The 72,089-nt window shown below is 37.2% G+C and overlaps 1 protein-coding gene and 1 pseudogene across 4 annotated transcripts; both read left to right on the top strand.

Annotated features, from left to right (window-relative positions):
• Positions 1–16,251: 16,251 nt before the first annotated feature.
• On the top strand, positions 16,252–40,088 carry LOC129267127 (zinc finger protein 845-like; annotated as a pseudogene).
• Positions 40,089–49,137: 9,049 nt separating this feature from the next.
• Positions 49,138–71,448, top strand: LOC129266288 (solute carrier family 22 member 15-like). 4 transcript variants are annotated; one of them, XR_010294421.1, is made up of 13 exons: positions 49,158–49,334; positions 55,155–55,224; positions 55,682–55,864; positions 56,650–56,855; positions 57,907–58,036; positions 59,815–59,906; positions 61,166–61,387; positions 62,730–62,864; positions 64,530–64,612; positions 65,938–66,052; positions 66,547–66,619; positions 67,665–67,877; positions 71,245–71,448. XR_010294421.1 is itself a non-coding variant. In XM_054904125.2 (12 exons), exons 1-12 carry the CDS (start codon positions 49,315–49,317, stop codon positions 67,812–67,814), a joined length of 1,479 nt encoding a protein of 492 aa, XP_054760100.2. In that variant the 5' UTR covers positions 49,138–49,314; the 3' UTR covers positions 67,815–71,448. The 4 variants fall into 4 exon arrangements, 2 of the variants coding, with proteins under 2 accessions (XP_054760100.2, XP_063959719.1); XR_010294422.1 differs by lacking the exon at positions 49,158–49,334 and adding an exon at positions 49,394–49,507 and having other exon boundaries at positions 55,118–55,224; XM_054904125.2 differs by having other exon boundaries at positions 49,138–49,334; positions 67,665–71,448.
• The last annotated feature ends 641 nt before the right edge of the window (positions 71,449–72,089 follow it).

The following is a 72,089-nucleotide window of genomic DNA, read 5'->3' as shown; positions in this document are numbered from 1 at the left end:
CGAACTATAGATATAAATAAATCAGATACCGTTATTTTTGCCAACAAAAATCAATTTTATTCTCTGAAAGTTGGATATGTCTCTGAAAACTGTGACGGGTCAATTATGTATACGAGGGGTGCATCCTAGCTTACCACTGCATAGGTAAGTCTGAAAATTAAGTTTTGCTTATTCCTTTCACTTTATAATTATGTTTTAAATGTTCAAACAACAATAATTTATGAAATCGACACAAAATATTGTGAATCAACGCTGAAACATTATTTGTGTATACATTTTATCCCTCTGTAATGCTATCTCCCCCATAAAGCCACAATGGAACATTCTGCACCGCTAGTCATACGATGATCGCGAGGTCTGCAAACGTCGTCTGCTATGTTTTTACATGTCCGCTACACTGTATGCAAGTTTTCGATATGCCAGCATGGCGTCCACAACGGCAGCCGTTGTACCATTACCTCCAAAAATAAAGTGAATCCTCAAAATCAAAACCACCAAAAAGCTTTCTAGGCAAATAATGAATCAGGACAGGTTTACAAGATAGTGAGTGTGTCAGCGAATCCAAGATGACCTTCCAAACTGACGTCTATAATGGACGTCTGGACATTGTATCTTTGAAATGGTCCAAATTCATAATATATACACCTGGTAGAAATACCTTTGGGGTCTACCGAGAATAAAATAAAACATATAAAAAAATCATGGTTCCAAAGGGAAAAACTTACAATGGAAAAATTTCAAGGTTTATCAGTGGTGCAGTGTTGCAAAAAACATGATGACGGCCTAAAAGATAGTTGTTTCTTAAAAATCTGGCTGCACTGAGTGCATATACTATCTACCTAGAAACATTTTTGTGTCTTCCTCATGGTTTCAAAGTTCAAATAATATAGGTGAAGACGAATCACATGGATACAACGTTGTCCATTTTGTAAAATAATGAAGAAAGCTCAAAAAATTACATTTGAATTGGCCACCATTAATACAAAAATGACAATACTTCATATCCATTCTAGTGCCACTATTTTGGTGTCTCTGTTTTTAAGACTTTTTAAATACGTTTTACAAGAATTAGTGACATAATATCATTAGATGGTGGTGCAACAATAAGCAAACATCCGAAAAACAAACTTTAAAACTAAGGTACACTTTGCCTAAAAAGTTCCATAATTCACTGTTAAGTATTTCAAGACATGTCATTTATGTGCTTAGGACCATCCTATGGTTTCAAGATTAGGGGACATAAGTCATTTTTACGCAATTTTAGAAGTCGATTTGGACTTTTTACGACAAAAAGAAAAACTGACCATCCTTTTGATTTGTCCCGATTTATTATTTCAGCCTTCAAACCACAAAAGTGTAGATTTTGTTCACCTAATTATGACTATGTTTAGGTGACGGAAGTCTTTTAGACTCATTGAAAGCGATCTTTAAATAATAGGTAAAATAGGCAGCTTCATGCCAATGTTAATTAATCAAAAAAGTATTATTTAACCCTTGAAACCGTAGTGTAGACACCAAAATCATATCTCCCAGATGGATTCTAAATAGATTATGTCAATTTTTAAGTATAGCTCTGCCATTTTAGACTCCTTAATTGGAAGCCATCTTTGATTTTTAGACATACGGGACCATTGATTGCCCTTGTAACTTATCCTAATGTATTACTTGACCATTTAAACCAAGGTTTAGACAACATAATCATACACCCCAGGCGGATATTAAACAAACTATGTCAGTTTTTGGGTAACAATAGCCATTTTAGACTCCAATTTTGGAAGTCTTTTTGAATTCCTGGACATGCTGGACCTCTGGCTGTCCATGTAACTTGTCATAATTTATTACTTGACCCTTTAAACCATGGGTTACAACACCAAATCATATACCCCAGGCTGATATTAAACAAACTATGTCACTTTTTCGGTAAGAACGGCCTATATAGACTCAATTTTTGGAGCCATTATTGATTTTTGGACATACTGGAACCACTAACTGTCCTTGTAACTTGTCCCAATCTAATACTTGACCCTTTAAACCATGCTTTATACTAAAACATCATATTCTCCAGGCGATTATTAAACAAACTATGTCGGTTTGTAATTAACGACACACATTTTATACTCCATTTTTGCAAACTATCTTGGATTTTTGGACATGGAGGACCATAGACTATCTTTGTTACTTGTCCCAACGTATTTCTTGACCCATTAAATGATAGGTTAGGCACCAACATCATATCCCCAAGGCAGATATTAAACAAACTATGTCGGGTTTTAGGGTTTTTAGACAACAACAGCTATTTTAGACTCCAATTTTGAAAGCCATCTTGGATTTTTGGAAATAGTGGACCATTGACTGTCCTTATAACTTGTCCCAGTTTACTTCTTGACCCTTGAAAATCACCAATGAATTAAACCGAAATAAAAGACACTAAAATAGGTAATAGATGAATTGTGAATTTTTAGGCCATGGCAGCCATTTTTACGCAATCTCTGATTTTCAGGTACCATGGAGTGCATATGTTCACTCTTTCCTTTCATCCCCTACACCATTGAATACATGTATGCACCGAAAAAAGGTGTCTAGGGTAGAAAAATGCCGGTTATTTAATTTTCAGTTGATGGCGGCCATCTTAGACGCCATCTTAAAAATAACCACTTTCCCGGATCCGGATCTCGATGGATTTTTAGTATGTTATTCCTGAGATCAAATAGTACCAAAAATCGTTGACAAACATTTTTGTTACAAGTTTTGGGGGTCAGAATAGAGTAAAAATGGGTGTAGAATGGCGGCCATATTGTTTTTGCCAATTTGAGGATTTTAACATCAAAATCAAGGTTGGCAAACAGCAAATTTGGACTCAGCGCCCTCGAATTATGCTAAAACACTTCTCAATTCAGCATTAACACGATTTGCCTAAGGCAGTCTACTTTTCTCAAATCTGGACCTGACTATAGGGATAAAGTAGGCCTATACCATTAATGCATATGTAAACTGTCAGAACCACAATTCACCCCCTAAACGGCTGACAGCCTCAGAAGTCAGCATAGTTTTGACATGCAGTCTCTTCATGACTGCAATATGCAGGCGAGACAACGCTTGCCTTGTTATTACAAGAATGATTATTTACAATCAATATTTACATTTTATGATTTAATAAAAAACATTTTTAATCTATGATTTTTTTTCAAAATGGCACTTCCTAGTGCCGCTACGTATGTGGTACGTACGTGTACGTCATATGAAAGCGGGTTCAAGGGTCAGTCTATTGTATCGCAGTGTTTACAATATGGATACATGACATTGGTCTGGTAAGAAAACTCTTATTTTTCTTATTTTTTTGGGGGAAACTATGATCCCTTTACATGCATTAGGAGAATACGGGTATGCAATTTAATAAAATTTTGGTCTATAAATGGACCACTAGTTCTAATGTTAAATATGAAGGGAATTTCCTTCTGGACTAGTATCTTCTCCACACTGAGATAGGATGCCTTGTCAAGACTCTGTGAGTTATGACAATATCAAAATCATAAAAAATATGCTCACGGAGTCCTCAAGACTCCACTTCACTACCGGCACCGCTACCCTACGCTCCACTTACATGTATGTAGCCAGGAGGCTTCTAGAGAGTAAAAATAATTTACTAACGTAAGGTTACTCTCAACGAAGCCAGGTATCCTTATCCATACACGTGCGTGTAGGCCGCCAAAACCTGAAACTTTCGCCCCCGAGATTTCTACTTTCCTTCTAAAAAAAGATCGAGCCCTAAATCATGTACATGGGATGCAACTTCATTTCTGACATTTCTGCGCCATCGATTTTATTTTTAATGAAGAATTCATAAAAAAAAAGAATTCATCAAAAAAATGAGAAAAATATCATGACAAGACGGTAGAGACTTGCCCGATGTTTACGCCGCCATCTTGTTTCCTATTGTTCTTCGCCAACGTTACCCAACGCACGCGTCTACACGCACGTGAATGGATAAGGATACCTAGCTTCGTGGAGAGTAACCTTACGTTAGTAAATGATTTTTACTCTCTAGAAGCCTCCTGGCTACATGTATGGCAGTGTATCCTATTGCCGGACATCTTTATTTCACTTCATTGCTTGAAGAATGATAACTAGAGGAAATACAATCAAGAAAAATTCGCACTCGCTATTCTAATTATTATGAAAATTATTTTGTATTTACCAACTATTTTCTTTGCATCACACTGACTTGGCGCATACCCCTCCACGAAAACAATTATTATCGTGCGCGACAAATTACATCATGATTCCGGACGCGCGCCAGACGGGTAAAGTAAAGCTGTTCTTTTATATAAAAGTTCTATATTATTCACACTTAACATATACTGGTACAGCTGGCTAATTAGCATACATGTCTGTATATATAGTAATTAGATAAACAGAGACTTACATAAAGTCATACAGGGAAAGCAAAAAGAAATGAATCTTGCTTCCCACCTTGATCAGGTGTAGACCTGCCTCTAAAACCCAGACCACCACTCATGTGGTTAGAGGTCATTATTGGGTTCATCCGACTTTCATCCCATTTTGTTATATTATAATAAATGTTCCAGAATATTAACTATTATGACTGTGCTTCATCATTTGTTCTACTAGCTAACACTCATCCATACCTACCACGCTACATTTAAAGAGTGTTACAATGTAACACTCTTTAATAGTAGCGTGGTAATATATTTGATGTTCGATCGAATTAAAGCTGTCGAACACCGGTTTTCAAAATAATCGATGTGACTCAGGCTTATGCATAACATTGAAAATTTAATCAAAATTGGGTGTGATATAGGCTGTGACATTTTACTTATTTTTCTCAAAACAGTTGATGCACAAAGTAGTAAGTAATTCACAAATAAGAAAGTCAATGATATCCCACACTATTTCTTTTGCTCTTTTACTATATTTCAATTTTAATAGATTTGACAAATTTTTATGATGAGATATGAGAACTCTGAGATATTTTATATAATTAAATAATAAATTAATTATTGGGTGGTACATGTATTCTTGTTTAAAAATTAAATAGCAAGATTCTTTCAACTTTTTCTTTCTAGTTTTTTTTTTCAAGAGTGAAGTTAAGCAAGCTCTCCATTAAAGGAGAATGAAACTCTTGGAGCAAGTTAGCTTTTGTGAAAGCAGAAAAATCAAAGAATAAGATCAACAAAACTTTGAGAAAAATAGGACTAGCAATAAAAGAGTTATGAGCATTTGAATGTCGAGATCACTAATGCTATGGAGATCCTCCCATTGGCAATGCGACCAAGATCTGTGATGTCACACACGTACAACTCTCCCATTTGGACACTGAAAATATACCCCAAAACATCTCTTTTTGCTCATTCTAATCATATGACAAACGATTCATCAATGATATAATGTTGTGAAACCTCTGTACTTGTCATCTCATAAAGAGAACACCTCACCTTGTGATAGACTCTATAAAAGTGAGAATATAAGTGGAATAAGTACTAAAGTAATGAGGGAGTTGTACGTGTGTGATATCACATATCTTGGTCGCATTGCCGTTGGGAGGATCTACATGGCACTAGTGATCTCAATATTCGAATGCTCATAACTTTCTTATTATTCATTCAATCTTCCTCAAACTTTCAACAATATGTTTCTTTGATTTTTCTCTTTGATATGGATTCAGCTGGTTTCAAGGGTTTCATTCTCCTTTAATGGTATTATTTGTTTACATTGTTACTTTGTTTATGCTAGGTCAAACCATCATCTTCAAATCAGAAGAAGGTAGTAGAGTCATAATGGACAAGGAAACATACCAGGACGATTATTTTGTACAAGGTGAGATGAACTTTCATCTTTTTTATAAAGTGCCTCCCATGAAAGAGGTCAAGATAAACTAAGTTCTATAATTTGAATTAAAGCTTGATTTCCAATAATTTTGTAAAATGAAATGGTTTTACAGCGTAGCTGTCAGACTTATTTTAACACTCTATTTTGTGGACAATCAGCCATGCATACATTGCCTGTTGTTTAGAAATCTGTGAAAACATGATTTTTAATGGAAATCCAAGCATCATTTCAACAAGACAGAGCTGTGTTGTTTCTTGACCATTTTCTGTGATTGATGTACCAAATTAAAGTGAAGATTTTATGAAAATGTGATTTTTTTTTTTTTTTTAAAACTCAGATGCCACCCAACAACAAGTGATTTTTCGGTATCCTTTCTTGAAATTGTTTTACTCAATCGTACATGAATGAGGAATCATAAGTTGAACCAGATGAACGAAGAGACTCTAAACTATACCATGATAGGTCATTTGTCCATTATTTTTTTCTTTTTTGTTTGATAAAATAATAAATCATTGATAATTCTTTGGGAGGTTTTTTGTGTGGGATGTGCTGTACAAGGCAACCTCGATACAGTAATTTTTTACTAATATGGTAATCAGTAGCGTACGCAGGATTTTTAAAGGGGGGGGGTTCTCAATCTGAATGAAGTTAACTAACAAAAAAAGGGGCATCACTACAAATTTGAGGTGGTTTCGTACCCAGGGGTGACCAGATGTCCCGTATTTTGCTCCTTTGTCCCGGCGTCCCGACAAACCCTTCCCGTGACGCCTATTTGTCCCGTATTTAAGAATATTGAACAAAATATAGTTATTACATTTAAAAGTGACGAATTTTCATCAAAGAAGACAAAGCAGAGATAACAAATTAATTTGGAGATGTAATCGGTGGAACAAATTATTGAGTTTTCATAACTAGATCTTCTTGTTTCAGCTTTCGTTATGAGTCTTGTGTATGATGCTGCTATATGTTTCATCTAATTTTTAAGTTTGACAATGTTTCACTTTGAGATTTTATTAATTTCTAAAACATTTTAGTTTGTCAAAATTCTAAAAATGTATTAAAAAACACCAAATATCATTATGATTTTTGTTACATGACTGGATTTTTTTTTATTTGCTTGAAGTTTAAACTTTTTTCCTCTTTCTTTCTTTTGTATCATTCTTTGTTCATCCTTATATCTTTCCTGCTTTTCCTTTTTTGTTTCATCTAATTTTATTTTTTATCTTTTTTCCTTAACCTTTCTCTCTCTCTCTGTTCATTTTTCTTTCTTTCTGTTGCTTTACTTTATTAAATTTCCATATTTTATTTCCTGAATTCATTCTTTCTTTCCTTAAACTTTTCTTTGCTTCCTTCTCCCTTCCTCTCCATTTTTTTGTTCTTTCCATTATTTTCTCTTTCTTTCATTCTCTCCTCTCTTCATTCTTTCCTCCCTCCCTTTCCTCCTTTCTTTCATTCTTTATTTTGTTTTTCCTTCTAATCCTTTCCCTTATCATTTTCTTTCCCTTCTTTCCTTCCTCCAGCTCCCTTCCTGTTTTCTTCTTTCTTTGTTTTCTTCCAAAGAATGAAGGAAACATTTTTCTCCCTTCATTCTTTCTTTCCTCCCCTTTTTTCTCACTTTCTTTTTTTCCTTTCTCCTTTATTTTGTCTTTCGCACATTTATTCATCTTCCCTTCCTTTCTTTTTCTTTCTTTCTATATTCATTTCAAAGAATGACGGAAGCCTTTTTTCTCTCTTATTCTTTCTTTCATCCTTCTTTTATTCTAACTTTCTTTAATTATTTTCCCTCCATTTTTCCCTTCAGTTCATTTTTTTCTTTCTTTTCAATTCATCTCCTTTCTTTTGTCATTTCTCTCCTTCATTCTTTCGTTTACCCTCCCATTCAATTCTTCATATTTTTTCACAAGTCTAACACTGTGTAGCCTTCTTTGTTTATCTTTTTTGTTGATTGTCCCGTATGTCATTTTGTGAAATCTGGTCACCCTGTTCGTACCTCCCCCCCCAAAAAAAAAAAATAATAATAAAATAAAAAATAAAAAAAATAAATAAAAATGACAAGTAGAAAAAAGAAAAAACAAAGATCATCAACAATTTTTTTTTTTTTTTTTTTTTGGGGGGGGTTGATTTTATTAAGAGGGGGGTTTGGCTTTCAGAAAAATTAAGGGGGGGTGTTGAACCCCTGGCCTAAAGCCACCCACCTTGCGTATGCTACTGATGGTAACAGACTGTTTCAAAGATACACCACACAATCAGATCTGACAAGAAAACCCAATCACAAATGGCTTGAAGGAGCACATTAATGTGAACCTCAATATAATTGTAGCTTCAATGAACAGTTCAACATAAAGATGTTGACAAAATGAAGTTTAGTGATGCTCTGGTCTTGGCAAGAAATCTAGACATTGACTTTACAAATAATATATTCAAAAGTGCTAATCTTTGTGGACTTAGTATATCTATAAAACACGGGAGGAGGGGGGGACTCACATACGGTATATTGGTGGTATGGGGACGTGCCACTTTGATGACCCCCCTTTTCAGACCTAATTTTCAGTTCTCTAGATACTCCAAATGACGGAAGTTCAGTTCACAAGCCGCCCAGCCCCGCTCGCAAGACCCAGGCCATTTCGAGACATCTCAGTTCCCCAGCCCATCAAAAATTGTAGAGCGCCACATGCGACTCCCTCCATAACTATTAGTCGCTCCATGCATTACGCATGCACAGCGCTATCGGCGTAAACCATACCTACATGTATACAGTGCCGCGATCCCGTTTGGTAGACCCTGTTTTTCACACACCGCAATATATACACAACAAAAAAAGTAAGTCCCCCCTAAATCAAATTGCTGTAACTTTTGAACGGAATCAATTTGAGATATATTTCGTAGGTGGTTTTCTACACTCATTAGGCAACTCCTGGGGAAAAATGAGATTGATCGGTTGAGTCATGCATGAGTGATTAAAGATTGAATTAAAATGACCATTTTTGAAAGTCACAAGAGTCGTTTTTCAGATTGTGCAAATACAAAGTTGGGCAAAAGTTGTTATTAGGTGAATTTTATGGTGTTAATGCTGTTTACTATCCATTATTTAGCCACTCCACACACAATTTTGATATCGTATGTTCATGGTTGAGTGAGCACAGTATTGCAGGGGCCGCGGAAGCAGGGGGGGGTGTGGGCCCCCACTTTTTTCCCAAAGCATGTACAAAAATGTAAAAATGACCATACGATTGTGATTTTTTGCATGGTCAGCCCCTTCCCCCCACTTTTGGCACAGCCCCTCCCCCACATTTTGAAAACCGTTCCGCAGCCCCTGTATTGTGACGTATCATTATAGGGGTATAAAGACATATAATGTAAATGAAAGTAAAAACAGTTTTGTACCTGGGCAACAAATAGCTTCTGTTGTTTTTTCCCACTTATCACAACTGCTACAAAATCCCCACGTTGTGGTTTGATGTGCGTTTGGTGGTGGTCTTCTTCTTCCTGTTTATGGGGTAAAACATAAGACACTTTTAAACATACAAAAATTGAATATTTTTTTAATTTTGAAAATTGTTTTGTCATTTTTTGGACAATTATCCAAAATTTTATACATTTTATATATAAATTCATTTCAAATGGAAAAGTTGAAAACATTTTCTCTTATTTTCATCTTTTTTTTAAATATCTATAATGTTCATTGTCAACATCTGTTATGCCATGTAGCAGAGTTTCTAGTCTGTCTAGAAGATAAATATAACAGCTTTACCATCTGCTGAAGACACTGGTATAAGCAGTGAAAATGTTCCAGGTAAATGGATGTAGTGTAGTGTTGAAGTTGAAATCTATTTCTAGTGATGCAAATTTGTAAATTGTGTACTACATGTACTATTGTAGATAATCTCAGAATACAAAACCCACCTCAGACTCCATTGAAGAAGTTGTCTCAGTGGTTGTACTAATTCCAGATGGTCCTGGTTTATCTTCATCATCAGAAAGAGTGGTCTGCTGGTATGTTGCTGAGTCATCATGGTACACTGCTTTGCCTACACAAGGGTCTGACTGGGTCTCAAATTGTGTGCTCAAATAGAATTCCAAGTGGACTTCCTCATTTTGTGCTTCAACCTTTCTCTTGATGAAGTGGATTGCCTGTGTTCCAGGAATTTGCACAACAGGATTGATTTCAAACACATCAGGGGATGTGACAAACTGAACATTGACATTGAGGGAGTGGTTTGCATATGCAGCAAATTCCTTGGCTGACTGGATCACAACCTTCTTTGCACGGACATCTCTGTAGACTGCTGCCTTTACTGTGCCTCCAATCGCATCAACAACCCCTTTCCCATGATGGCTCTCAAAGAAGCTCCAGCTGAGTTGGATGGATTGGTTGTACTGGGTGAGTAGGGAGAAACAATACTTGGACTTGAATTGTGCTGCACAGCCATCGCTGAAGAAATGAACTTCTTTCAGCCCAGGTACGAGTTGCATAGCAAAATCAATCAGTTTTTTGTTGCATTGATATGCTCCATATTTGTTATGGGCTGTGTCATCCGACACAAATGCATATGTCTTGCTGCAGACCATGTTGTCACATTTGTACCACATACAGGCCGTGTAAATGGAAAATGCTTCGTGTCCAAAGTACGCTGACTGAATCTCATGTTGTTGTCTGTTCTCATAGTTCTCACTGTAATCAACTTGGATTAGCACCTCATCTGACGCCAAGTTTTCCCGCTTATAATTCATCTCAGATTGCTGTCTCAAACGGTTGTACTGGTGTCGTTTGAATTGGAGGGCTTGTTTCATGAGATCTTGACTAGCTTCTTCACCTGTGGTTTCCACTTTCATCTTCTCAGGAAAATTTTTCTCCCCACTTTTCCACTGGTAGTAGGTTACATCATCTATCTCACATAGCACATGGAGGCATCCAGATAAGGCTTGCAAGCCAGGGAAGCTCTCACATTTTCCATCAATGCAGTCAGCACTGTTAACATCACACACCAGCAGACTCATAAGGGTGCTCTTCGAGGTTGTGGGTAAAACCTGTTCTTTTGCATTGATGGCACTGATGAACAGGTCCAGATTCTCACACTTTGGACATAGGCATGAGAAGTGAGGTATTTGAGTAATTTGCTTGATATGTTTCTGAGTGGTCATGTAGTACTGAAATATGCCGTATCCTATTTTTTTCTCTTCTCTGAAAACTTTCTCAATCTCATCATTTAGCATAGGGAGCAATTCTTTGTATGTCCAAAGTAAGTAGTGCTTTTCTCTGTAGATTTTGGTACCATCTTTATCCTGCCCACAGTAGATTGTATCTCTTCTACCAGGGCAAGTGTAGGAAATCTCACTTCTTTCAAGAAACAGCTTGGCCAATGAATAGGTTTCTTCTGTCAATTTCCTGGCGCGACGATCAATTTGTGGATTTCTTCTGCTTCCAAGACTTTTGCTTTGGGTAGGACTCAATTCCTGGAACACATGATTCAACACTTGGTTGCGTTTACGTGGACTTCTTGGAAAGGCACCAATTACTTTTTTGATACTTCGACGCAGAGAGGATTTGTGTTTGAAGGCCGATGGCAGGGACTTGTTTTCCTGATCTTCAGTTTGGGCAGTAGCATCTTGCTTGTTCCGTCTTTTGGCTCTCTTCCTTTCTGCATCTTTTACTTTTTGGGCTTCATACAGATCTGGGTGGATTGTTTTCAGAATTTCACGTTCTCTTCTTTTTCGGTTACGATCTTGTTTTTTCAAGCGCTCTTTATGCTTTTCACGGTATTCTCTCTGACATATTTTGTGTTCCTTTGGTGGCATGATGAATCTACAAAAGAAATTGATGTAACCTCTTACTACATTTATCTGTTTCTTACATCTTTACTTCTAGTTCAAGATAATGCATTAAAAAACTGAAGTACTGAGATCATAGATGTGATTTTTCCGAATTATATTTTATTATTGATTTATTGCTGCCCCTAACAACTTGAATGACCAGAATACTCAGATTTCATCTTAAAATTATTGTGTATCATTATTCTAGATCTACTTTTTTTTGCATCCCCAACCAATCCCACAGCATTTGAACCTTGCTACTTTTCTTTTTACTTTCAATAAGCTTCATACATGTAGAAAGATAATGTCAGCTAATCAAGAAAATAATCAGTTTTGAAGAAGAACTTTTCCAAATTTATTTTCACTACCGTGCATATGTCACTCTACATGCATGCACAGTACAGCCAACACAGCATGCATATATATACACTTCATGATTTCACACATGGCTGATGTCAGTCAGTCATGGTTTATGTTTGTGTGTGTGTACACACACCACAACCATTACTGACTGCATTCACATTGTACATGTACAGTATGCATATAAGCAACATCAAGATCTTTTTTTGTAAAGATTGCTTCTAAATTCATGACTAGAATTCATACAAGTCAATCATTATGATCGATTACCCAATAAGAAAAAAGGACAAAGGAATCTTACCCTGCTTTGAAACTATGTACTTTTTTCTTGGCTCCTTTCTTGACTCCTTTCTTAGACTTCTATTGGTCACTTAGTTGGCTTAAGTATTCAAATGATGCCTCACTGAATTGTCTGCATGCTTAGCAAACTTTTTCATTTGCATATATGGAATACTCCACTCTATTAGCAGGGGGTATCATTTCGCAGTTTTGTTGTATGCTCACTTGAAATGCATTTTGTCCGTCCGTGATGAAATCATTGTCCGTCCGTGATCATTTTTTATTAAGTTTAAAATATTGATAAAATGTGTGGATTTTAGTTATGTTCAAATAAAATGATGTTCAGTGTCTAGTGAGATAGCTCTACACATTTATTTTTTTTTTCTTTCCTGATAAAGAATAAAAAAACTTTTCAGCTTTTTTTTCATCATGGACGGAAATTCCAAAATGGAAATGTTAACACCTACCAAAATAATTTACTTCCCAATATTTTTTTTTTATTAATTTATGTTTGATGATAGATTAATGTTCAGAGTGCAAGAATATCCAAACCAATTTGAAGTAACTTTGAAAACAATAAAACTAGAGTGAATTGAAAATGAGTAAAAATGTCCGTCCGTGATGAGAGGTAATTACAGCACCCCCATGAATAAAATGGTATATTCCAGTACTTTCGGATTCATCAATCTTTGTGCAACTGCAGTCTTTGAAACCTGAGATATCAAAGATTATTTTAAAAGCAATTTCAATAGAAAAATCTATTAAATCTATTTAAAAAAATTTCACCTCAATGCTAACCCTTAACCGATCATGCTCTGGACTTTGTCAGGAGTCTTTTGCGATCATAAATAGCATAAAATTAATATATTTGAACCAGCAAAAGTAAAAAAATTAATCATACATTTATGACTTTTGGTTGAAAAACACAATTTGCATTGACCTTGTACATGGAATCACGTTTTTGAACAATTTTGGGTCCGAACATGCACATACAATTCGTTGCGTAATTTCGAAACCGTGCACACAGGCATTGCAAATTTGGTCTCAAATGATGCGCAAGACTTGAAAGTAAAAAGTCAACGAGCAGTGTAGTAAAAATTTTTGTGCGACAGCGTAGTGACGAAATTTCTCGAGGGGGGGGGGGCTCAAATTGACACCCCCCCCCCCCCCATTTTGATAAGGGTTAATATTGCATTAGGTGCCTACAATAGGCCTTAAATGCACACTCAGACCTAACTGATAAACAAAACAAGCATGGTATACAATACATGTTCAAAAGAGTGTGAAATACTTTATATATTTTTTTATCAAATCCAATGTTTTTATTCATAATTATGTTTGGGGTAAGTTGGAACATGTTCCAACTAGCCCCTTCAACTTTGTTCCAACTTACCCCGGAGGCCCATTTGACGTTTATAAGCTTACAGCACAAAAAAGGGACTTCACCATGGCATATCAATAACCTCATTTTGTAGCTTGGTATATTATTCCCCCAAACTGGCCAACTTGATCTATAAACTTCTCTGAGATAATCGAACATTTCTGAACAAGAAAAAAATTACTCAGAAGGTCAAAAAACAAAAATTTGTTTCTAACTTCACCAGGCTTGTTGCATATGTGTTGTCTGTAATATGGTGGATAGCTGTTGATAATGACAATAAATTGAGGGCAGTATTGCAGAAATTTATTTAAAGACGTTAATAGAGAAAATTACAATGTTTCAACTTACCCCATGTTCCAACTAACCCCGGTCTCCCCTACTGCCAAATGACATTGCTAAAGACAGCCGTGAAAAAAAGCTCCACCATATTGAATAAGGGGTTCCTTATTCTTAAACATATGCACCCATAATGTACACAAGTCTATGAGAGAGGAAGCCAACATTTTAACAAATATGAAATGAGGTTTTTTTTTCATGGACGGTTTCTGTTACTTCTACCATAAGTTATCTCCTGAAACTTCGCACATGGCTTCAGAGTGACACTATCCAAAAGGCGCGCACTCCAAAATAACAATTCGATATGGCACAGAGTTGGGCCAAGGCCTTGAACTTTCTTCTCATTTGCATAATTTTCGAATATTGTGTGCCCGCTGATGCATTAAACATCGGGATTTTCATAAATATCAAATCAAATGAACCATGCAAGGAGGTTTGTGACAGATATCCATAGTTACAAACTGCATTTTTTCCAATAACGCAAAACAGAGCGAATCACATTCCACATTTTCAAGCGTGAATGTTTAATTAAACGCCTATGAATCGTTGAAACATGTTAATTGGTCATGAACATAACAAAAAAGTTGAGAAAAGATCGGTTTCACTTTCAGTTACCAAAATGAAGCAACACTTGCCTATGATATTTGAAAATCATATTTTTTGTTTTCAATAAATGTTGATTGAACCGTGAAACAATGAATATTGTTGAAAATACTCTTCCCAAAAATAACTGTCATCATATTCTGTCATTTTTGTCTCACCTGCATAGCAGAGTGAGACTATAGGCGCCACTTTTCCGACGGCGGCGGCGGCGTCAACACCAAATCTTAACCTGAGGTTAAGTTTTTGAAATGACAGCATAACTTAGAAAGTATATGGACCTAGTTCATGAAACTTGGCCATAAGGTTAATCAAGTATTACTGAACATCCTGCCTGAGTTTCATGTCACATGACCAAGGTCAAAGGTCATTTAGGGTCAATGAACTTAGACCATGTTGGGGGAATCAACATCAAAATCTTAACCTAAGGTTACTTAGAAAATATATGGACCTAGTTCATGAAACTTATACATAAGGTTAATCAAGTATCACTGAACATCCTGCATGAGTTTCACGTCACATGACCAAGGTCAAAGGTCATTTAGGGTCAATGAACTTTGGCCGAATTGGGGGTATCTGTTGAATTACCATCATAACTTTGAAAGTTTATGGATCTGATTCATGAAACTTGGACATAATAGTAATCAAGTATTACTGAACATCCTGTGCAAGTTTCAGGTCACATGATCAAGGTCAAAGGTCATTTAGGGTCAATGAACTTTGGCCAAATTGGGGCATTTGTTGAATTACAGCCATAAATTTGAAAGTGTGTTGGTCTAGTTCATAAAACTTGGACATAATAGTAATCAAGTATCACTGAACATCCTGTGCGAGTTTCAGGTCACATGATCAAGGTCAAAGGTCATGTAAGGTCAAAGAACTTTGGCCACGTTGGGGGTATTTGTTGAATTGCCATCATATCTCTATAAGTGTATTGGTCTAGTTCATAAAACGTGGAAATAAGAGTAACCAAGTATCACTGAACATCTTGTGCGAGTTATAGTAGTTTTCAAAATCAGCACTGCTGCTATATTGAATCGCGTGATGCAGGTGAGACGGCCAGAGGCATTCCACTTGTTATTGATAAAAATGTGAAAAAATCCAATTATAGCAAATTTGGATTTGTGTTTATTCAACCGTGAAATTTAGCTAGAAAAATGTATAGTCTTTTTAATAGAAAGTACCTTTTACAAGCCTTCTGACTATTTTTTTTATGATGAGAATGTGGAATCAGTTCCAATAAAATGGAATTAAAGTCATGATATTTGGCTTGTGACTTTTGAAAAGTGACATTTTTGCCTTCTGACGGTGCTCACTGAAGCATGGCGTAGAATACGTCCATAACATTTACTCAGAGGTTAGCTTATAAAATTACCTACACGCTCATGTAAAAATATATCAAAACCTCGAATTGGTTCGGAAATTATTGATGTTTGTTCAAGGGGGGACTTACTTTTTTTGTTGTGTATATTTAGTTCCCAAGACCCCGTACTTTACCCTTGTAGTCAGTTCCTTAGAACCCCATTTCAGAGTTTTGATGAAATTAACATTTCCATATTGCTGAATTCCATTCTAATTTGTTCTATACATTTTGTTTGTTAGTCTTTATTTTTCATGATTCATCTGTTCATAGGTGAAACCTTCATCAAACAGGAGGTAGATGAAGACATGACCCACCCTGATACCGCTCAAGACCAATGGACCACACAAGGTAAGATACCCTGGTTCATTTATGTTCTAGAAAAGGTTTGGTTGATGTTCAAAGAGTCAAACATTGTTGACTGTTAACTTCATTATTTGCTTACTATTATTTCTTCATACTAGGTCAAACCATTACCATCAAACCGGAAGTAGATGAAGACATGACCAACCCTGATACAGCTCAAGACCAATGGAATACACAAGGTAAGATAAACTGGGTCACGTGTGTTCTAGAAAAAGCTTGATTGATGTTAAAAGAGTCAAACATTGTTGACTTATATTAATCTTAATTATTTGCTTATTATTTATCTTTAAATACTAGGTCCAACAACCTTCATGTTAAAGCAGGAAGTAGATGAAGACATTGCGAACAACGTTACGGGACAAAACCAATGGACCACACTAAGTAAGATAAACTGGTTCGTTATAATGTCGGTGTTTCTAGTTGGTCTCTGCACTCATGTCGAACAGAATCAGTCAAATTTACATACTAGTAGTTTCTTTGTGCATAGAAACGCAAATGCAATTTAAATCCAACATCTCGGAACTCCCATTGCTAAGTATAACTTTTCGATACTAGAGGGCAGCAATACACTTTCAAGATTGAGTACATTGAAGATACTTCACATATATTCTAGAACAAGCTTGTTTGAAGCTGAAAGGGTTAAGCATTGTTGATGGTTGTCACTAAATAATTTGTTTAAAATTTATATGTTCATACTAGGTCAAACCATTATCATCAAACGTGAAGTAGATGAAGACATGACCAACCCTGATACAGCTCAAGAACAATGGACCACACAAGGTAAGATATTATGGCTCATGTATGTTCTAGAACAAGCTTGATTGATGTTTAAAGGGTTAATCTTGGCTTTCTGTTATCCATCAATCTAATTATATCCTTACAATTTATCTGCTCATATTAGGTCAAACCATTACCATCAAACAGGAAGTAGATGAAGACATGACCAACCCTGATACAGCTCAAGACCAATGGACCACACAAGGTAAGATACACTGGTTCATGTATGTTCTAGAACAAGTTTGATTGATGTCTAAAGATTTCAGTGTGGCTGACTGTTATCCATCAATCTAATTATATACTTACAATTTATCTGTGTTCATACTAGGTCAAACCTTCATGTTAAAACAGGAAGTAGATGAAGACATGACCAACCCTGAAACAGCTCAAGAACAATGGTCCACACAAGGTAAGATACACTGGTTCATGTATGTTCTAGAACAAGCTTGATTGATGTTCAAAGGCCCAAACATTGTTGACTGTTTTGAATCTTAATATTTTGCTTACAATTTATATGTTCATTCCAGGTCAAACCATTATCATCAAACAGGAACTAGATGAAGGCATGACAAACCCTTATACAGGTCAAGACCAATGCACCACACAAGGTAAGATACACAGTTTCGTCTGATTTATAGAAGTTATATAGATCAATATGGTTACGTAATTGTCCCCCATGAATTATTATTTAACAATTTCAAGCAATGTTTAAAGGGGAATCCAACCCAAACAAAAACTTATTTTAATAAGAAAGAGAAAAATCAGACAAATTGATAGGTGAAAGTTTGAACAATATTGGACAAATAACAAGAAAGTTATGAATTTTTAAAAGTTGTAAATATTGGTAATCACTATACCCATGGAGACTTCAAATTGGCCGCATATGGGATGTCATAGTGATGTAAGGCAAGGACTACTCTTCTATGTACTCCAATACATATTATGGCTAAAATGTCATTTTTCCCAAAAGTTTTATAACAAATTATATTTTTCTTTCATGAGGACATAAAACAATATACTACCTGGGTTATATTTAGATTGCTACCCCAGGGGAATGGGTACTTAGGAGAAAACCACAAATCCCTGATAATAAAGTACATGGCCTATGGAAAAATTGTCCTTGCCCCTTGTCATAATTTACTTACCCAGTTGCCAATTTGAAATCTACATACTATTAGTGATCTCAATTTTAAAGCAGCTATAACTTTCTTATTGCTTGTCCGATTTCTTTCAAACTTTCACCATTATGTTTAATTTATTTTTCTCCTTCCCAACACAACATTTAATGAACAAGGCTGGATTCCCCTTTAAGACTTTAAAGAAAACTCTTCATGGTATTTTGTGGCAATGGATGGTTGCTTAACCCTATCTAGGCCGGGGTATTTTGGGAGTTCATATGGTCGGGGGGGGGGGGGGGGGTGGGCTCAGGCCCGCCTTGAGATCTCGGTTGTTGATCTCACGATCGTGTAAAAAAATTGGCATGCATGCTGTCTGGAATATAATATACAAATTGTATTGTAATTTATTTCATGCAAATTGCTATCAGGCGATTATGCTAATTTATGCATAATTAGTATGCAAAAATCATACTTCTTCCTCTAACTCCCTAAATAAAGCTCTAAATGTTCTGATTTTTGGTATAGAAACTCTTTTGTTCTTAGCGAATGTATGATGGGGTGTCCAAACTTCGCGCACTTTTCAAAAATATTCATCAGGCTAAATTTGGTTCACAAAATATTCATAATTTATACAAAACCAATTCAAGAAATAGTTACCACATTGACGGCAAGATCGTAAACTATAAAATCATGGACGAAAATGTAAAGTAGGTCAAGGGGTTTCGCCGGTATCGCGATCTCAAAATTCTATTCCGATCGGCGAATGCGGGCTGTGCTGGAAAACCGTTCAGAAAAAGTGTGACCTAACTTCGCGCACCAAAGCTTTTGTGGAGATTTAAACAAAAACTCAGGCTCAAAAAGTGAAATATTTATATCAGATTGATGGTAAAATGCTATGGAATCGGTTAGTACCACATTTAACTCACATTTTTGATGATTTCTGCTTTCAAAATGGTGATATCGTGATGCTTGATGATTTCTTCAAAACGGGCGCTAGCGGTGGCAAATTTGCCGATCTTTTACCAATATTCATGAATACTGAACTCATCCTAAAGAAATTTTCACTAAAGGGTAATTTTAGGTCGCTTTTCACGTTGACGATGTCAGATTTTAAGGATATTGGCTAGTTTTTTAGATAATGACCGTCCGCGAAGTATGGACACGCGCGAAGTTTGGACTCACTGCCATACATGAAAAATTGCCTTGTTTTCTTAATCTTTTATTTTTCATTGTTTTTTTTTATTAACCTTGTTAGGGACTTTGAGATTATGAACAGCATAAAACAAATCCATTTAAACCAGCAAAACTAAAAACAATCATGTTTATGATTTTTGGTTGAAAACTTAATTTCCATTGACTTTGTACATGAAATCACATTTTCAAGCAATTTTTGGTCTGACCTACACTTCCAAAATGTTGCGTAATTTTGGAACCCGCGTATTTGGGGGTCGCAAAAGTGGTTTCAAAAGTTGCGCAAGATTTGTAAGTAACAAAAAAAGGGAGCGGCGCGGTCAAAAAAATTTGTGTGGCGAAAATTTTGCGTGAGTCGCCTAGATAGGGTTAAGAATCATGGGTTCGTGTGTAGGGAGAGGGGGGTGGGGAAGGATATCAGGGCGCCATGTATGTCAACGTATGTTTGTTTCATGTATTTGAGAATCTAGGTTAATATTCTTTTTGTCTCGCCCACAAGAGGTGAAGGCGAGACTTAGGGATCCAAATGGCGTCCGTCTGTCACAAACCTTATGACACATAACTCCACAACCGTAAGTCACTTTTCAACCAAACTTGGATGGTAGATGGACTTGGGGGACCTGCATGTTATGCTGCAGTCAGAGGTCACATGGTACGGTCAAAGGTTCTTTTCATGTCAACGTTAGAGGACAAGTCCACCCCAAACAAAAACTTGATTTGAATAAAAAGAGAAAAAGTCAACAAGCATAACACTGAAAATTTCATCAAAATCAGATGTAAAATAAGAAAGTTATGGCATTTTAACCCTAATTTTCCCGCGGGGGGGGGGGGGGGGGGGGCATAATGGCCACCCCCCCCCCAGGGGCGGATCCAGCTTTTTATAAAGGGGGGGGTTGGGGTGGTATGCGAGGGAGCGTAGCGACCGAATCCAAGCGAGCGGAGCGAGCGAGGGGGGAGGGTGTGGGAGGGGGGTGTCCCCCCTCCCACAGTAGGGAAAATTTTTGAAAATCTGTGTGTGAAAATGGCGTTTTCTTGCATCTAAAACACCACTCTTTTTGGTATAGAGGTCGTTGCCAAATTAACCCCCATGAAAATTTGTAAAATTAAGTTGCATTTTCCTGCAATGTAAGGCCAGTTAACAACACAGATACAAAGAATTGGGGACCTTGGAATAAGCACTGTTAGCCTAGCTAATACGTGGGCTCAAAAAAGCTGATGGGGGGGGGGGGGGCAAGGGACTCGCCCAACCCCCCCCCCCCTCCCCCAAAAAGAAATAATAATAATAATAATAATAATAATAAATGAAATAAATACATAGAAATAGAATAAAATAAAATTACAAGTTTAAAAAAAAAGATAAGATTAAAAAAAATGGTCCCCGGATTTTTTTTGGGGGGGGTTGCAACCCCCCCAACCCCCCCTCTAGATCCGCTTCTGCCCCCTCGACAATTTTAATGATATATCTGCTGCGCAAATTTTTTTGACCTTGCCGCTCACTGACTTTATACTTTCGAGTCTCGCGTAAATTTTGAGATTAAATTTGTGCCGCCCGGGTACGCGGTTATGACATTACGCAACATTATGTAAGTGCATGTCAGACCCAAAATTGCTCATAAACGTGATTTCATGACTTGTACAAATCCAATTCAAATTGTGTATTTAGCCAAAATTCATAAATGTATCATTATTTCTACTTATACTGATTAAACTTAATTAATTTTGCCTTGTTTATGATCAGAATTAAGTTTGGAACGATTTCCATCGAAAAAACAAAAACAAAAAGTAAAAAAACAAAGAAATACATAAGAAAAAAAAATATATAAGAAATCGGTCTTGGTGCCAGAATTAATTTTTCGTTCACAATTGTTAGGAATGCTGTAAAGAATATTTTCACCAAAAAATAGCATTCTAGGAGCTTTATTTAGTGAATCAGAGCAAAAAGTATGATTTCATGAATCAATTAGCATAATTAATTCATATAAAATAAAATATATGGAGTCAGTGAAATTTACCAATGCAACTGCGTAGATTACGTCATTCTCTACCATCATGCAAATGTTTATCGTGATCGTGCAATCCGCGGCTGAGATCTTATGGGGGGCCATAATGGCCCCCCCCCCCCCTCCCGGGAATGACAAGAATCAAAATACCCTGGGAGATTTAGGGTTAAAGTTTCGCTTCATTTCACAAAACAGTTATATGCACATCTAGGTCAGTATGCAAATGAGGGAACTGATGACATCACTCACTCACTATTTCTTTTGTATTTTATTATATGAGATATGAAATATCTTTATTTTCTCGTCATTGTCATGTGAAATGAAGTTTCATTCCTCCCTGAACACGTGGAATTCCATTATTTTATAATTATTTTTCATAATCGTAAAATTCGTAAAAAATGAAATATGTATTATTCAAACAATAAAAAACAAAAGAAATAGTGAGTGAGTGACATCATTGACTCTCATTTGGATGAAACCAAATAACTATTTTAACTATTTTTATAAAAATAAGCGAAATTTTGAAATGTCATAACTTTCTTATTTTACATCCAATTTTGATGAAATTTTCACCATTGTGCTTGTCTGATTTTTCTCTATTGATTCAAATCAACATTTTTCTGAGGTGGACTTGACCTTTAAGTTTACATGCAAGGCTCTCTTATGACATCTAACTCCGCAATCGTGAGTCACTTTTGAGCCAAACTTGGATGGTAGATGGACTTGGGGGACCTGCGTGTTAGGCTGCAGTCAGAGGTCACATGTAATAAAGGTCAAAAGTCATTTTCAGGTCAATGTTAAGTTTACATGCAAGAATCTCCTATGACACCTAAGTCCGCAACCTTAAGTCACTTTCAACGAAACATTGATTGTAGATGGACTTGGGGGAGTTGCATATTATGCTGCAGTCGGAGGTCACATGGTAAGGTCAAAGGTCATTCTCAGATCAACATTAAAGTTTACATGCAAGGCTCTTCTGACAAGTGTTAATCCATCCCATTTCACAATGAAGTTTTGATACAATTCTGTTGCGTACCCTCACAAATCACAATATTTCTGGTTATTTTCATTAGTGGGGAGACACAAAATCGCTTTTACCTTTTTGGTGAATAAAGGTCTCGCTGGGAGACACTGCCAGTTAAACAGAGGGCAAGACCTCTGAAAGACTGCTGTGAGACCATGAAACTTGCATGATCTTTCAAGGGTCCTTCAAACTTTCAAAGATCTTGGGTCTTTCACGATTCCTGATGGATCTTTCAGTGGTCTTCGTGGTCTCCATGATCTCCAAATCTTTTTGAAACGGTTCAAAACAGTCTTTCAGTGGTCTTTCGATGAACTTTCAAAATTCTTATTTGTCTTTGCATGATCTTTCGACAGTCTCTAAAGATTTTTGCAGAGATCACCATAAGGCTTGTGAGAGATCAATTTGAAAGATCATTGAAAGACCAGGCAAAGTCCATGGAAAGAATTCTGAAAGATCACTTGTTGCATAAAAGATCTCTGAAAGACTGTTAAAAGATCTCTATAGGACTAGTCTAATGGGGCGTTGCAAGAAAGTTACGTTGCAATTGATCAAACGCAACTTCTATTTGCAACAGGATTCAGAGATGCCAACCGTTACGGATTCGCCGTATTTGTTCCGATTTTATTCCTCCAATTACGGTGTTACGGCAACAATAAAAAGGTTACGGAAAAAACAACTACAATACATGTGTATTGTGTATTGCTTTGCTGTGCATGTGTATATATGCGTGTATTGTGTATTGTGCATGTATATGAGTGTATTTTGTATACATGTATCGTGCATGCAGCGTGTGTGTGGCCAACGGTAAACCAACGGGAGTTTCTCTACTGAGATTTCTATTGCAAGCGCCTCCGCGCGCTGCTGCTGAATACACAGCGAAGTGCGGAGTGCAAGCCGCGGTTCATGCATGCACAATGTCAATGGCGATTGGGTGGTTGAGCGTATAAACGATGCTACTTCGCGGGATGTTCCTGAGAAACTCCCATTTGTTCCTGACAAATATGGTAAATATTCCTGACAACCATCCCTTTAGGTCGGCATCTCTGAGGATTGAACGTAACTTGCGTTCAATTGCAGATTTGCGTTTAATCGGAGGACTTACGCTCAATTTTGGGAGTTGCGTTTGATTTGCGTTCAATCGCAAGTTTCTTGTAACACCCCATTAGACCAGTAAGACAAGAAATATCCATCAGTCTTTCAGAAATTCTTTGAGGGGTCTTTTTGAGCCATTCCTCAGAGAAGACAAATTTCAGTTATCTTGAAGACTGCTGTAAGACCTTACAAATTTTGGGTCCTTCAAAGGATAGAGCAATTACAATATATTATGTCTTAGTGTTGACCTGATAAAACACCATCAACAAATTAAAAAAAAACTTATTTTTAGATGAGAGCTTTGTTACTTTGCTCTTAACGTTTCTATGATCTGAACAAGATAATTTTTTTTCTCTTCCAGATAAAGATCTTTTGGATGGAGAGGACAAGAAACAATCATCAATGACAGAATGCAGTGAAGATGAGTCCCATCAGTGTTTACAATGCAATAAGACATTTACAGATGAGAGTTCTTTAGTTCTACATCATGAAACGCACTCTAGGAAAGTTGAGTTTGCTAGTCATCCTAAGACAGAGTTTGGAGACAGATGCTTCAAGTGCCCCCATTGTCATAAGAATTTTGAATGTAAGGATACTCTTATGACCCATATGAACACACACACTGGAGAAGAGACTTATTGCTCTTGTAAGAAAGGATTTTTGCAAAAGAACATTTTTACTGATATTAGAACCCAAACTGAAGAAAAACCCTGTATGTGCTCTCATTGTGACAAGAGATTTTCCACCAAGATTGTTCTTACAAATCATGTTAGAACACGTACTGGAGGAAAACCCCATATTTGCTCTCTTTGTGAAAGAGGATTTTCTCAAAAGAGCGATCTTACCCGTCATATTAGAACACACACAGGAGAAAAACCTTATCGTTGCTCTCATTGTGAGAAGAGATTTTCTATTAAGGCCATTCTTACAAATCATATTAGAACACATACAGGAGAAAAACCCTATATTTGCTCTCATTGTGAGAAGGGATTTGCTAGAAAGAGTCATCTTACCCGTCATATAAAAACACACACAGGAGAAAAACCTTACCATTGCTCTCATTGTGAGAAGAGATTTTCTAACAAGATCGTTCTTGCAAATCATATTAGAACGCATACACGATCAAATATTTGCTCTCATTGTGAGAAGGGATTTCCTCAAAAGAGCGATCTTACCCGTCATATGAGAACACACACAGGAGAAAAACCTTATCATTGCTCTCATTGTGAGAAGAGATTTTCTGACAAGACCATTCTTACAAATCATATTAGAACACATACTGGAGAAAAACCCCATATTTGCTCTCTTTGTGAAAGAGGATTTTCTCAAAAGGGCGATCTTACCCGTCATATGAGAACACACTCTGGAGAAAAACCTTATCGTTGCTCTCATTGTGAGAAGAGATTTTCTACCAAAGTCAATCTTACAACTCATATCAGAACACACACTGGAGAAAAACCCTATATTTGCTCTCATTGTGGGAAGGGATTTTCTCAAAAGAGTGAACTTAATCGTCATAGTAGAACACACACAGGATAAAAACCTTATCATTGCTCTCATTGTGAGAAGAGATTTTCTTAGAAGTCTGTTCCTACCCGTCATATAGGACAACACACGGGAGAAATACCTTATCATTGCTCTCATTGTGAGAAGAGATTTACTGAAAAGTCCATTCTTACAAATGTTAGAACACACATAGGAGAAAACCCTGTATTTGCTCTCATTGTGAGAAGAGATATGCTTAAAAATGGTGATCTTATCCATCATATAAGAACACACACAAGAGAAAGAGCTAATCGTTGCACTCATTGTGAGAAGAGATTTTTTGAGAAGTCCGTTCTCTCCTGTCATACAAGAACACATACAGGAGAATAACCCTATATTTTCTCCTACTTTGTTCTTGGGATTTGGTAAAGAGTCATCTTACCCATCATGTAGGAACACTCACAGGAGAAAAACCCTATCATAACTCTCATTGGGAGAAGATATTATCTGACCAGGGGAGCGTTTCATGAAAGGATTTGTCGGGCGTTTTGTCTGACAAGTCTTGTTTTATCCGACAGTTACCATAGTAACAGTGATTCTCAGCCAATCAAAATCAAGGAAAAGTTGTCAGATCCGACAGCTTGTCGGACAAAAATGTTGATGAAACGCTCCCCAGGTCGTTCTTACCTGTCACATGAGAACACACACTGGAGAAATACCTTATTATGATTGCTCTTGTATCAATAGATATTCTCACAAGGCCGTTCTTACAAATCATATTAGAACACATACTGGAGAAAACCCCTATATTTGCTCTCATTGTGAGAAGGGAATTGCTCAAAAGATTTATCTTACCACTCATATACATGTAAGAACACACAGGAGAAAACCCTATAAATTTTTTTCTCATTGTAAGGAAGGATTTTCCCAAATGACATCTTACTGACCAATAAGGAACACATAGTTATGAATTTTGTACTGGAAAAATTGCATATTGCCAAATAGAACCTCACCAAATTTGGTACCAAAATGAATTTCTTGTGTATGGTTTCTTTTAATTTTTATCTCTTTTTTTCTTTGTTTTTAATTATTTGTCAAAATTTGTCTGTGATGTTATTTTGGGCATAAATAGCATCAAATTATACATGACTGCTGTGAATGGAAGTAAAAATAACCACTCGTTTATGAATTTTTGGTGAGCACACATTTTGTTTTAGCATGTTTTGTACATGAATCTTGTTTTTCTGCAAATATGGATCTGTCATACTGTTGCATGAATTGTAAACTGTGTACTTGGTGTCACAAATTTAGTCACAAAAGTTTTACGAGGCTTGACACTAAAATCAGCACGGTCAAAAAAAAAATTAGCAGCTGATTTATCGCACAAATTGTTCGATACATTTGCTGCAGTCTCCACAAAACGGTCTACAGATGTCAGCTACTGGTACTGATGCAAACGGCAATTGGGGCCCGTCATCAAACCAGCAAATATCTTCTCTTTCTCTTCTGCAAACTGGATGGAGATATACATCGTCAAAACAGGGTAGGAGCTGGAACACATAATGAAGTTTCTTGTGCAACATGTCTCTCATGTAAGTCCCACACCTTTTGAAAGTGGTCATACAAATAGAGCTCTTGTTTCAGCTTGTGCTTGCTCTTTGATGATGCACATCATTTGTATAGTGCCATATATCTGTCAAAGACATTTAAAGGCGCACTTTAGGAGCCAGCCAATCTGGGTCGCCAAGAAGGGCGCGCACACAGAACTGACCCGCAGGTGGACCACTACACCGGGGTTTCCCCCTACTCTTGTTGGAATAGTGCAGTGGGTTTTTAACATGCAAAGGTGGCGATTCTCCTCTACACGGGGCCTCCATTTAACGTCCTATGGGAGGGACGGGGTGTTATCCACTGCAACAGCCTTCATCTATGAAACAGGGGAGAGACGTTTACACACAACGCACTGGCTTCAGTCATCTGCCCGGGGTGGACTCGAACCTACGATCTTTGGTTTGACGGGCAGACACTTTACTGACTGAGCCAACTTCCCTCTCTTCTTGGATCCTTTTCAACACCAAGCCCCTTTTGAGCTGTATTTTTAACTTCCACAACAAGATGCATGGAGGTCTGTAGCACTGACCTATATTTCTTTACATGAGTGTGCATGATGAGTCGAGGCTCTTCTTTCAAAGGCGCAGGTTGTGTGTATACGTTTTTGTCAAGTCGAAAAACTGCAGCATCATCTCTGTTTAGCACCAGATCACTGTAAAATGCGTTACTCCTGTGACTCGCAGCTGTTATGGGCTCTCCTGGATAATATCTCTGCAACTCAGTTAATATATCATTGCTGTTGCGACTCTTGTTGGAATAGTGCAGTGGGTTCTTAACATGCAAAGGTGGCGATTCTCCTCTACACGGGGCCTCCATTTAACGTCCTATGGGAGGGACGGGGTGTTATCCACTGCAACAGCCTTCATCTATGAAACGGGGGAGAGATGTTTACACACAACGCACTGGCTTCAGTCATCCGCCCGGGGTGGACTCGAACCTACGATCTTTGGTTTGACGGGCAGACACTTTACTGACTGAGCCAACTTCCCTCTCTTCTTTGATCCTTTTCAACACCAAGCCCCTTTTGAGCTGTATTTTTAACTTCCACAACAAGATGCATGGAGGTCTGTAGCACTGACCTATATTTCTTTACATGAGTGTGCATGATGAGTCGAGGCTCTTCTTTCAAAGGCGCAGGTTGTGTGTATACGTTTTTGTCAAGTCAAAAACTGCAGCATCATCTCTGTTTAGCACCAGATCACTGTAAAATGCGTTACTCCTGTGACTCGCAGCTGTTATGGGCTCTCCTGGATAATATCTCTGCAACTCAGTTAATATATCATTGCTGTTGCGACAGGCACACAACAGAACTATCGTCCCAGGCATTGTACAAGAACTTATTCTTGTAGCGATCCTGCAGATACTTTAATATCCTTTTGTATGTGACCCTTTTCCCCAATTTCCATCAAACGAGAGCACACCTTTCCTTTTCCATGCAACTGCTCCACCAATATTTTCATACACATACATTTCCATCACTTTCCCTATATGTATCTCAGGATATTCCCTTACTAGTGACACACACTTTGGCAACTTCTGATTCAACAAACATTCTTCTGACAACTTCTAGGCAGTGATTTTTTCAGTCCTTCTCAAGATCAATTTTGATATCTTCCTCAACTTCTCCTTTGCCTTCTCACTGTTTGTGACCTTTGTGGTCAAATATTCTGGAGAATCATCACTCTCTGACTCAGTTCCTATCATGCTTGGTTGTTCTGCTGATGATCTGGTCAGGGTCATATCCAAGTCACTGTCAGAGCATAATGTACTTTGGTCGATGCCAGGGTCTTGTCCTAATGAGGCCTTTAGTTTGGTTGTAGCTTGTGGAGCTGCAAGATCTCACAATGAATCCCGGATCTGTTTGCGCTGGGCAATAGCACCTTAAAAGTTTTCTTAAGAGCATCCATGTGTTATGTTCTCCTAGCCTCTTCCTGCTTTGTTTTGAGGTTATGGGATTTGATAGCTGCATACTTGGTAAGGCTTGTATCTACTGTAGTTGAAATTGTTCATATACTCTGGAACAAATAGGCCTTTTTGTTGAAAATAGTACCGGGTACCTGCATAACTTTCCTCGCAGCTTATCACTTTTGTAAGAAGCATCTGTGGTCATACATATATGATACAATTCCTTCAGTCCCGCAATCCCCGTATCCTCGACAGCCATTTTCACAATTGCTGAGCTGCGCTAGTATATGATGGATTGTCCGTTCTATTACAAATAATTTTCTTTGTGTCTATGAATTAAATCATTGATAAACCCAAAATGAGAGAATAGCAGATTCCATCCCTCTTGCTCAAGTTGTTCCCTGACTCCTCTGTTTCACTCGACTTACTGTCATTGAATGGAGCAACGTTGAGAAAGTCATGTCATTCTGATTTCTGTATTTCACTGTTGATGTATTTTTAATTTTTTGTATTTTGAGAATCTAGGTTAATATCCTGTTTGGTGAATACAAGGTTTCACTGGGAGACACTGAGAGCAAGACCTCTAAAAGACTGCTGTGAGACCATGAAACTTGTTTGATCTTTCAAAGGGCCTTCAACGAACTTTCAAAGATCTCTGAGGTCTTTCACGATTCCTGATGGATCTTTCAGTGGTCTTTGTTGTCTCCATGATCTCCAAAACTTTTTGAAACGGTTCAAAACAGTCTTTCAGCGGTCTTACAGGAAATTTTTTTGATGGTCTTTCAGTGGTCTTTCAATGAACTTAAAGTTCTTATTAGTCTTTGCATGATCTTTCGACAGTATCTCAAGATTTTTCCATAAATCACTATAAGGCTCACGAGAGATCATTGAAAGACCAAGGAGAGTCCATGGAAAGAATTTTGAAAGATCACTTGTTGCGTAAAAGATCTCTGAAACACCTTTGAAAGATCTTTATTGGACTAGTCTAACACTAGTAAGACCAGAAATATCCATCAGTCTTTCAGAATTCTTTGAGGGGTCTTTCAGAGCCATTCCACAGAGATGACAAATTTCAGTTATCTTGAAGACTGCTGTAAGACATTGCCAATTTTCGGTCATTGAAAAGTCCTTCAAAGGATAGAGCAATCACAATATATTATGTCGTAGTTTTGACATGATAACACACCATCAACAAATTGAAAAAAAAAAATCCTTTTTATTTTTAGATGAGAGCTTTTTTACTTTGCTCTTAACGTTTCTCTGATCTGAACAAGATTTTTTTTTCTTCCAGATAAAGATCTTTTGGATGGAGAGGACATAAGACAATCATCCATGACAGAATGCAGTGAAGATGAGTCCCATCAGTGTTTACAATGCACTAAGACATTTATCGATGAGAGTTCTTTGGTTCTACATCATGAAACACACTCTAGGGAAGTTGAGTTTGCTAGTCATCCTAAGACAGAGTTTGGAGACAGATGCTTCAAGTGCCCCCATTGTCATAATAATTTTGAATGTAAGGATACTCTTATAACCCATATGAGCACACACACATATATTCGAACCCAAACTGAAGAAAAACCCTGTATTTGCTCTCATTGTGACAAGAGATTTTCTAACAAGAGCATATTTGCAATTCATAGAAGAACACATGGAGGATCAAAACCCTATATTTGCTCTCATTGTGAGAAGGGATTTTCTCAAAAGAGCGAACTTACCCGTCATATAAGAACACACACAGGAGAGAAACCTTATCACTGCTCTCATTGTGAGAAGAGATTTTCTAACAAGGTCGTTCTTACCCGTCATATAAGAACACACACAGGAGAGAAACCTTATCATTGCTCACATTGTGGGAAGGGATTTTCTCAAAAGAGTGAAGTTACTCGTCATATAAGAACACATACAGGAGAAAAGCCATATATTTGCTCTCATTGTGGGAGGGGATTTTCTCAAAAGAGCGAACTTACCCGTCATATAAGAACACACACAGGAGAGAAATCTTATCATTGCTCACATTGTGGGAAGGGATTTTCTCAAAAGAGTGAAATTACTCGTCATATAAGAACACATACAGGAGAAAAACTATATATTTGCTCTCAATGTCACAAAACATTTTCTAACAAGACCACTTTTACAATTCATATGAGAAGACATACAGGAGAAAAACCCTTTATTTGCTCTCAATGTCACAAGACATTTTCTAACAAAAAGTCTCTTAAAAGTCATATAAGAACACATACAGGGGAAAAACCCTATATTTGCTCTCATTGTGGGAAGAGATTTTCTGAAAAAGGCGATCTTACCCGTCATATAAGAACACACACAGGAGAAAAACCTTATCATTGCTCTTATTGTGAGATGAGATTTTCTGAAAAGGTCATTCTTACAAATCATATTAGAATACATACAGGAGAAAAACCCTATGTTTGCTCTCATTGTGGGAGGGGATTTTCTCAAAGGAGCAATCTTACCCGTCATATAAGAACACACACAGGAGAAAAACCTTATCATTGCTCTCATTGTGAGAAGAGATTTTCTGAGAAGTCCGTTCTTACCCGTCATATAAGAACACATACTGGAGAAAAACCTCATCATTGCTCTCATTGTGACAAGAGATTCTCTAACAAGGTTGTTCTTACAAATCATATTAGAACACATACTGGAGAAAAACCGTATATTTGCTCCTACTGTGAAAAGGGATTTGGTAAGAAGAGCCATCTTACCCGTCATATTAGAACACACACAGGATAAAAAAACCTGATCACTGCTCTCATTGTGAGAAGAGATTTTCTGAGAAGTCTGTTCTTACTCGTCATATAAGAACACATACTGGAGAAAAACCTTTTCATTGCTCTTATTGTAACAATAGATTTTCTCACAAGGCCGTTCTCACAAATCACACCACTGACTGGCTTTGTAACTTGCTCCAATATATACTTCACACTTTAAACCATTGAATAGAAACTAAATTAAAGCCACTAAAAGGTATTGTTTAACTTTGTGAGCAGCCGATTTAAAAAATTCTCAAACCAAGATGAAACATGTGTAAAAGTGCATGTATTAGAACTAATAAACCCTGAAAACAGCCATTATTGAGAATGAAAAGCTAAAACTACAAGGCAAACCCCGATTTTGTAAATAGGCGTCTTATAGACGCATAAACAGTACACATAAGTGTATGGGATGAAATTAAGATGGTGTTTCGGTCACTTTATATTTCAATTTTTGAAGCACTAAATAATTATTTTCGAACGCAATTTTTTCTGGGCTTCATTTTTGTAACATATCACAGACACAGGTGACAAGTGTGACCTTCTAGCTCAGATTTTTTAAAAGTCAAACCAATGTTAACCAATCACTTTAAGCAATCGATGAATTGTTATATTGGGTGCCATCTCAGATTTTCCAGGTACCCTGGAGAGCTTATATTTGCTCTAGCCTGTATCAACAAATTCATTCTCCCCCCAGATCATGGAATATGAACCAAAATAGGATTCTAGGGTGAAAAATGAGTGAATTGTATCCATTTTCAGTGAATGGCAGCCATCTTGGATGCCATCTTTAAAATAACCACTTTCCCGGATGCAGATTTTGGTCGATTTTTATTAAGTTATTCCAAAGTTCAAATACTGCCAGAAACAGTTGAAAAAACATTTATTGCAATTTGTTCCGTGTCAAACCATATATTCAAATTTTAAAAATATATTCAACCTCCAAGAAGGCATCTATCTGAGAAGGGATGTCGGATGTGAATTAAAATCAGACCATCATGCTTACATTATTTAAATTTGTGTACCAGCGTTTTTGTTGAGTATGGATTCTTGAATACAAAATAGAGGTCTATTCATTCTATTGACATATTTGCATCTTTATCGGAATGCAGTGAAATTGTACAATTAAGATTTGGAAAGTTCTCAATTATTATAGATATGGAATATCACATAAAGAAGTGAATCCAAGCTTGTAATTCCAAATACCATATACATATAAGATTAGATATTGCTTCAAACATGTACCTGTTGCGATCTTATACAGCAGTAGTCTTGACTGCGGGTCATTGAGCGGGACGAAGTTTGTTGACGAAACACTGAAATGTTTCACCACTGCTGCCTGATGTTTGCAGGGGGCTCCAGTCTTCCCAGCATGACAAGAGCAGTGTCCTAGTTCCAAATCGACAACGTACCCCCTGTCTTGTGAAATCTGACTACTTACGATTAACTGGGAGTCTGAGAGCTATAACCAAAACAAAAGTTAAAGCAATACAATTTACACCATTAAAATTTACTGCAGCTTGACATTGATTTAATGAACACTTCTACAATTACTTATTCTATATATTGGGATATAAGCTCTTGACTTACAAAATAATCTTACTAATCCATTATCAAGTTGTCTCCTGACTTATTTAGTAATGTTTTCTGGATGTTTTTGTTTATGATCAAATGTTTGCAGAATATCTTCAGCATCTGGTAGGTTCTTACATAAGTTTTGAAAGCAAAAAGCAAAAGGTTTGAGATTAGATTTAAAATGTGGAAAAACTTTTTAATAAATTTCATATTAAATCATACATGATATGTAGTATAGACATCCAAAACCTTCCACAAAAAGACAGCTTTCCAAAACGTTGAAATTGCTAAACTTATAAGTAACTAAATTTGATTTTTTTAGAAAGTTCAGAAAGCATGCCATTTGATTGTTAGCTGGGTTTGCACCTCTGTTTTGGGGGTGATTCCTACTTTTTTTAGGTCTTCTACTTTCATTACCTGTCTGATGTCCTGGAGCTTGATTGATTTCTCCTGGGGCATATACCTAGAGGCGATCACATTCTGCAGGCGTCCACTGGCTACATCAATCAGCCTCTGTTGGTAGTAATCATCCAGAAAGTTGGACGTATAGTCTGCCAGCTGGGGAATGCTGAACGCCTTTGTCCTTTCCAGGATCTTATCCTTCAGGACACGCTAAGAGCAGCTTTGTGTCCCTTGTTCATTAAAATTTGAGCCATGAATGGTGGATGGGATGAACATATTTGTCAGGTAGCCATTCATCAGCTCTACAGGGTTAAGGCACCTACCAACTGCATATCGTGTTGTCAACAGTGTGCAATATTTAGCAATTAAATGCTATTTGGTCCACAATAAACTGTAATCCCAGGTGTAAGGTTTCCTCATCCAATGCCCCAGCCACACACATGCATTCGATGGGCTTCTGCATGTCACCCGCTACTTCATCCGTGTACCTGTCAGCCCATGTGATGTGATGGGTCCTTCGGGTGAACCTGTGAAACCTTTACAATACCAAGCACCTTTTGAGCTGTATCTTCAGTTTCCACAACAAGATGCATGGTAGTCTGTAGCACTGCCCTTTATTTCTTTACATAATGAGTGTGCATGGTAAGCCGAGGCTTTCCTTTCAATGGCACAGGTTGTGTGTATACGTTGTGTCAAGTCGAAAAACCTGCTGTATCATCTCTGTTAGCACCAGATTCCTGTAAAAGGTGTTACTCCTGTGACTCGCAGCCGTTATGGGCTCTCCTGGATAATATCTGTGCATTTCATTTAATATATCATAGCTGTTGAGGCAGGCACACAACAGAACTATCGTCCCATCGTACAAGAACTTATTCTCGTAGCGATCCTGCAGATACTTTAATATCCTTTTGTATGTGACCCTTTTCCCCCATTTCCAATTTCCGTCAAATGAGAGCACACCTGTTCTTGTCCACGCAACTGCTCCACCAATATTTTCATACACATACATTTCCATCACTTACCCTATATGTATCTCGGTATATATTGTTACTATCCGCGACACACACTTTGGCAATCTTCGATTCAACAAACATTCTTCTGACAGCTTCTAGGCAGTAATTTTTTCAATCCTTCTCAAGATAAATTTTGTTATCTTCCTCAACTTCTCCTTTGCTTTCTCACTGTTTGTGACCTTTGTGGTCAAATATTCTGGAGAATCATCACTCTCTGACTCGGTTCCTATCATGTTTGGTTGCTCTGCTTATGATCTGGTCAGGGTCATATCCAAGTCACTGTCAGAGCATAATGTACTTTGGTCGATGCCAGGGTCTTGTCCTGATGAGGCCTTCAGTTCGGTTGTAGCTTGTGGAGCTGCAAGATCTCACAATGAGTCCCGGATCTGTTTTCGCTGGGCAATAGCACCTTAAAAGTTTTCTTAAGAGCATCCATGTGCTATGTTCTAGCCTTTTCCTGCTTGTTTTGAGGTTATGGGATTTAATAGCTGCATACTTGGTAAGGCTTGTATCTTTTTCACTTCAAGCAAGGGAGCAGATCTTTCCCATCACTTTGGAGAAGTGTAGCAGCATTTTTTGGTGGCACAAGGTTAAGGTGTTGAATCATACTACTGTAGTTGAAATTGTATATATACTCTGGAACAAATAGGCCTTTTTGTTGAAAATAGTACCGGGTACCTGCATAACTTTCCTCACAGCTTATCACTTTTGTAAGAAGCATCTGTGGTCATACATATATGATACAATTCCTTCAGTCCCGCAATCCCCCTATCCTCGACAGCCATTTTCACAATTGTTGAGCTGCGCTAGTATATGATTGATTGTCCTTTCTATTACAAATAATTTTCCTTGTGTCTACGAATTAAATCATTGATAAACCCAAAATGACAGAATAGTATATTCCATCCCTCTTGCTCAAGTTTTTCCCTGACCCCTATGTTTCACTCGACTTACTGTCATTGAATGGAGCAACGTTGAGAAAATCATGTCATTCTGATTTCTGTATTTCACTGTCGATGTATTTTTAATTTTTTTGTATTTTGAGAATCTAGGTTAATATCCTGTTTGGTGAATACAAGGTTTCACTGGGAGACACTGAGAGCAAGACCTCTGAAAGACTGCTGTGAGACCATGAAACTTGCTTGATCTTTCAAGGGGCCTTCAAAGAACTTTCAGAGATCTCTGAGGTCTTTCACGATTCCTGATGGATCTTTCAGTGGTCTTTGTTGTCTCCATGATCTCCAAAACTTTTGGAAACGGTTCAAACCAGTCTTTCAGCGGTCTTACAGGAAAATTTTTTTGATGGTCTTTCAGTGGTCTTTTGATGAACTTTCTAAGTTCTTATTAGTCTTTGCATGATCTTTCAACAGCATCTCAAGATTTTTCCATAAATCACTATAAGGCTCACGAGAGATCATTGAAAGACCAAGGAGAGTCCATGGAAAGAATTTTGAAAGATCACTTGTTGCGTAAAAGATCTCTGAAACACCATTGAAAGATCTTTATTGGACTAGTCTAACACCAGTAAGACCAGAAATATCCATCAGTCTTTCAGAATTATTTAAGGGGTCTTTCTGAGCCATTCCACAGAGATGACAAATTTCAGTTATCTTGAAGACTGCTGTAAGACATTGCCAATTTTGGTCATTGAAAAGTCCTTCAAAGGATAGAGCAATCACAATATATTATGTCTTAGTTTTGACATGATAACACACCATCAACAAATTGAAGGAAAAAAATCCATTTTATATTTAGATGAGAGCTTTTTTACTTTGCTCGTAACATTTCTATGATCTGAACAAGATTTTTTTTTCTTCCAGATAAAGATCTTTTGGATGGAGAGGACATAAGACAATCATCCATGACAGAATGCAGTGAAGATGAGTCCCATCGGTGTTTAAAATGCAATAAGACATTTATCGATGAGAGTTCTTTAATTCTACATCATGAAACACACTCTAGGGAAGTTGAGTTTGCTAGTCATCCTAAGACAGAGTTTGGAGACAGATGCTTCAAGTGCCCCCATTGTCATGAGAATTTTGAATGTAAGGATACTCTCATGACCCATATGAGCACACACACTGGAGAAGAGATTTATTGCTCTTGTAAGAAAGGATTTTTACAAAAGAACATTTTTACTGGTCATATTAGAACCCAAACTGAAGAAAAACCCTGTATTTGCTCTCATTGTGACAAGAGATTTTCTAACGAGAGCATATTTGCAATTCATAGAAGAACACATAGAGGATCAAAACCCTATATTTGCTCTCATTGTGAGAAGGGATTTTCTCAAAAGACTGATCTTGCCTGTCATATAAGAACACACACAGGAGAAAAACCCTATATTTGCTCTCATTGTGGGAGGGGATTTTCTCAAAAGAGCAATCTTACCCGTCATATAAGAACACACACAGGAGAGAAACCATATCATTGCTCTCATTGTGAGAAGAGATTTGCTACTAAGGTCGTTCTTACCCGTCATATAAGAACACACACAGGAGAGAAACCATATATTTGCTCTCAATGTCACAAAACATTTTCTAACAAAACCACTTTTACAATTCATATGAGAAGACATACAGGAGAAAAACCCTATATTTGCTCTCAATGTCACAAGACATTTTCTAACAAAAAGTCTCTTACAAATCATATAAGAACACATACAGGGGAAAAACCCTATATTTGCTCTCATTGTGAGAAGGGATTTTCTCAAAAGACTGATCTTACCCGTCATATAAGAACACACACAGGAGAAAAACCTTATCATTGCTCTCATTGTGAGAAGAAATTTTCTGAAAAGGTTTATCTTACCCGTCACATAAGAACACACACAGGAGAGAAACCATATCATTGCTCACATTGTGGGAAGGGATTTTCTCAAAAGAGTGAAGTTACTCGTCATATAAGAACACATACAGGAGAAAAACCATATATTTGCTCTCAATGTCACAAAACATTTTCTAACAAGACCACTTTTACAATTCATATGAGAAGACATACAGGAGAAAAACCCTATATTTGCTCTCATTGTGAGAAGGGGTTTTCTCAAAAGACTGATCTTACCCGTCATATAAGAACACACACAGGAGAAAAACCTTATCATTGCTCTCATTGTGAGAAGGGATTTTCTCAAAAGAGCGAACTTACCCGTCATATAAGAACACACACCGGAGAGAAACCTTATCATTGCTCACATTGTGGGAAGGGATTTTCTCAAAAGAGTGAAGTTACTCGTCATATAAGAACACATACAGGAGAAAAACCATATATTTGCTCTCAATGTCACAAAACATTTTCTAACAAGACCACTTTTACAATTCATATGAGAAGACATACAGGAGAAAAACTCTATATTTGCTCTCAATGTCACAAGACATTTTCTAACAAAAAGTCTCTTACAAGTCATATAAGAACACATACAGGGGAAAAACCCTATATTTGCTCTCATTGTGAGAAGGGATTTTCTCAAAAGAGCGAACTTACCCGTCATATAAGAACACACACAGGAGAGAAACCTTATCATTGCTCACATTGTGGGAAGGGATTTTCTCAAAAGAGTGAAGTTACTTGTCATATAAGAACACACACAGGAGAGAAACCATATCATTGCTCTCATTGTGAGAAGAGATTTGCTACTAAGGTCGTTCTTACCCGTCATATAAGAACACACACAGGAGAGAAACCATATATTTGCTCTCAATGTCACAAAACATTTTCTAACAAAACCACTTTTACAATTCATATGAGAAGACATACAGGAGAAAAACCCTATATTTGCTCTCAATGTCACAAGACATTTTCTAACAAAAAGTCTCTTACAAATCATATAAGAACACATACAGGGGAAAAACCCTATATTTGCTCTCATTGTGAGAAGGGATTTTCTCAAAAGACTGATCTTACCCGTCATATAAGAACACACACAGGAGAAAAACCTTATCATTGCTCTCATTGTGAGAAGAAATTTTCTGAAAAGGTTTATCTTACCCGTCACATAAGAACACACACAGGAGAGAAACCATATCATTGCTCACATTGTGGGAAGGGATTTTCTCAAAAGAGTGAAGTTACTCGTCATATAAGAACACATACAGGAGAAAAACCATATATTTGCTCTCAAAATGTCACAAAACATTTTCTAACAAGACCACTTTTACAATTCATATGAGAAGACATATAGGAGAAAAACCCTATATTTGCTCTCAATGTCACAAGACATTTTCTAACAAAAAGTCTCTTACAAATCATATAAGAACACATACAGGGGAAAAACCCTATATTTGCTCTCATTGTGGGAAGGGATTTTCTCAAAAGACTGATCTTACCCGTCATATAAGAACACACACAGGAGAAAAACCTTATCATTGCTCTCATTGTGAGAAGGGATTTTCTCAAAAGAGCGAACTTACCCGTCATATAAGAACACACACAGGAGAGAAACCTTATCATTGCTCACATTGTGGGAAGGGATTTTCTCAAAAGAGTGAAGTTACTCGTCATATAAGAACACATACAGGAGAAAAACCATATTTTTGCTCTCAATGTCACAAAACATTTTCTAACAAGACCACTTTTACAATTCATATGAGAAGACATACAGGAGAAAAACCCTATATTTGCTCTCATTGTGAGAAGGGGTTTTCTCAAAAGACTGATCTTACCCGTCATATAAGAACACACACAGGAGAAAAACCTTATCATTGCTCTCATTGTGAGAAGGGATTTTCTCAAAAGAGCGAACTTACCCGTCATATAAGAACACACACCGGAGAGAAACCTTATCATTGCTCACATTGTGGGAAGGGATTTTCTCAAAAGAGTGAAGTTACTCGTCATATAAGAACACATACAGGAGAAAAACCATATATTTGCTCTCAATGTCACAAAACATTTTCTAACAAGACCACTTTTACAATTCATATGAGAAGACATACAGGAGAAAAACCCTATATTTGCTCTCAATGTCACAAGACATTTTCTAACAAAAAGTCTCTTACAAGTCATATAAGAACACATACAGGGGAAAAACCCTATATTTGCTCTCATTGTGAGAAGGGATTTTCTCAAAAGAGCGATCTTACCCGTCATATAAGAACACACACAGGAGAGAAACCTTATCATTGCTCACATTGTGGGAAGGGATTTTCTCAAAAGAGTGAAGTTACTTGTCATATAAGAACACACACAGGAGAGAAACCATATCATTGCTCTCATTGTGAGAAGAGATTTGCTACTAAGGTCGTTCTTACCCGTCATATAAGAACACACACAGGAGAGAAACCATATATTTGCTCTCAATGTCACAAAACATTTTCTAACAAAACCACTTTTACAATTCATATGAGAAGACATACAGGAGAAAAACCCTATATATTCTCTCAATGTCACAAGACATTTTCTAACAAAAAGTCTCTTACAAATCATATAAGAACACATACAGGGGAAAACCCCTATATTTGCTCTCATTGTGAGAAGGGATTTTCTCAAAAGACTGATCTTACCCGTCATATAAGAACACACACAGGAGAAAAACCCTATATTTGCTCTCATTGTGGGAGGGGATTTTCTCAAAGGAGCACTCTTACCCGTCATAAGAACACACACAGGAGAAAAACCTTATCACTGCTCTCATTGTGAGAAGAGATTTTCTGAGAAGTCCGTTCTTACCCGTCATATAAGAACACATACTGGATAAAAACCTCATCATTGCTCTCATTGTGACAAAAGATTCTCTAACAAGGTTGTTCTTACAAATCATATTAGAACACATACTGGAGAAAAACCGTATTTTTGCTCCTACTGTGAAAAGGGATTTGGTAAGAGGAGCCATCTTACCCGTCATATTAGAACACACACGGGATAAAAAAAACCTGATCACTGCTCTCATTGTGAGAAGATATTTTCTGAGAAGTCTGTTCTTACTCGTCATATAAGAACATATATTGGAGAAAAACCTCATTGCTCTCATTGTGACAAAAGATTCTCTAATAAGGTTGTTCTTACCCGTCATGTAAGAACACACACAGGAGAAAAACCTTATCATTGCAACTGCAACAAATTGGTGTTTTTGCCTTGCGCCAGCAGTGAAAACAATAGTGGGTAGCTGCATCACTTTCCTCACAGCCTTATCACTTTTGTAAAAAGCATCTGTGGTCACACAGTCTCGCAATTCCCCTTTTGTTGACAGCCATTTTCACAATTGCTAAGCTGCGTCAGTATGGTTGATTGTCATTTATTAAAAAGATCATTTTCTTTGTGTCTATGAAATTACTCATTGATAGTCCCAATAGGGCCGAATAGTATATTCCATCTCACTTGCTCAAGTTAGTCCCTTACACCTCTGTTCACTCAACTTAGTTTCATTGAATGGAGCAACGTTGGGAAAGTCATGTCACTCTGATTTCTGTATTTCACTGTTGTTCCTTTCTGTACCCTCATCTTCATTGCAGCTACTGTTTGCTACTCTTGCTTTAACATTTGGGGCAAGGTTAACATTGATGTTTTCAGGCCAGTGTTCTGGCGTCACCTGATTAAAATCTGCAACCACCGCGTCAGCACCGACTTCGCCAACATCCCTGCTCCTGTCTTCCACAACAGATCATCCACCTACCCTATCATCTGTTGCAATGATATCCATGTTCCTCTCAACAGAACCTTCACCTGTTACACCAGTGCTAGCCTTTTCAGTTTCCTCACTCCTTTCCTCCATAACCTTGACCTCTTCCTCATCTGCCTGGAAATCGACCATCAACTTTCCCTTCTTTGATGAAGGTCTACCACTGTCAATTCCTTTGTTTTTCCTTTTATCCTTCTCTTCTTTAAGGTGTCAGACTTATTTTCTGTTTCTGTCTTCTCAAGTTTGAGCTTTCTAAGTTTCACTTTGATTTCTGAACTGTTCAAAAGATGCCGCATGCTCTCTCTGTCCCCATGTCGAGAAATTTAATTTGGTTCTCCATGCGTGGAATTCTTTCAGTGATCTCTTCAAGACGCACTTCTCTTACAGCTTCTTTGGAGTAATTGGATTTTTTTGTTATACCTCATTCTTTCGTATCCGAATTCAATATTTTACATAGATGTAAAACCAATGCTCATATCACGTCTAAATTGACTGGTTTATTCACCCATAGTCGTTGTTGTACTACCCATAAAGGCTCAACACTTCTTGTTTCTTACTTCCGTCTAGAGGGTCAGATGCCCCATATGCATATAACTTCCTGAGAGTTTTCTCAGTGTTAATAATAATAATACATATGATTTATATAGCATCTTTTCCATTTTGATTGAATGCTCAAGGCGCTAATAAGAGAGAAAAGGCAGAAAAGTAAAGAGAAGTACAAGAAAGGGTAAATTACAAATGAGGAAAAATGTCTGTCTTCAAACCTAGTACCTGCTGGTGAACAAATGCTACATTTTATTTTCTTTTCCCTGAGTTGGTCCCACAACTTCTTGTCAATTATGTTTGCTGTGGACCCACTATCAACAACAACATCCATCCATGTTTATCTATGATGATAGGAAGAGTTTCATACATAACTGGCCACACATTGAAAGCATATTCATTATCATTATCACTACACTCAAATTTCACTGAGTTCACAAGTCCCTTTGAGTTTTTCATTCTATTATGTTTCTTAGAGCTGTTTGTAGACTTGGATTTGCAACATTTTGCATAGTGTCCCTTTTTCCCCGCATTTCTCACATGTTTTGTCCCTTGCTGGGTATCCTGGGTCTTTTGCAAAGTGTCCCTCTTATCCACATCTAAAGCAGGCCTTATCGTTTCCTCCTTTGGCACCTCGCTGACCATCTCGCTTCCTCGCCGAGTTCGTTGATGGTTCCCACCTCACAAAAGCTACGGCATGGATCTTTCGCAAAGTGTCCCTCTTGTCCATTTTTTAATCATGCCTTATCACTCCCTCCGGCACCTCGCTGACCATCTCACTTCCTCTCTGTGTTCGTTGATGGTTCCTACCTCAAAAAAGCTACGGCATGGATGCCTCCTTGCTCGAGATGTCGTCCGCCCATCGCATTCATCTGCTTCATCTGACATTTGGTCATCTCTGTTGTGGATGCAACAGTTCGCAGTTGATCTAAGGTCAAACTATTTAGGTGTAGAACTTGTCTCCTCGATCAGGCAATGCAAAATAGATATCTTGCACCTTTGATCCTGTGCAATGTAACAGTAACGCCCTTTTTTGCTCCGAGTTCGAAACCCCTTTAAAAGTATAATAAGTTCAAAATATCTCGTCCATGTCTGGGCTATAGATCCCCATGTGGGTTAAATTGACCTCCTTCAAAGCTGACATGCTTCCACCTTTTTTTCCAATTTATCTGAAGAAATACATTATCTCGCTAATTTACAAATAAAATAAATAAAATTTTCTTTGTCGCCATTTGTAGTATTCTTACTGACAACATTAAAGTATTCCAGTCACAGTACATAATATATTCAGAGAGAGAGTTGTAAAGGTATGTCTTTGCTTTATCGAGGAGTACTCCAGACTGCCTGCCACAAGGCTCACTCTACATACATATATATGTGACATTACATCAATTCATGATTTATGTATGACAGCTGATAAAAAAAAAACATTTATGACTGTTATGATCAGACCTAGTGGTCAGCATTCTGGGGGGGGGGGGGGTAGTCTATGGATCTAGACCCTACAGTACTGAAATGAAAATTTAAGATTATTATTCTCACACATCATGTAGACTATGCAAGTGTTCTTATAAAATGTCAATTATGAAAATTAAATTGATTTTTTAATTGCCTTTTGTGTTCATGTTTATGAGCATTAAACTACCCCCCCCCCCCCCCACTGAAATTGCCTATTACCCTGATGACTTATCAGACGCATAGAAATCAAAAAGACATGTATTATTCAGAGATACACATAGGCCATGCTTGTCCTGGATACTTGTTTGCTCCCATAGCAATAAATGGACAAGACTTCATGAGGGATAGTTTGAAACTTGTGGGTGCATACAAGTGTGCAGCAATAGACTGGTATGATAATATAATAAGTATTGTTTTTACAAAAATTCAAACTTTATTGGGGACCATTCCACATGAACAATAGTCTGGACTGGACATTGATGTGTGGAAGTTCTCTTCACAAAGATACCAGAGAGGGTCTCCTGACCTCCAATTCCCAGCCCAGTGTTGATGCGGATGGGAGATGAGTAGATAGGCACTGGGTTATTGATTACAATTCATGAGGCCCTCTATGTCGGTTTTGGGAAAGGGAGCTTCTACACATCAACGTCCAATCTGGATTACATGAATGGTAGCCCCCGGAGTGGTAGGTTGTGGGTTTAATATGGAATGGGCTGAAAAATTCAGGGTTTTTTTTTTCAGTAACTTTCTAATATCCAATTACTAAATATGTAAAGAAACTGCTCAAAAAGCTATTTTAAAATAAAAATAAAAACTTTACCAAGAGAAAGCACTATAGGAAAATTGAAATCCTGATAGCCGGAAAAATTCCAAATTAATAGCCTAATACATGTAAGTAAACAAATGCACAATGCTTTTGTAATGTAATTAGATGATATTACTCTAGTATAGTTTTCATTGCCAGACTTCTTGGTGAAATTACAATGAAAGGCTCTCATTTCACATTCCAAGAGGGAAATGAAATTATTCATTCTTACGTATAAGAATAAATGTATTATGTGCACGCCAATATTTTGTATTTGTCTCTCCTTGATTTTGTATATTTCCTTATGTGTTGTAATGTGTATGTTTGCATGTAAACAAAATGAATTTCCATTGAGTTGGACAATAAAACATTACATTATATATTATTATATAACTTATATTAATCTTAATACATTGATGGTCTCATTCAAATTGGTCTGGCTATATACATCTTCACTGCAATGTACTAGTATTCAGAGTCAGAATAACGATTATTTGTGTAAATGAATTCAATAAAGTTTTACATTTTTATAAAGGACATAAGGATGTCAATTTTCCTTCTTTAAAAAAAATAATAAAGATCTTAAAGAAAAATTGTTACTGCATGTTTGTTGTGTTTTTGTAACGGTTTCCATGTACCATGTATTGAACCATTCTTATTCTAACAGTTTTGTTAGGGATTTAGTTTTATCCCTCGTTTGCACCCTGTTTCGTCTTTTAGAGGGGTAGCGAACTGTGTGTGGTCTCACCGTCTCAGTAGCCTTTTTAGATAAGTAAAAGTATTAATGATAGCAGAGAATGAATAAGCCCAACATTTTATTTATATACAGAGAAACTAAAATGTTTTTGAGAGGAAAGTACTCGTTTTACTTCTTGATAATATTAATTCCGTATGGGTACATTATTGAGATCTGGTGAATGAGCGTGTTATCATTCAAATGTGCCTACATTACAAGACTACACATCTCAGAATGTTGCATTATGGTTGGGGAACCTGGGCAAGTTTGAGTAGTTACGGACTTGGTGTGATTCTTTCAAGCCAACTGGTTCGCATTTGTCCCAAAAATTTCCCAGCTAATCATTTCTTTCTTGTGTTGCTATTTATATTTTTTCTGCCGTGTGTTTGCTTCTAGCATGTTATATAGGGGGTATGGAGTAGATACATCAAAAGGGGCATTAATGCTGTAATTCAAGATAGATCTGCTTTGGTGTTATGACCATATAATCTCTGGAAAGACATGACTTAATTGATTTGAATCCTGCAATCCATTCTGTCATCTCAATTTGGCATGAATTCACAAAGAATTTAAAACCAGAATCGGGCGTTAAAACATGAACTATGCAGATTTTGTGTTTCGTGCACTAGAGTAGGGATATAAGATCTGTGGACGTTCAAGAATGTGTGTGTGTGTGGGTTTGGTTGCATGTTAAGAGTGTGTGGGGGTGAGGTTGATGCATGTTCCAGAGTGTGTGCGTGGGTGAGGTATGTGTATGTTCGATCGAGTCTGAGTAATGAGGTTGATGCATGTTCGAGGGTGTGTTTGAGGTTGATGCATGCTCGGGTGTGTGAGTTAGGTTGATACATGTTCCATATAGTGCAATGTAGATGAGGTTGTGATGCATTTTTGAGTGGGTGTGTCATGTGTGTGAAGTTACATTATGCATGTTTATCTTAGTTTGAGCGTGATGTGTGCGTGGATGAGTGTGTGTGTGTGTGTACATGGATGAGGTTGATGCATGTTCCATATAGTGCAATGTAGATGAGGTTGTGATTTAGTGCGTTTGTGTGTGAGGTTAATGCTGTCTGAGAGTGCGGACAAGCGGTGAGTGGGTGCGGTTGTATGATGCGTGTTTAGTAACTTAATAGGAGTTTTCGTGCGTGGATGAGGTATGTCCGGGTGTGTGTGGGTGAGGTTGATACGTGTTTCATAGTGTCGAAGTTGATGCATGTTTGAGTGTGCGTGTGTGGGTGTGAGATGGATTGATGTTGGGTGATATTTGGGCGGGTGTGCATATTGAGGACTTGATACTCTCTATGATGGACAGTCCCGGAATCGACAGTCTCTGAGAAAATGATGATCATGGAAAGATTAAAGCTAGGTCAAGTCCACCCAAACAAAAAGTTTTTTTTAAACCTCCGTCCACTTGACTAGCATAATTATAGCACTAGAAATTTCGATTACATTGGATGTAAGAAAGTTATGACTTTGTGAACGTTTATGTACACAAAAGATGTCACCCTGATGCTGGTCACTTTTCAGTATGCAAATGAGGTGACTGATGACGTTAGCATCACTATACTTCTTCTTTAATTAGGCTTACATGCATGAAATTTGATCAAATTTTTAGCTTTATACTTGAATGGTTCTATATTGTTCTCTTAATTTTGATTCAAATCAACATTTTTCGAGGGTGCATGGACTTATTGGGCTTTAAAGGTCAAGTCCATCCCAGAAAAAAATGTTGATTTGAATGAACAGAAAAAAAATCAAGGCGTGTAACGCTTAAAATTTCATCAAAATGGGATGTAAATTAAAATAAAAAGTTATATGACTTTGAAAGTTTTGCTATTTTTCACAAAACAGTGATATGAACAATTCAGTGACATATACAAATAGTCGATGATATCCCTCACTATTTCTTTTAATGTTGTTTGAATTATACAATATTTCATTTTAGAGTTGACAATTAAGGACCAACTTAATTGACTTCAAAGCAATGCACATGTTCAGGGAGAAATTAATTGTTGTTTCACTTGACAATGAGAAGAATTTGAGAATATAACAAAATACAAGAGAAATAGTGAGTTGGATGATGTCTCAATCGCATACCGACCAGCAGGCCGCGGATCCACCATTTTCCAAAAAGGGGGGTCACATTTTCCCCGAGGAAAATTTTGACAAAGCAAAAAAAAAAAGGTTTTCAACCCCAAAATATATACATTTCGTCCACGTCAAAACTGACAAGTCAAAAAAGGTCTTCACTTTAAAAAGGAGGGGGGGGGACAGCATTTTTACATTACAAATTTTAATTGTGCCTCTCAAAGAGGGGGGGGCACGGGCCGGCTGCCCAGGACCAAAATCCAATTGAAACCAGTTGGATTTCCAACTGGTTTCAATTGGTTTCAAGTGGTTTTAACTGGAATATAACAATTTCCAATTGAAACCAGTTGGGCAACTGGAAATCCTAACTGGAACCAGTTGGGTAACTGGAAATGACTTCCAACTGGAAATGATTTCTAACTGGAACCAGTTGGGTAACTGGAAATCCTAACTGGAACCAGTTGGGTAACTGGAAATGACTTCTAACTGGAAATGATTTCTAACTGGAACCAGTTGGGTAACTGGAAATCCTAACTGGAACCAGTTGGGCAACTGGAAATGACTTTCAACTGGAAATGATTTCTAACTGGAACCAGTTGGGTAACTGGAAATCCTAACTGGAACCAGTTGGGTAACTGGAAATGATTTCTAACTGGAACCAGTTGGGTAACTGGAAATCCTAACTGGAACCAGTTGGGTAACTGGAAATTATTTCTAACTGGAACCAGTTGGGTAACTGGAAATCCTAACTGGAACCAGTTGGGTAACTGGAAATTATTTCTAACTGGAACCAGTTGGGTAACTGGAAATCCTAACTGGAACCAATTGGGTAACTGGAGATGACTTCTAACTGGAAAGGTGATTAACTGGAAATTAATTCTAATTGGAACCTGTTGGGTAACTGGAAATCCTAACTGGAACCAGTTGGGTAACTGGAAATCCTAACTGGAACCAGTTTGGTAACTGGAAATAACTTCTAACTGGAAATGATTTCTAACTGGAACCAGTTGGGTAACTGGAAATCCTAACTGGAACCAATTGGGTAAATGGAGATGACTTCTAACTGGAAAGTTGATTAACTGGAAATTAATTCTAATTGGATCCTGTTGGGTAACTGGAAATCCTAACTGGATCCAGTTGGGTAACTGGAAATGACTTCCAATTGGTTTCCAATTGGAAATTTTCCAGTTACCCAACTGCATGGTTCCAATTGAAACCATGCAGTTAATTTGCATATTATCTGCCAGTGTGCACACTTATGTGATTCATCATCATTTAAAATGTATCTATTTAATTCTTTTCTAATTCAAGTACCTTACTTGTTTCAGATAAGTGTTTAGAATACTTAGCAGTGAAAACCATGTTCATAAATGTTATAGATTATAATTAAAACAGGTTATAAGATAATTAGTACACCACTAACTGTTACCAAATTACATCAAATACAAATACATATATTTGAAGATCTTTCATATAAATAAATATACATTAAGAATGTCTATTTTATCAATGCCCTTTACATTGGTATTAATAGACATATAGCACTGCTTCTGGCATGAGCAATACAGTTAGTGCAAATTCTAATTAATTTGTAACTAATTAAGTCATTCCAACTGGAATTTCCAATTGGATCCAGTTGGAAACCAATTAGTTTCAACTGGTTCCATGCAGTTGAAACCAGTTGCCTCCAATTGGTTTCAACTGGAACCAATTGAAACCAGTTGCCTCCAATTGGATTCAACTGATTTTAATAGGGAAATTGGAACAACTGGAACCAATTGAAACCAGTTGCCAACTGGTTGCTTAATTGGTTTCAACTGGAACCAATTAAAACCAATTGCCAACTGGTTCCAGTTGCCCAATTGGTTTTAACTGGAACCAGTTGCCAACTGGTTTCAATTGGTTCCAGTTGTGCCAATTTCCCTATTGAAACCAGTTGGCCAACTGGTTTCAATTGGTTTTGCTCTAATTGGTTTCAACTGGATTTTGGTCCTGGCCGGGTGCCCCCCCCCCCCCTGGATCCACCAATAATCTGCATATTTGTGAAATTAATTAAGCACAACTTTAAAATGTCTTATTTTACATATAATTTTGATAACTCTTTCAAAAAGTTAGGCTTGTTTGATTTCAAATCAACTTTTTAAAGGATATTTAACGACCCGGCCGAATTAACGATTGATCGATGATGATGATGCATGATGATAACCCGGGGATGATAATGATGATGATGATGATGATGTTTGTGATGTATTAACAAATGGTGATGCAAAATTAGTCGGAGAATCCCCAGTCAAATGAAATGCGGAGAAGAATTAAGCTAATTGTCTACAAAAGAAATTTGACAAGTAAAGCCTAATAATTTATTAATAATTCACGTGGCACAATAGTCTACGACATGCATGCCCTCTCTCTACTATTTTAAATAAAAATTCAGTAATACAAGAAGCATCTTTCTTTTGTTTGGTTGGAAAAATTGTGAATCACTAAAAAAATTTGATTTACGCAACGATTTTTGTATGATAATCGAAATTTATGCACTGTACTTTTAATACGAATAAATGTAATTATTTGAGCTTGAGCGTTAGTTGCGTTTGAAAATAAGACTATAACACTATTATTGTTTATTCCGACGAAGAATAAAATAAGTGAAAATTGTTGTAAAAGAATTCGTGATTTTTCCGTAATAAATGAGGAAAGTTGAGCCGGAAGGACTACCAGTACCATTCTTGTAAATCAACAGTTTAGGGGCCCAGTTTAGCATCTAATGAGACCGGCAATACCAAAGTAAGTAGATTTAAATGTTTGGGTGTTGTTTGTCCTTGGAAATTTGAAGCTCCGAGCGCGATTCAGTCAGCGCCGCGCCAGCGGCAGCGGGCTTTCGAAGCCAATGTCCCGCTTCGCTCGCCGCTCGATGGTGTTGGCTGCTGGCTCATCAATCTGCCAGCTAGCATAGCCGGGTCAAAACCACTATCTCGGCGCAATTGGAAAGTCAACAAATCAGAAAAATAAACTTTGTTCAACACATATCATTTTATTATGAAAAGAATGCATGTATTGTATTGTCAAGTTAATATCCGTTGAATTTTGATGACAAATGGATCAGAATCAGCCAGGTTGTTCTTTGGATCACTCGAAGTAGGCCTAGGCCTAACCCAGAGAGCTCCAGCCCGCGTAGCGGGCTGGAGCCCAGACGCGCAGTGTACAAACGGGCATTCAGGTGAGAGTACCGTGAAGTTTGGTCAATATCATTTACATAATACATAATTTAAACAGAAATTAAGCACTTACCACGATTGTATGGATGATAGTCTAACGAGTGGCAGTTTCCTGACATCGAGGCACAGACTGGAACCTCAAAAAACGATCAGTTCTGTCGCGGTGTCTCTCCCTCTTTCAAAATTCAAAACAAAATGGCCGATCGAGACCGAGGCTAGTATAGCACTAGCGCATATAGACTTTGTCAAATTCGCGCATGCGCCCTACACCCTCTCGAACGGCCATTTTGCTATGAATTTTGAAAGAAGGAGAGCCACCGCGACAGAACTGATCGTTTTTTGAGGTTCCAGTCTGTGCCTCGATGTCAGGAAACTGCCACTCGTTAGACTATCATCCATACAATCGTGGTAAGTGCTTAATTTCTGTTTAAATTATGTATTATGTAAATGATATTGACCAAACTTCACGGTACTCTCACCTGAATGCCCGTTTGTACACTGCGCGTCTGGGCTCCAGCCCGCTACGCGGGCTGGAGCTCTCTGGGTTAGCCTAGGCCTAGACCAAAAGCTTCGGTCTCTGTTACATGTTGGTTGTTCAGCTGAACTCCATTGGCTTCACTCACCAAATACAGAGACCGAAGTTCTAGCGCGATCTGTACAGGGGACTCAATGGCCATATGTTTATGTGTATTAAGTTGGGACAAAACAGGGCAGTCAAGTTGCGCGACAGCTGAGGTAAGTCACTGTTTTTGTTCCTTTTAACTTGATTTTCCCCGTTTTTTGGCAATTAATGCCAAGAGGGAATATTAATTTGCATTTCGTTCGCGTTAATTTTCAAAAGTTTGATTCATTAAACAAGGCTCCACATTAACTTTTTTTGGTGGTGGCCCATTCGGGCCACCAAAACCATCAAATAATTTTTTTTGGTGGCCCGATATCAAAGTTTGGTGGCCCGAAAAATATAAAGAAACACATTAAGAATTAATAAAACAAACTTCTGAAAAATTAATTCAGCAGCCACTACCAGTGAGTACCACTAAGTTACTTTCACTTTATCATCTTGTATGTAAACCTTGTTTGCTGTTATTTTACTTTGCTAATTGGCTTGTGGTAAAATATTAATTGTTTCTATCGTTGTAAAAATGAAATGATTGAAAGAGAATAAATGAATTTTATTGTTCCCAGGTTGTGTGGACTTTTTTTTTATCTCCGTATAGACACACACTCATATTGGTAAAGTAAACAAATAGAGCATAGCAAACTCAGATAGATGTACATAAAAATGGTTTTTCATTTATTCCTCTTTGAATCCTAAAACCTAGATTATGCAGGCCCCAAATCCAGTTTATTTCTGTTTTCTCTTTTGCAGCATATTATAGCAGAAGAAAATCACAAAAAAATATGCTGCAAAATTAGAACAATGCATAAAAGGGGGAAATAAACGAAAATAATTTTCAAAAAGTATATTACAAAAAGGAAACAAAAATAATAAAAGAAATAAGTGAAATAAAAAAATAAAAAAAAATTAAGAAAGAAAAAACAAAGAACAGGGGAAAAAAAGAAAAGAAAAAATTTAGAGAGAGAGAAAAAAAAAAAGTGAAAGAAAAATGAATAAAACAAAATTAATATAAACATGGGGAAAAAAAGGGGAAAATTAAGAAGCCATTACAAATATTTTTTAACAGCTGTGGCAACAGTCTATTCTGACTGGAATATAATTAAAAGCCAAGCAAATAATTTTCACTTACCTTCTGGGAATGGCACATTTATATTTTTATATCCTTTAGTTTGTATTATTTTATTTTCAGTAGAAACATATTTTTTAATCAGGCATATTCAATGGGAAGGGGTATAAATGGTTTAACCACTGTAAAAAAAATGATAGAAAAAAAAATCAGAAGAAAACGGCAAAAGTTATATCTGGAAAAAAAGTGTGAGAAAAGTCCTTCCCTGTTTTTGCCAAAATGTTGAAAAAATTCACATTTCATATCAATGAAATGCCTTCCCAAAGTATTTACTTTCTCAAGAGTGGTTTAAGAAGTCATTTATAAACAAGAAAGAAAGAAACTGTGTTTATTTTTGGCTAGAAAAGACACAGCTTCGAAAGAAACCAAGTATCAACATACATACAAATGCACACGTGGGACTGTGATGTACTTGCCTATGTGTTTTTATGTGTATCAATTCATTTGGAAATCGGTCTTTTGTAGTCAAAAGAGAGGTCATAATTCCTCTTCTTAATGCTTGCAAATAATCAGGGTACACCAAATTTTCGTAATATAGACTGTAGAATGTCGTTTCATAGGTGTAAAATGTGACTTTGACTCAGATTTTCAAAGTTCTGTGGAAGATTTCTTAGCAGCAACATTTTTTTATCGCAGCTCCATCTAGAGCACAGCTGTGTGCAGTGGCTTCATGCAAAGCTCACGCCAGCCGGCCGGCGCGGCTGGCTGGATAATAGCTACTGTATGCTATAGCTGTAGGCCAAATATGAAAACTTTGTGTGTAGATCATCAAAAAGGGCGCATGACGAACTGGGTTGCAATTTGAACTGTAGAAAGTTGATAAATGCGTGCAAAATCGGGAGAAAAATTGCGCTACTTTGAAAATTATTGGTTGCCCGATTCGGGCCACCAAAACTGAACATTTTATCAATAATGGTTGCCCGAGGTGAATTTCTGGTGGCCCTGGGCCACCGGGCCACCGCTAATGTCGAGCCTTGCATTAAAGACAAAAATTGAAGAGCCCCGACGGGGGGATTTTGCATTGTAAGTCCCCTAATGGTGGCTGCACGATAGCGAGCCGTCTGTGTATGAGGAGAAATTTAAAAAAATAAAAAATGTTAAAAAACTCCTCGAAACAGACGGCTGCCAGCTGTCTAGCCTAGGCCTAGACAGGAATAACCGTCGTTTCTGGGGATTTATTCAACAATTTCTGACATTTTACTGTAATCCCCATTTACCGATGGTAGGGTGTACGTGTGGGCTCGCATGTGTTCTCATTCCCTCCCTTTTGTCAATTCACAGTCCAAAGTTTGATGTAATTTTACACATCGAATTTACAATCTAAGGATGTATAACCAACAAACTTTTAAAACTTGATATTTAATTATCAAAATACTTTAAACGATATAGATGAAAAAGGCATGAAAAATATACTTTACCGATGTTTAATTGGGTTGAACACGATAAAAATGGTCAAAATGGCAGCCAAACTATAAAATATTACAAACGAACGTCAACAATCACGAATGTGATATCGATATTGCTTTCGATATTATACGATCTGCTCCATATGAGAACGAAACCGAAGATAAACGATACTAGTTATACTAGTACTAGTACTAGTTATAATCGCGATATATCGATTCGAGACATTAAGTTAATAACGATAATGACGTCATTCAAGATGGCAACTTGCAAGAAAAACCGTCAGGTCAGGTGAAAATGTCTTAGATGACAGATTTCTCAATCATCCAGAGGATTTTTTTCAATAACTCCGGCCCAAGGTATGCAATTACTTAAGTTATTTATATTTCCCTGATAATGGAAACCATGAAACTTTCAATTTTGCTTAAAAAACAGTTTAAAATCTCGATCTATAAAACGCTAGTTCACTATACGTTGGCTGTAGGTACGGGGCCCCATCCCCTTCAGTCTATGTATGGTGAGTGGAGCCAACGTAGTTCAGCGGAACAACCAAAATACAGAGACTGAAGCTTTTGGTCTAGCCTAGGCCCTACTATAAATTAATGTAAATATCAACAAGGGATAATACTGATTACTGGTCCTATTGTTCAGTTGATATTTTCGTTGAAATTTGCTTCCCTTATTGTACTACTAGTGATGTTGATTTGATAGATAGTAGCAATTAGCAAATAATCCCCGTTGGTGAAGGCGATGGGCATTTCGAGGCAAGATGGATGTAGCTATCACTGAGGAAAGATAGCGAGGACATCCAGGATCCAGCTTGCCTAGGGCTAGGAAGTGATAGTTTGCCTTGTCACCTCAAATGAAGAGGTGATTATATATGCTTTATATTCCACATCAGGAACCACTATAAATGAAGGAATTGATATCCATATGTATCTACAAGAAGTTTGGTTTTAAAAAAAAATTCCTTTGAAAAAAAAATCCATTGGGGCGATTATGTTTGTTCAAACTGTGCGCAAGCATCAGCATCTAGATCTTTTACTATCACAACAAAACAATCAAGGGGTAACATACCAGGGGGGAGGGGGCACTCACATATTGGTGGTACAGTGACCTGCCGCTTTGATGACCCCCTTTTTCAGACCTAATTTTCAGTTCTCTAGATACTCCAAATGACAAAATTTCCATTCAGAAGCAGCCCAATTGCAAGACCCCCTTTACAAAACATCTCAGTTCCCTAGCCCTGCCAAAATTGTCTAGTGCAGCACAGCATGCGAGAGCAGTACGCACAGCTTCACAACTCCCTCCGTTAGCAGCTCCATGTACCGCGAGCGACCACATATACATGCACAGTGCTAGCATGCACCGTACCTAAATGTACCGCGAACTCGTTCCGTATACCCTGTTTTTCACACTGCCCGGGATATATCTAGTTCCTACGTCCCTGTGTTTTACCCTTGTGGTCAGTTCCTTAGACCTCCATTTCAGGGTTCCGTGAGGCACACCCCCATCAAAATATAATTTGAGTAGAAGTCAGATATCACTCTCGGGCCTTTTTATCAAAGTGGAGACAATGGCAGAGTTGGGATTCGAACTCACAACCTTGCGATTATGAATATGAGTCCAATGCTCTAGCCACTGGACCACACGACAGCTTACCATGAGTTTGATGTGGTATTATTGGTAATAAATGAGACTTTCATACCAGCATATTCTCTAGTACCAGTAGAAATGAGTTGATTACCAGTATGACTTTATCTTGTCTTGTCTTTCCGTTAATGCCCACAATCATTATATTGATTATTATGGCATATGAATGTCAAGATTGACTTGACCTGAATTTTGCCGGGACTGGCAGGTGCAATACACCGGGTGAACACCCTACTCTTTGACGAATAGTGTATTGGTTTTAACGTGCATAGGTTGTGACTCTCCTATACACGGGACCAACATTTGCGTCCTTTTCCGATGGACGAAGTGTTTTCCAACTGCATTCACACCTGCACTGAATACAGTGGTGAGGCACGCTAACACACAACGCTATAGCATCAGATTTTTTTTTTTGTCAGACGCGTTTCGGCATGAGCGGGACTCGAACCCATCACGTTGAGATCTACGATCTTATCTGAAACATGCGCTCTAACCAACTGAGCTACGCTGCCTCCCTTTATCATTGCTCACTATGACTACTTGGATTTAGTAACATTCATTATTTCTTTATTGTTTTAATTCAACAGATTAAGGATGGATTTTGATGAAGCAATGAAAGCTGTTGGAGAATTTGGATTCACACAGAAAATACAACAAGTGAGTGCGTGACCCCAGTTTTCCGTTTTCCAAAATGCCAGTTCTATGTTCATCTGTGTTCTATACTAAACTTAACATTGTGTGTTTGTTAGTTACATGATAAATCAATCGTAAATAGTGAAAATCTTTAAATGATAATAGAAAAACTTTTTTTTAAAGTATATAATCTTTGATTGGCAGATTTTTTTTACTCATGCACAGTTTTTTTTACTTACGCACAGTTTTTTTTAGATCAGCTTTTGCTTTGATTTTCGTTATTTTCAATGTATATTGTTGTTTTTCATATAGTGGGGCCTGAAGAAAAAACCCAGTATTTTCAGGTATTTCAGGTATAATACTGGTTCTTGAAAAAAACGTAGCATAATATTTCAGCCTTCCACACAAAGCTAGTATTAAAATATGCTAATTTTATCTTGTTGCAAGCATTCTAACCGGTCAATTTCTTTGTATGTTCCAGATAATACTAAACTCCATCCAGCTATTTGGTGCCATGCATATGCTATCCCTGGTGTTCGTAGGACGAGAGCCTTCCAGTATAATGTGTGGCGATCATCTCTCGGTTTACGATGATGTGTGTCTTATGAAACCCCCCTGTGATGATTATAAATACGGCCCAGAATTCACTTCAATCGCCACAGAGGTAAACAAGCATGCCAAACATATTCAATACCCAGAGCATGCCAAACATTAGACAGGAATAACCGTCGTTTCTGGGGATTTATTCAACAATTTCTGACATTTTACTGTGAGTGGAGCCAAGGTAGTTCAGCGGAACAACCAAAATACAGAGACTGAAGCTTTTGGTCTAGCCAAACATATTCAATACCCAGAGCATGCCAAACATATTCAATACCCAGAGCGGAACATAAACATCAGCGGCCTGTTTCATCAAACCTGTATGTGCAATAACAGCTACTGAAATGATTGGCTGATATAAATTGTGCAATCGTTATTATAGCAAGTCTTTATGAAACGGGACCCAGATGCGGATCCAGGGGAGTGGCAGAAGGTGCGGGGCACACCCCTCAAAATTTGAAATTGTAATGGTGTACCCCATGGTGTGTTTTCATTGTATGATGGAGTGAATATGGGGATGGAATGTCTTTCATTTTGGACTGATGAACTTTTTTTGGGGGGGAGAGGTTGAAATGGTCTTGAAATTTGCACCCCATAAAATTCAGACAGGATCTGTGCCTGTAATACAAAGTTGCAAAATAAATACTTTTTAAGTAATAAGGCAATGAATGCACTGATAATTACCTGATCATATCAGTTCATTGAAAGTAATTAAAGCATATATTGGCATGTTATACTTTTTAAATTTAACTGTTCAGATATATATAAGTACGTAGTTTTATCACAGGCTGTCCATTGTTTGTACCAGATTTCTGTTTCAATTTTCTCTCTGATTTTTTTAATTCACAGTGGGACCTGGTATGCGAGAAGAGCCATAAAGTTGGTTTAGCTCAGAGTGTCTTCATGGCAGGCGTGCTCTTAGGTAACGTCCAGTTTGGGTCGTTCTCCGATCACTATGGCCGTCTAAGGATGACCTTAGTGGGTCTCGCGTTGTTAAGTCTTCTTGGTACACTTAGTGCAATGGTGTGGACATTTGAACAGTTCCTTGTTTTCAGGTATGTAGTGGTCTCATTGTAATCATTGTTTTTTGGGTTTTTTTGCATTTCAGCGCTTTCGATACCATATTTTGGTAGAGCGTGATGAAAAACCTCTATAACCCAAATTTGGTGGGAATCGGTCAGTGGGGGCCTTAGATATGACCTCATGAATACATAATTCGACGCATTGAAGTCAATGTATTATTGGCCTTGTTCCTAACATTTAGAACCAGGCCAATAATACATTGACTTCAGTGGGGCTAATTCTGTATTCATGAGGTCATTTCTTGGGGCCCCATGGACCAATTCCCACCAAATTTGGGTTATATGGGTATTTCATCATGCTCTACCAGAATATGGTATAAAAAATGCTGAAATGCAAAATAGAAATTGATGACGTCACACTTCGATACTTGATTGCTGTGAACTTATTTCACTGCGACGCCTTCCCCTGTTTTCTTTCCATCTCTTCACTCTCTCCCTTCTTCCTTTCCAATTCTTGGACAAAATGTTCCCTATTTCTCAGTTTGTATGGTGGGAATCTGGATTGTTTGATAAATCCACTTTTGTTGATTTTTTTTTTGCCAAATGTATGTGAATTGACATGCATGGCTGTACACAGATTTGTTTTCCTTGGGGGCAGAGACGTTTTAAAGTTTTCAAATAAAATTGAAAGTGAGGGAGCTTAGTGACCAAGCTTGTCACGGGGGCACTACCAGACCTTCTAATGTGAAGTTGAAGGATTTTGTGCACACTTTTTGTGAATTTTGTGAAATTTTCAGGAAAAAATATGTAAGTTTTCAAAATTTCAGGTGACGGGGACTGCCCCCGACTCCTATCCTCCATTGCGTATGGCCAGGGAGAAGAGAAAGGGCTTACATTGTGTGCGGGCATACCAGGATCAAATGAGAGCTAGTAATAATTGTAATAATTACAGTTTCAAGCACTTGTGAGCTGTATAAATGTCATTATTATTAATAATATTATTACTATTATTATTGTCATTATTTAATTGATTTGTAGTACTATTAGTATTATTAATTCATTTTGTATTTCTTGTCTTCTGTAGATTTTTGGTAGGATACGGAGCTGGAGGTGTGATTTTATCCGTCTTTGTTCTGCAAACAGAGAATCTAAGTTCCCATCACAGGGCTCTATCAGCTACGTGTGCTCCGTGTACATTTGCATTTGGTGTAATGGTATGTACTGTCGCTGTATTTAAAAATCGACTCAAAACCCATCTTTTTAATCAACAGAACAAGTATTAGCTGTTTCAATGACCAGTTATCTGTTATCTTTCTATTGATTTGTTGTTATATGATTGATATTTCATTACCTCTTCATGTTTTACACTTAATGATTACCAGTTATCTGTTATTTTCTTTCTATTTCATTTATCGATTTGTTGTTTATATGATTGACATTAATTACCTCTTAAAATTGTACACTTATATTCATACTTTGTTTCTATTTAAATTGATTATATTGTACTTGTTTTATTTACGTTCTGTTTAAATTGTAAAGCGCTTAGAAACTGTATTGTATTAAGTGCTATATAAAAGCTCCATATTATTATTATTATTATGTATCCTCAGGTGACATGGAGCCCAGACAACTATCTGTTTGGGATTTGCTTTTCAATGCTTTGCATGCTGAATTAATTTTTTTGGGGAATAATGATGAAAATTGTTTCCATGTTAAATTCTTTGTATCATGATTTCCATTTCGAACAATTGATACTGATAATTGTAACATAGATGTTGTCCAAGAACTTTTGCCATTTATTTGCTTCCGTATTATGGGAGTTAGGGGAGAAAACTAATTATTAGGATTTTTTTAATTAATGATGAATGTGCAAAATTGCAACATCAGCATGCAAAGGGTTAAGAAAAATAATAATAATTAATCTTGCTTATATAGCACCTAATACCTCTTTATCAAAAGTCTCTATTAAAGTGCTCTGCAATAAAGGCAGCGTATAATTACCCTAATTGCTTTAGCTAAGCTACTGTCACATGATCAAGTGTTTCAAGGAATAAATTCCTGCCTTGTACCCATTCACCTCACCTGGGTTTGGTGCAACAGAATGTGGATCAATTTCTTGCTAAAGGAAATTATACCATGGCTGGGAATTGAACACACAACCCTCTGTTTCAAAGTCTGGAGACTAATCCACTAGGCCACAACACTAAAAAAAAATGAGCATGAAAAGTGGTATGAATGCTAAAATTGGAATTCCAGTTTATTGTGAGCCTCCATGTTGGAGTAAAAGTAAAATTTTATGGTGAATTATTTTTTAAACCATGAAGGATACTTATTCTTCAGTGGAAAGGCAGGACGGTTTGGAAACATACTACATGTATATAATCTTTTGTTTTTTGCTAAAATATTGTGAAGAGTAGAGGAAAATTATTTATTCATTCATGTTGGCATACATGTATGAAAGTACATGAATAAACTGTTGCATGCTGGGTATTAAAGTTACCGGGAAACTATTTGAGGATCTAGGTCTTGAGGTGGTGCTGTACAAAATGGATCAGGTAGGTGTTTCAAAAACCTGTTCATTAGAGTTACACACAATTAAATTGAATTTACCAGATGCATGAAATTATCATGCCTCCGGTAAATAATTAATTTTTGTGGTTTATTCAGTAACATTTCTCCATTCTATAAAACTGATGATGCATGTGCTTCTTTAGTGGGTCAGTGGAACTGGGTGCGTGCACGCAGTAACTTTGGCATCACAGTCTTAACCCATGCCAAAGTTACCTTGTGCACACAGTTCCTACCGACCCACTCTTACCCATGCATCATTTGTATAGTAACTTACGAACAGCTTAAGCCCATCTGATATGTCCGCCTAAAGGAATGCATAATGAGGCTATTCCCTTCAAATTTAGATACTGTCTGCTATGTTTGTAAAAGTCATATCCCGTATAAACTGATATGCTCATATCCTCTTATGATACATATATAGCTTTATGCAGTGATGGCATACTTTGTGCGAGACTGGAGGAACCTTCTGTTACTATCCTCTTTACCTGTTGGAGTGTATCTTTCTATATACTTGTAAGTAATAATAATAATATATAGCATTTATGAGGCGCCAATTTATCTAGTTGCCTATTCAATGGCGTACTATATATTACCCCGGCTGTAGCTCCAGCTGCTAAAGGCGCTTGGTGCATTCAAGGAATTAATCATACTTGGTACCCATTCACCTCACCTGGGTTAAGTGCAGTACAGCGTGGATAAATTTCTTGCTGAAGAAAACATGTCATGGCTAGGATTCGAGCCCACGACCCTCTGTTTGAAAGGCAAGAGTCAGAACCACTTGACCACGGAGTGCCCGACGAAGTATTCATTATATAGGGACTAATAGTGCCCAGTTATCTGCGATGTGGATAACATAAAAATTCCACAAAATTCAGGAAGAGCACATTATTTCATGGTAAAGGAAAACATGGTTATGAGGTCAAAATTATGAATTACCAAATATACAGTGAAAATTGTCAAAATCAAATCGAGGTCTGGTATTAGGCTGGAGTGGGCAATAGTGAAAAACCTACCGATGAAATATATTTGCAGTATTTAGTATGTGTTTTCCAAGCTTTATTGCATGAAAACTTTACAATTGCTTTATCATATGTTTATGTTTCTGAATAACGTGAATGTGATCATTACAACACTGAGGAACTCGCTATTGGCATTTTATAAATCATAAACTAGATTCTTTTGTAATGACATTCTTCTCTTTGGCAATGTCCATCTGAACAGAGCATTAATTTGAATAAATACAGAGACAAAAAACCCAAAATACTGAAAATTTCACTGAGATTTAGTTTTGATATTAAATTGAGGAAGTTACGGCATTCACTCTTAAAGATAAATGCCAGTAGTGGTAAAGATTTCAAACTGAGTTTTTTCAGAATCCAATAAAATGACTTACCAAATGTCTGTATGTAAACTCCAAAATATGAGCCGAATGATTTTTGGAAAAATTGTGTAATTGCTGAGATATTGGCGAAAGTACCCTGCATTTGACTCAGATGTTTGATAGTTTTCCAAGTAATTTTCTCCCACATGTGATAATCTGAGTGTGTATGGTGAGCTGCAGTGTAATTGTTTTCAGCTGAGTTTTCATGATTTCAAAAAATTCAGTTTATGTATTAAACTGTGCCAGATTTAGATCTAGGATGATAGATATAGTGACAACCTTGATTCTGACTTAAATACATGTTTAGGAAAAAAAGGATTTGTAGTTCTGAAAAGATATGGGTTATTTCTTGGATAAACTTTTTGTTTGTTTTGTTTTTCTCATGGTTAAGTTTGGTTCCTGAATCTCCCCGTTGGCTCGTTACCAAAGGCCGTATCACCGAGGCCGAAGACGTCTTACATCAGATAGGAAGAAAAAATGGCATGAAGGTTTCCCGCTCGATGATCAACCTGGCTGAATCCAAGACTACTCCCAAGAATGATACATACGGCTTATTAGACTGCTTCAAGACCCCTGTGCTCAGAATGAGAATGGTAATTCTAATATGTTCATGGTGAGTCTATGGGGTCACATCCACTTAGTTTAGGCACTTGCCCTCTTCTACCAGAGCCGTGCGCTGCCAAATATCTTGGCTCCATCTTTAAAAGAGTTACGATTGATCCAATCAATCTCAAATGTTTGGAAATCCATCCATACCATAATTTTTTTCTGCAAGAAATCTGCACAATCTCCATAGTGAACAAAGAGAATCACACTGAATCTCAACTATGGAAAGCCAGCAACATCAAAATCTAAAATTACATATTTGTTCGAAATATATTCTAGAAATGATGTATATTCATACATTCACTGTTTTCTTGACAATTCAGTATGCTTCTCTTTGTTTTCAAAGGACATTGAGCAAATTTCCTAAAGAAAAATTATGACATTGATGGATTTCCATATACCGGTACTTGAGATTGATCGGATCAATCATAACTCTTTGTAAGACGGGGCACAGAAGGGGATTTTCATTACCAAACCTCATTTTCCATTGTTGACAAAAGTAACGCGAATGCCGGAATGCCTCTGTAGAATAAACATAACAAGGTTCCTGCTAAAATGTAGACAATTGGCAAGTTTCCTTATGGTCATTTTATATTGGACTAGTCCAGGATATGTAAGGGAGCACCGTACATCGAGTAAGGGGCTACGATTTTTATGTCTACATTCACAGTGAGCAAAACTGTGCAAAATGAACAAAAAATAGCTATTTTCTAGCCATTTTTCAAAAGGGCGACAAAAGCTACATGTACATAGCTATACAAGGGAGAGAAAACATCTATGAAATAGCTACAAAATGGCAAGTTACTCACTGTGATTGTTAAAGACCATCATACGACTTTGTGTACTGTATGATTTTTTTCTGTTTTATTCAAGTTTGCTCAAGCATGGCATACTACATGTATGTATTAATTCCTTCTATAAGTTCTGTTACATTCAATTTTATTGCTAGCATAATATACTATGGCTTGGCGATGAATGGTGGTAATCTCGGAAGTAATGTTTATATCAGCTTTGCTCTTTGTTACATGTATACATCAGCAGGCCCCCGTCTTACAAAGAGTTAAGATTGATCCGGGACGGCCAGCAATTTCAACATCTATTAAGCATGTTAGTTCAAAATATTTTCTTGCTATGATGTATATTCATGCATTCATCGTTGTCTTGAAAATTCACTGTGCTTCTCTTTGCATGCAAAGGACATTGTGCGCATTTTTTGTAGAAAAAAATTATGGCAATGATGGATTTCCATAGAGTACGATTGATTGGATCAATCGTAACTCTTTGTAAGACAGGTCCCAGATACTGCAATCATAGTTTACTATGTATTTCATTTCTTCCGTTATGTTCAGGTTCACTGCTAGCATGGTATACTATGGCCTGACGATGAACGCTGGTAATCTAGGTAGTAATGTGTATATTAGCTTTGCTCTCTCGGGATTGGTGGAATTACCTGCCTATCTCTTTGGATTCCTTGTGCTCAATAGGTGAGTTCATATGAATATTCATTACGGTTCCCACAGTCATGGAAAATCCTGGAAAAATTTGTGGTCATGGAAAGTCAGGAAATTTGGAAAATTTGTGAAAAGTCATGCTAAAGCTTTTGCAGCTTTCCAGTTTGTTGTGTCTCGTAACTCTCATAATCTGTGATCATACTCTGTTATTATAATTGGTGTTCATGATTTGCATTTTTCCCAGTTTCGTGACATCCCAACTACCGGGACGTCATGGGAAGTCATGGAAAGCAGCAATTTAGTCATGGAAAAGTCATGGAATTCTGTTTTCAAATTTCTGTGGGAACCCTGTTCATTGGATGTTATAATAATAAATAATTGGCTTTTATTTTAGACGTGTTGTGACTCTTTGAATAATTCTCTGGACTTTAAACCACATGGTCCGGGCTTCAAATCCCACCATAGCACTTATGTCCTTTGGCAAGACACATTTGCCACTCTCCACCCAGGTGTAGTAGATGGCTACCCAGTAGGGAGGAATTCCTTGCATACTTGAGTGCTCGATCAGGATAGCCATGTTAAAGCCAAGGTAATAGTATGCAATGATTAGGATATTTTTATTAAGAGCTATTTTGTTATTACTATTTTATATAGTGATTCTTGATTTGGAATGACATTTACATTTTACAGATGTACTTTTACCCCCGTCATCCAATTTTGGCTACCAGTACACCATGACTGTCCTTTTCTCTTTATTTACACACTATTTCCTTGACAGCTGTTGCATGCTTTAGCAAGGGAGCGGGCAGTTCAATAGATCGCAAACTCGACGTGCGCACCAAGATCCGCGCTTACCTGCATGCGCATACCTGCATCACACGCGCTACAAACACCATGCGCAGGTATAAAATTTAGCAAAAGAAGAGGCTAAAGATAGGCCCGAGGATATCTATGTAGACCTAGTCCTATTCTTCCTTTTCCTTTGTTATTTGGTCTACATTGGACTATGCCTTTAAATCAAGTGTTGTATAAAACAAATGTTGAATGTTTTGTCATTCGTGCGACCATTCAAATATTAGATTTGGTGCAAGTAAAAGTAGTCTATTCAACTTTGCTTCGCGTTGTTGAATAGACTCGTTCAACTTTATCATGCGCGTATCGGGCAAAAGGCACCTAATTGAAGCATGATAACACCCGTAATCTTCGTGGTCCATGGTTTGTACCATGGTACAATTGAAACCTCTTTTGAGAATGAATGTCCACTAGGACTGGTCAAAAGGAAAACTATGGTTGTTTCTTTGGCCATTCATTTTAGTATTATCATCATACCGTAATCTATCCGGTTTCGAGTTTTAAATCCGGTTCTGTCCCTGTGAACGGGGGTGGGCTGATTCACCTCATACTCGCAGTAATTGCCCTTACCCCTCCCTCCACTTTACCCGATTCAGTGCATCCTTCATCATCAACCCAACCCTCCTACTCTCCTCTTCCACCAGCCTCGTCCTTGTCTTCTTTGGCCATCCCCTCTTCGAACCACCCACCTTGAACTCAAAAGCCCTTCTTAAAACATGCCCGTCACCCCTCCTCAGTACATGCCCATGCCAAACGTCCCCATGCACTTTCACCAACCGGTCCACTGCTTCTTTCAAACGTAACATCTGCATCAAGAAATTCCTCTTCTTTTTTTTTGTCTCCTAGGACTGGTCGAAGGAAAGCAATGGCAGCCTCCATGTTCGTTGGTGGTGTGTCTTGTTTGAGCTTATTAGTCTTATCTAAAGAAGGTGAGAATGGAGAGTCACCCAAACTTAATTTTGAGAATTTTATTGACATTGAAAATGCAAAAACAAAGCTTTAAGACGATGTATAGCTTGTCAAAATTGATCAACAATATCCCTCATAAGTACTTCACTGAATGTAGAAGAAACTTGGCTGGAGCTTCAAGAAATAGGGAGAAAACAATGTTTTAATTTTGGGATCATTCAGTGCACCTTGTTCAATCTCAATGAAATTTCCAAGCAGTCCGCAAAAATTGTGTCAAAGAAACTCTTGTGTCTTGTTTTCTATTTAACTTCACAAATTGAAATTTTGACAGTATGAAGAAGAGAAATCACTCTTTCAGATGAGCCAAGTTTCTAATCTTTGTTTTCTTGAAGACCAAATTGCTATTTTGGCTATTTACAGAGAACCTTCCCTGGCGACTTATTGTTGGTTTTGGGTCACTTTTATGTCACTTTTGGAGCATCGCAAATAACTTGCATTCTCTTGCAGTTATACTCTTGGCATTGTTAAATTCTCTGGGATAATGCTACACACAATTTCTCATTACAACAAACCACTCATAAGTTACTGCAAGTTAAATAAGGAGAGTACATGCAAAACCCCATTCTGAAGGGGCACCCTACAATTAGTGTGGGGTTTGTGGGTTGTTTTACATGGCAAGCACAGAGTTAAAGGAGCTCCAGGCGATAATGAGACCAAGGCTCTTAGCATGAGTGCGATGATGCCTTTTATTTTGCACACAACTTGAATTTTTAGTTAAAATGGCTGCCTTCTTGTTCGTCATGTATAAACTTCATATTTACATTATATTAGATAGCTGAGAATGGAGTACCAGAAATATTCCAAGAGTTAGGGCAAATATTGACTCTAATAAGTGGAATTTTTCTGATATTCCATGATTTAAAGCCATCCAATATGATTATCATTATCTACCCCCCCCCCCCCCCTAAATAAAAATGAAAAATTGATTGAGCAAATCATATCCCTTACTGCAATCAGTTAATATGGCCTCACTTCATAAGGTCAAATTCGATCTTAGAAATGCGACTTACATGATGGCTTCATTAAGAATTATTGTGCTCTATGCTGCGCATCATGTTGCATTCATTGTTGTATGCACTGTATATTTCGGGCATGCGCATTAGACGGTTCAATACCTTCTCATATTGAACAGCAAGGGATTTTCGTCTGATTTTCGTCCTTTGTTCAATACACCCTTCAATTGGACAGGCAATTGATGCAGACAAAAATATGCCTTTTTGACACATCAGTAAAACACTATATAGAAAATAATTTTGTTATTATTATTATTATTATTTGATTGTAGATGAAACCATGGTGATCATTAGGACTGCTCTGGCTCTGATTGGCAAAATGGGTATATCATCTGCTTTCAACATTGTCTATATATATTCATCCGAACTACTCCCAACTGTTTTAAGGTAAGTATAATAAACCTACACTGATATTGTCCAGTATGTATGTAATGTATTTTTTTAGCTGACTTATGGGTTAAGAAGAGATTATTACTGTCATCAATGTAGTTACAATAATAGTAGGTTCTTAAATCTCCAGGGCCTCTTGCATGAAAGTTATGGTAACTTTGCAATCTAATGGTAACTTTAATGGAATCCTTGATTTTGATTGGCTGTTGTACATCGTTACCATGGTAGTTACCATTGGATGGCAATGTTACCATAATGGTAACTTTTATGCAACGGGCCCTGGGCCTTCAAAATAATTTCCCGAGTCTAACAGGTTGATATCAAAAGATTTATAGATCAGTGGAAGTCCTTTTTATGTTTGGAATACTTTGGTTAGTTTTGTATTTTGAAATCTATTCTCCACCTTTTAAAAATGTCCATGACATAAAAGCTATATTTACCCAAAGCTTTTGGAATCATTGCACCATTTTTCACCTTTTATTTATTTTCAGGAACAGTGGTATGGGGATATGTTCAATGTCAGCCAGGATAGGAGGCATTGTTGCACCGCAGATTATTCCTATGGTAAGATGGAGTCAATATTTATATAATATTGACTGGTCTTGAGGGGAACATCAAATATATTGCCAGCAAAAGAATCATATTGGCCCAAGTCTTTAGACGAGGGCAATATGGGTCTTTTAAGGGCAATATATTTGATGTTCCCCGAAAGAAGGGCAGTCAATATTTTTATTATCATCCAAATCAGATATCTAGAGCAAAAATCATGATAACAGTGATATATTTTAAGAATAGAGTTCTGTTGTGTCATGATAATATCAGTGTCTAGGCTCTGCGCTTTACCATTATGACGTACTTGCAAGCGCCCAGATCCAGTGTTGTCTTTATTATGACGTAGATTGTTGGTGCGCGGAACATTATGAAGCGTATCACTTCATTCGCATCCTCAAAGGCCCGGATGTGAGACCAGGGAAAATACAAAGGTATATTTTGCGTCGTCTCTGCATGGAAAGTCAATACGCGCATTGAGACCGAGGAAAATACAAACAATATACCTATTCCTTCCTGATAATAATAAAATACAGGGAAATACGGTTTTGTAAATGACCAGCTCAGATGTCTGATACGGGTGATAATATTAGTTATATACTGATTGGCACGATTTGAGCAGAGCAATAGTTTGTACTATTGCCCAGCTGAAAAAAACATGGTATCTAAAAATACTGGCTTCTCTTTTTAGTAGGCCTATACTCTCAAGTGAGCTTGGGATGATATTTTGTTTTACTAATGCCCTCATGAGCAGTCAATATTTGTATATTAAATTTCATAAACTATTATAGAATGCATTGCACTAAAAAATATTGGCCCATTTGACATATTGCTTAAAGAGGGGTTACCAAATCTTGTGCCTTGATGACACTTGATCCTTCCACATCTTTATGTCCTCCTCATTTAGACCAACCCTACTGCTTTCCTTCTTAACTTTATCCCTCCATGTAATCTTTATTTTCCTACTTGAACATGTAAATTTTGAAATAAAAATTCACAATTAATTTTGAATATTTTGCTCCCTTTGAAATGTACTTCTCTTCTTCCATTTTATAATCAGGGTGACAAAGCAACTTTTCTCATATTTGGAGGAACGGCGTTGGCTTGCGCCATTTTTGATCTCGGCCTTCCCGAAACTCTCAACAAGCCTCTACCAGAAAACATTGATGACATTGAATTTCATGAACCTACCTCTACCAGGAAGCATTGATGACTTTTACGAAGTGGAAATTAGATCAACTTGGCATTAGTCTTGGTCTAACAGTTGGACCTAGTGAGTATAAAACCAAGTGATGGTTGGACCAAATAGTACCTAGACCAAATCGGTAGTACATTAAGTTTGTTTAGATGTAATGGCCCGAATTCACAAAGGTGGTTTTTAAAACCATCGGTTGAACCCATGGTTTATGCAGATTTCCTGTATAAATTAGGCTTATTTACATGTACCTTGCATATTAAAAAGTGTCCAATGCTGATGCGGGCTTTTGTCACAGCGCGCCAAATTGAGGCCTGTTACCATGGTTAAGTACGCTGTTTTATTCATGAGTCCACTGTTTTGAATTAATGAGTATTAATGAGTTACATGTATGAATAAAACAGCGTACTTAACCACGGTAACAGGCGTCAATTTGGCGCGCTGTGACAAAAGCGTGCATCACCATTGGGCATTTTTTAATATACATGGTAAATAAGCGTAATTTATACAGGAAATCTGCATATAACATGGGTTCAACCGATGCTTTAAAAACCACCTTTGTGAATTCGGGCCAATGTTTCAGAGAATCTGCTTGTAGTTGGGGGGATGTTGCACAAAGATTTAATTGTGACTTGGAGTCAAACTTAAATTTCCAGCTGCGTGCGGTATAAAAGGCATCACCTTGGGGGGTGTTTCACAAAGATTTAAGTATGACTTAAGTCGCACTTAAATGCCTACGCGTACATGATATGGAACACGCGATCTTATTGATAGACACGCAGTAGTGCGCGTCCTCATGACACGATCTGACCAATGCGGTCAAGCCTTTCATACCGTACACAACTTGGTATTTAAGTGCGACTCTAAGTCATACTTAAATCTTTGTGAAACACCCCCCTGATTTTGTCAGATCATGCTGAGAGGATTTGGGCTACTACATAGTAATCAATAATACTGCTCGTTAAACATCATCTGCGCGTCGGCAATCCGGTGGATTCGCAATGCCTCGTGGGAAAAATTTGACTTTTGTCACGTGATTATGCTGCGCGAGCCGGCACGGCTTGACTGGCTTGCATATGCTGTTCACAAGGATCCAGGAAGTGAGATAGAAATTTGCTGCATATTTTTTTGCAAAATTTAGACCGTTTTCGGTGAATTCTACCTCCGCTTTTGCCAAATCATTTTCATTTTTGAAGCATCACATTCACATTTTAGTACACTAGCACTGAGCTCTACCTGCGCCTGCGTGCGATGTCGACCCCATAGTTAGAAATTTGGCCTGTTCACTGCAACTGATAGATGGTGCACCATATTGTGAAACCACCGAATTAAGCATGATTGTGAGTCACACTTAAATCTTTTGTGAAAACCTCCCCTCCCCCTCCCCCCCCCCCCCCCAGCTGAATAAAAATTGTACACTTAGGCAGATATTACTTTTACTTAATAACCGGGAATCAGTATTATCATAGTCTAAAATATTATTTGTAACCATCTGTTATACATGTTCGTTTGTTTATTTTTTAGTTATTTGTTATTCAGTAGAGATTAATTGTAACCTTAATGTGGAACTAAATTTCTGCATGATATGATAGCAGAGAACTCAACTGCCATAAAGATTTCCTTTTTACTCTCGAGCGAAAAAGATAGGTGGATTGTTGGGTGATAGAAAGAAAGGAATATAGACAGATAGAAAGAGATTGATAGATAGATAGATAGATATATAGATGGATGGATGGATAGGTGAATTGATAGATGGATAAATGAATGGATGGATTGATAGATTAATGGATGGATAGAAAGAAAGGGAAATAGGTAGGCAGATAGATAGATAGACAAATAGATACAGTACTTGAAAAGATAGATAAATAAAAAAATTGCTTGCTAGAAAGATTGATAGATACCTCGATTGCCTCATAGCATAGTCTACCTCCAAGGCCATTTTTGTAGAATATTCCAGAGACATTTCTATTTTGAGAAACCAATATTTTCACCCCTCTTTTTAATTCATTTGTAAATGAAATATAATCATGTGATCAAATTGCAAACCAGTTGTTGCCACCATATATTTTTCTAACATAATTGTTTTATTTTATTATTTGATATGAAATGAATAGCGAAGCATCATGTCTAGCATTTGAATGTATTCATCAGTGAAGTAAGACATGTATCAGTATTATTTTGTGCTTTCATACATATTAGTGTCATTATTTGATACACTGAGGAAATGTGCAGAACTGGTGTCTGTGTCGTTATATGTAATTGGAAATGTGTAGACTATGACTGAGATACATGACATGTTTTCCTTTTGTCGCTGTGACCTGCTACCCCAAAACCAACATAATTTCAATAAAATGATTTATGAGTATTTCATCGAGTGTAAACAAGCACATCCTAAAGCTTTAAAATGATACATAACTTGTCAAAATCGATCAACATTAACACACACAATTACTTGATTTAATGTAGAAAAAAAATCAGTAAGAGCTTCAAAATATAAGGAGAAAACAAGGTGCAAAAACTGGGGTTCATTTGAGCTCAACACTTCTAAGAAGTCCAGAAAAAAAGTGGTGTCAAAGAATCTTGTATCTCATCTTTTGTTTCACTTTACATCTAAACATTTGACAGTATAAAGAGAAAGAATCATTCTTTCAAATAAGATAATTTTATATTTTTTTACATTTTTGAAACAAAATTACTGATTTGGCTGTTTATTGTTGGTTTTGTGGTGACTGGCTACAATTAATAAAGAAAAGATTATATTAATAGACCCATATTTTGATTTCTGGTCTAATCCAAACCATGGTCTGAAGTAGTTGAAGTCTAACAGTGGGAAGCCGAAGGTGGCATCTCCATGATCAGGGGTCCGTTTCAGGCAACTTGTTATAAATAATAAATTTACAATAACAGATAAAAGCTACTGAAATCCTTCTATCCGATTGGCTGAAAGTAAATTTGTTAAAGAGATTGTGCATTTGTTATTATGCCAATTCTTTATGAAACGGGACCCAGGTGATCGAAAGTACCTTCAAAATTTACACTCAAAGCATTATACCTTGGTCACATTTGCTCTACGGCGGCCGTGCGGTGAGTAGAAAACCGCCATTTTATTCATTTTATTTGAACCACCTCTATGTAGCTGGTACAAAAAAATTTAAGACGGCTGTTTTCGACTCGTCGTAGAGCAAATGTGACCGAGGTATTACAAACCATTTTAAGTTGGTTTGTAATTTTGAAATGAAAAAGACGATAGTTTTCTTCACCACTCAGTCTTGGGAAATATCAGAGCCCATGGGAATGACTTGTTTAACTAGGGGGCACTTAGCTGGGGATTTGTTCAGGGCAGTTGTCAGAAAAAAATAAGCAAAAAATTGGGTTATTGCTCTCAATTTCAAGAGATTCAATTTCATTTACTTTTTTTTGTTTTGCTTGTCAACCTGATTTCCAGGGGGTCCTACCTATGGTACATAATGAGGTAACTTGCCAAATCGTCTACTCACCACATGGTCTTCTTCATTTAGTCTAATGCCGTTCCGTCCAATATTTCGTTTAACAACCATTTGGTCCAATCACTTCGTCTAATCACCATTTCATCTATGACCATTTCGTCTATGACCATTTCGTCTCATATCCATTTCATTTTCATTTATATTGCACAATTAACACGTAATCCATTTAGACGAAATGGTGAGTGGACGAATTGGCAATTAGACCATGTGGATAGTGGATGAACTGATGGTAGAACAAATACATAACAGGTACTTATATAGCGCTTTACCAAAAATATGATCAAAGCGCTTTACAATAAATAACTAATATTTTTTATAGTAATGAAATTACATTAAACAACACTTAAAAATATATCTACGGGGACTGGTGCCTGATCTTAATGCCCTGTTCACCCGCAGTTTAAGGAACTTGCCCAGAAGGCAATCCGGCAGGTTCATAACTCACAAGGGCTCTAAAAACACCAGGCCTAAGCTAAACCCTAACAAAAAACCAACTTACGAAAGAGAACTAAACATGAATATCTAAACCAAGAGTTACACAAAAAAGAAAAAGAAAATGATAGTAGACAAGTTGGCAATGGGACGAAGTGGAAATAAACCAATAAAGAGAGTAGGACCCTGCTTCTCAGGGCCATGAGAAATGCAGTAAATTCACAAGAAGCAAACGATTTTTGTGCAAATATTTGATGCTTATGGGTTTCCATTATATTTACCCAGACTTACATTGTAGACCATGACAATGTCTTGGTTCAAAATATAGTCCTAGAAGTGTCAGTGTTTTGAA

This window comes from Lytechinus pictus, chromosome 8 (genome assembly GCF_037042905.1).
Source record: "Lytechinus pictus isolate F3 Inbred chromosome 8, Lp3.0, whole genome shotgun sequence".
In the NCBI taxonomy this organism is placed as follows: Eukaryota; Metazoa; Echinodermata; class Echinoidea; order Temnopleuroida; family Toxopneustidae; genus Lytechinus; species Lytechinus pictus.
This window is presented reverse-complemented; position numbering and strand designations above follow the sequence as displayed.

Coding starts and splice junctions, on each gene's coding strand:
- LOC129266288 (XM_064103649.1), top strand. CDS start 49,638: ATGACAAATGGATCAGAATCAGCCAG. Junction 59,907..61,165: donor GTGTATCTTTCTATATACTT/GTAAGTAATAAT, acceptor CTCATGGTTAAG/TTTGGTTCCTGAATCTCCCC. Junction 62,865..64,529: donor GGATTCCTTGTGCTCAATAG/GTGAGTTCATAT, acceptor TTTGTCTCCTAG/GACTGGTCGAAGGAAAGCAA.